This window comes from Homo sapiens, chromosome 2 (assembly GCF_000001405.40).
Source record: "Homo sapiens chromosome 2, GRCh38.p14 Primary Assembly".
In the NCBI taxonomy this organism is placed as follows: domain Eukaryota; kingdom Metazoa; phylum Chordata; class Mammalia; order Primates; family Hominidae; genus Homo; species Homo sapiens.
Window position 1 is genome coordinate 14,597,512 of NC_000002.12, and position 72,089 is coordinate 14,669,600.

Here is a 72,089-nt window from a genome sequence, read left to right on the forward strand (position 1 = left end):
AGGAAGAAATTACAGCAATCCATAAGCAAGAATTACCACAGTGGCTGTACCAGGGATGGGTTTTATGTTCTTTTTAATTTTTACTTCTTTAGTTACAACTGTCTTGTTCTAAAATCAATCTGAAGTTGTTTACAAAATACATGCAAGAAAAACTTAAATTTGAGAAAATGTAAAGAGATGTGGAATGAACGTAAGAAAGATAAGGTATAGCCAGCAGGGTGGCTAGTTTATGAAATGTATTCCAAGAAGCCCTACATATTAGCTAGAGATTGGACACAAATCCGCCCCTAAGCTTTCTAGCCACCAACACAGACAGGGAGACACAGTAGACTATGTGATTCATGAGGACAAAATGAAGCATTAACAGGAAAACAACAGCAACAAGCAACATTATTCCATTCCAGAAAATAGGAAGGAAACTTCTCCCATGGTTCTCTGCTCAAGAGGACTCTGTGGACAATGACGAATGGTGGGGGTAACATTTGTTGCCCTCCATAACCCAGGGAGTCACCTAGAGTTGTTCCTGGTGGCCTCTCTGTAACCAAGCAGTGGAGTGCCAAAAAATAAGTAAAATAGCAACAGCCACATGTGTGGATGGTTACCAATTCCCAGACTCTATGTTAAGCGACTCACCCATGCTCGCTCATCTAATCCTCACACAACCCTCCAATATTTCATTATTATCACTGAGAGACCCAATACAGGTGTGGAGAATGGCTCAGATTCAATGAGCAAGCAAATGGCAGACCCAGAATTCCAACTCCGCACACCCAGCACAATTCACCACCATGCTCTAGCGCTTCTCAATCCAGAAAGCAAACAATTTACCCTATCAGCCAATGGCACCATGCGAAAGTGCAGATCAGTGACAACAGCTCTACAGGAGATCATTTTACCCTCTATATTTTAAGTATTTTCCAAGCTTTAACCAATGATTATATTTTCTTTAAAATTATCTACCCTTTTGGAGTCCCCACATCACTACAGCCCACCTGGCTCCTTGATTTCAAGTTGATTTTAAGAGTAGTTTTAATTTTGTTGTGCCTTTTATTTTTAAATTTGTATAACTTTAAGGGGTACAAGTGCAATTTTGTTACATGAAGGTATTGCATAGCAGTAAAGTCTGAGCATTTAGTGTATCCATCACCCAAATAATGTACATCATGCCCATTAAGTGATTTCTCATCCTCCACGCCTACCATCTCCTGAGTCTCCAGTGCCTATCCTGAGGCACCTCTTTCTCGCTACCTGATAAGGAACCTCCCTTAGGGTGCATAAAATCACGGTTGTTTGTATGTGACTTAATCCTTATCCTAAAGCTTCAATAGTTAAAATGTAATATCCATCAAAGAGCTATATCTGTGAGTTGGATTCTCAAAATGAACTTAAATCAATTCCAAATGCATTACTGAGCCCCTACCAAGTGGAAAGCTCCTCTGCCTCACTTATCTCATTTAATCCTAACCACTTTCCCTTGAGTATACGTTTTATTGTACCCAGTGTACAGAGGAGGATATCAACTCTAGGAATTTTAAGTGATATTAAACTGGCTGAAACAGTATTTACTGGAACTGGTAATATTTATTGGAAATAAGTGTTATCATGCATTCATTTTTGGAGCATAACAAGAATAGCCTTCCTTCTGGAGGACAGTTTTTCAAAGTATGTCAACAGCAGTGACAATGTGCATAGCCTTTGACCCAGAAATTCCACTTGTGGATTTATTCTAAGGAGGCAAGTATAAATGAGTGCAAATTTTAGCGAGTAGTAAATTTCCAGCCACACTGTTATATTGGTTCCAGATCAGAAGCCAAGTGTTCAAAAATGAATTGTTTGTTTAAATGAATTGGAACGTATCCTTATAATGAAATAGCATGCATCCATATAAAAGCTATGTTGTAGAACTATATTTACTGAATTTAAGAGTATTTTTGTTTTGATATATTTAAAATTCAAAAATTGGGTTACAAAATAATCTGTGTAACATCATTTAAGCATTGTAAAGTGTATAAGACAAGATGAATATATGGATATACTCTAAATGTTAATAGTAATTATTTCTAGGAGTCAAGCATCACCAGTAGCTTCAATTTCTTCCCTTTGCATATCTGTGTTTTTAAAATGTATGAGTAGTGAATGAACATGTATTCCTTTGTGAAAAAAGAGTAATTTACAAATAAAACAGATAAAACATAACAGAGCCTTGGTTTGGCATTTCTGTCTCCATGGGAAAAAAGAGCCAAGATATAAATAACAAGGTTGATAAAGCCAGGTCAGAATATCCTTCTCTGTTTGTCTCTAGCAGGGCACTGCCATGGGCAGAGCTAAAGGTTTAAATATCTTTCTCACCAGGTGAGGGTTGATAGAAGACACCCATGTGAGGATAAAGCTGTCCCTTTAGGGACACCAACCTAGGTATGCCAAGAAAAATAACCCAAAGCCTTTCCTAATGCATTCATGTTAAATTCAGAGCCATGGCTAAACAGGGAGGTGGAAGTCAACTGAATTTTTCTAATGTTTGCAATAAATTTCCTTTCACTCAAACTTTCCCCATCTTGATTTTACAGAAACACACCTACCCCAACATACCCAGCAGTGGTTTATTATAGCTTTCATCCAAGCAGAAAGTACTTGGTAATCAAAGATAATTCTTCTCCCACGTGAATAAGTGTAGTTCGGACTTGTCTATCACTGAAAGACCTCAAAGGAATAGAAGACATAAATGGGTATAATTTTAGCTCTAAACTGTTTTTAAATATGTTCCAGCACGTTTAATAGCAGAAGGAGCTAATGTACATCAGCACTTCCTTTTCTTGAAAGCTGCTTACATGTGTTACTGGATTAACAGATGGATCCTGGTTTTTCATCTGAAATAGAATCCAATAAAGTGTCTTCATTTGCCCCTTTTCTTTTCTCTAGTTTTGGTAAACTTTCATCCTTTCATGCCACTATTAAAAATTTATTGAGTGCTACCAGAAAACAAATATGCCCATGTTCTACAGCCATGGATTTCCAACAGTACCTAGTGGAAGTTCTCTTCCCTTGTTTCAGCTACAGAAGGTGCAAAGTAAAATTTGAGCTTTCAGGTAAAAAGCCAAGGAGTTTTCAAAGCTTAAAAATGATAGAAAGCCACTGCCCAAAGGGCGGTGTGAGCTTCTCTCCACATTTCCACTACTCATTTTGATGATTTGCACATTTGCATGTCATCTAACTTGTTTCTCTCGCTCTCTCTCTCTCTCTCTCTTTCTCTCTCTGTCTTTGCCTCTGTGGCTTCTCACAATCTACTATCCCTACTAGAACCACCATGCTGTCCTTGACTGCCCAGGAAACGCCAACTCACTTGTTCTGGCATATCCTACTCTGTGAAGCGTTCAGTGAACCCTTCCTGTGATGGTTAATATTAGGTGTCAACTTGATTGGATTGAAGGATGCCTAGACGGCTGGTAAAGTATTGTTTCTGGGTGTGTCTGTGAAGGTGTTGCCAGAGGAGATTAATATTTGAGTCCCTAAACTTGGAGAGGAAGACCCACCCTCAGTGTGGGTGGGCACCATCCAATTGGCTGCCAGCACGGCTGGAACAGAGCAGGTGGAAGGTGGGATAAGCTGGTTTGATGAGTCTTCTGGCCTTCATCTTTCTCCTGTTCTGGATGCTTCCTGCCCTTGAATATCAGATTCCAGGTTCTTCTGCCTTTGGACTCTTGGACTTACACCAGTGGTTTGCCAGGGGCTCTCTGGCCTTCGGCCACAGATCAAAGCCTGCACTGTCGGCTTCCCTACTTTTGAAGCTTTTGGACTCAGACTCAGCCACTACTGGCTTCCTTCTTCCTCAGTTTGCAGACGGCCTATCATGGGACTTTGCCTTGTGATCATGTGAGTCAATTATCCTTAATAAACTCCCTTTCATATATACTGGTGTGAGTCAATTATCCTTAATAAACTGCCTTTCATACATACATGTATCCTATTAGTTCTCTCCTTCTGAAGAACCCTAACTAACAAGCTTCCCTTCCCACATTCCCCAGCAAGATTAACCACTCCTTCCTCTGGGTTACTTCCTGTACCTTACAGAGAATCTCATTATTTCATGAGTCACTCTTAGCTACACTAATTTGTTCCATATACATCATCTCTACCAGAAAGTAAGACTTTTGAGAGCCAAGTCTAGGTGCTACCTGTTTTGGATCCCAGTATTGGCATAGTACTTTTCTCAAACATAAAGTCCCAGTAAAACTTGGTTGGCTTGGACCAAAAGACTATGTCAGGCCGTCAGAGATGGTGAAGAAAAGGGGGAAAGTAAAGTAAGGGAAGGAAGAGGAGATGGAGAGAGTGGGAGAGGCAGGAGAGGAGCCAGAGTAAGAGGGGAGTATGGGGTCAAATGCTCAAGAGGTGATGGTTTTACTATCTTAAACTCGGATTTTTTGTGGCCAAAATGTTCTAATGTTCTTATGTTATACCCATTGTTTAACTGGTGTCAAAAGTAGATGAACAAATAGAATGATGGTATGAAAATGTATATGCTTCTAGGAGAAAGTCAAGTGTTAGGGAAGCTTTAGTTTGATATTGGCCAGCAAGGTGCTCTTAAAAGTATGGTAATTAGAGTTTTTTAACAACCTATGCTTGAGAATTATCATCAAATATCAAAATGTTTTCACATCTTTGTTCACCATGCCTTCAAATTACTCTATGACATTTCTCTAAGCATGTTCCACAAACTCGGTAGTGGGGAAATAAAAGATAAAATGATTCCTTGTTCAGAAATAATTTAGAACACAAGTGAAATGGCAAACTGTCTTTCTTTAATGCTACCCAGGTCTGTAAACGTCTCACTCTGTCACCCAAGCTGGTGTGCAATGGTGCTATCATAACTCACTGCAGCCTCAAACTCCTAGGCTCAAGTGATCCTCCAACCTCAGCCTTCCAAAGTGCTGGGATTATAGGCATGAGTCACTGTATCTTGCTTGTTATGCATTTTAAGTCTCTAAGAATATGCAGAATTTTTTAAACTCAAATTACCATAAAATTCCTTTTTGATACTTCATCCCCTGGGACTAGAATTCCTTGAAATACATCTTAGAAAATGAAGTTCTACATAGCAGAGTACCATTCTCCACCACTTATAAATAAAGACACAGACACTAAAGAAATAAAGTAATTCTTGAAAGCCACATGCTCCTCAAAGTCTCAAGAGCATGTGGCAAATAACAGTGAGGATTCAAAACAAGTATCAGAGGAATATGTTCACTATAACTCCTAATCACTTTGAATGTAATGCAAGTTACATCTTAGAAATGCTTATTTTGGCCTAAATCAAATTTCATACTTTAGGATTAGGTGAATGACCTTACGTATAGAGACCCACATGCACCCTTGGACCTGAAACTGGCTAATATAATGAGCAAAACCCCCAGTCTGGGCTGCAAGGTTAAAGTATTACACATAGATGGTGGAGCTACCTGCCCCCACAGTGACATGAGCCATGTAGAATAATCTCCCCCAGCATAAGAACAATTGTTGAAATGGAGACTTTTATAAATTTTAATAGAAATACACACTTACCGATGTCTAGATACTAAAATACATGATTAGATTAACAAAGAGGTTGGAAAAAGGAAGATATTCACATTGCAATGTAAGTTAACTTCTTTTGTCCTACAAAAGCACTGGAAATGAAAATATCTGGTCACAGTTTTCCTCACATAATAATAATTTCATGAAACAGATGTTCTTGAAGGCATAACCTCCTTTTCAGCTGATCATTATTTTTTCTCCAATGTATCACTGTAGATTCATATAATCTGTAGGAAAAGCAGTAGAGCAGAGATCAAGAGACTTGGCTCTGTTGTCAACTTGTTGTATGACCCTAGGTAAGTCCTTTGTTTCTCTAAAATTTTGTTGTTCTAAACCTAAGCTGTCTCCTACAGTAGCTACTAGACACATGTGGCTATGAATCACTTGAAATTAGGATAGTCCAAATTGAGATATATTGTACATGTACAACACACATCAACTTTTAAATTTTATATGAAGAAATTACTTATTAATAATTTTTATATTAAACACATATTGAAATGATAATATTCCTTATGTATTGAATTGATTAAAATATGTAATTAAAATTGATGTTATCTGTTTCTCTTTTAAAAGTAGCTACTAGAAAAATTAAAATTACATCCCATGGCTTGGTTTATATTTCTATTGACAGCCCCAGCCTGATCGATCAATGAGGTGGCTGTTCAAGACTACCTCAGAGTTGCCTTGCAGCTCTAAACTTTTAAGATGGAATGTGTGAAAAGGAGTGGAGCTGGGATGATCTGAGGCATAAATGTTAATAGAAAGAAGCAAACAAGATAATGTTCCCAAGGAGACTCAGAGCATTTAGAAGCACGTGGGAACCACAGGCTGGGGCAGGAGAAGGGAGGGGAGGGAAGGAAGCACTAAGTGGGAAGAAGAACAGAAACTCTCATGATGTTGTTAAGGGTTAGTATTGACAGATTCAACCAATTTTATGTCCTTTGTTTTGCTCCTTACTCCTTTACACAAGTACATACTGGTTGGAAGTTTCTGGAAAGAATTTTTTAATGTTAGTGGATTAATAAAAGGTTAAGTGGCTAAGGAAGAAGAAATAGAGAAAGAATTTCTGGCTCTATAACTTGCAACCCAGTCCTTCAATCTCCCACGCATCTTCCTCGAACCTCATTCTAAGCCCCTTGGGCAGACAGACCACAGAAGATTTCGTGGTGGAAAAGAGCATTGAAAAGGACTGTGAGAATAAATGGCATTTAGCTTGGTTAAGACAGCTCTGATGCAGGAGGAAAGTGCTTCTCATGACCTTTCTCTTTAGCAAAAAAAGACAAAGAAAATTCAAATGTGGTAAACTGACTCTGAAAACAAAAATGGCCAGAGAATGAAGCTATTTTACATATATGGTCACCACATAATTACAGACAAAATTTTCTGGAGCCCTGGCTTATAATTTCAGAGATGTCTGAGCAAGGAAAGATGAGAAATTCATACACTAGCATCTTGAATCTAACTTCTAGAGAAGTCTATCCAGAATGAGAAGAAGGAAAAGTTGTGAACTTGCTAGGGAAAGGCGAGACAAGGTTCAGGTGAGTCTTTTGAAGAATCGTAGTGACAGAGAAAACAACATTAGAGGTCATTTGCTAGTGTTTCTCAGAGGGGAAGGACTCATTAGCATTTTGATTGATACAGTTCTTTAGTTTGTGGGAAGTTTGACATATCTGGTCTCAGGCTTTCAACTGCCTTTAACACCTACCACCCACCACCCATTGTGACAGCTGAAAATGCCCTCACGATTTCCTAGAGGTCCTGTCTTCCTTTCTTCTTCCTGTCTCCTCTTGAGAACTACTGAAGCTACAACATCTCACCCCCTTCTGAAAAACCCACCCCAGTTTTACAAACAAGATTAAGTCAGAACCAAGTGGGGGGAAAAAGACTCTGAATAGTCTTTGGATTGGTTGGTGGTAGGCCTTCACTACAATCCAAGCCGTACAACTCTTAATCCACTGCATATTGTCTCAGGTTTGTTGAGAAAAACAGCATAGGATCGTAATACATTCTGGAAAACCTGTATTATCCAGGTGGCACTGCATTATGTCCAGACCATGACAAGGAAACTTCCAACAATCTTTTAACAGATAAACATCTGTTGATCACAGGGGATGAAGATCCAAAATTCATTTCTGATGTTTAAAAACCATTTCAAAATTTCTAGAAAGAAAAGATAATGCACAACAAGATGTTCCAAATAAATTACAATTTTTAAACACCAAAATACATATTATTCAATGTTTATTCCACAGAACCGATTAATCACGGCAACAACTTAACCTTGAAGTCTAAATCAACTTTGGCTTAGCTTTGGATGAACGAAGGTTTGTTCAGTTGTGACTGTTAGAATAGCCCCAGAAAGTTTCTGAAGTGGATCCTGTCATACAGAGAAGAATAAATGATAATGATGATTTTCTATATGAGGAACATAGTTTTACTAAGTTAGATGAGTTCTAGACAAGGAAAAACATCTGCTGGGGATAGAGGAAGCACTGTACTCACTAACATGCAATTTTTAATGGTAATTTTGGTTATACATATCAGTTTATTGAAATGTATTGGGGGGAAAAGTGTAAATCTCAAAAGCCAATCTCACAAGGGAGTCAGAGAAATTACACTTTAGCTATCATTTAATCCAATCTCATCATTTTAGGTACAGAGACACTGAGGCCAAGACTGGGAAATGAAATTACCTTTCTTCAAGAAATGACTCTAACCATCTATCACAAAGTTGGGACAGTATTATAATTAAGAAATGGGTCTTAAAGGAATCAGGAAATAAGAAAGATTGTTTTCCTCCAAGAAATATTTGGTAGCTTAATTTCGTGTGTGTGTTCCTTTTGCATGTTTTAAAATGACTGGTGAAACTGGTGACATTTGGTATTCAATCTTTTCCTCTTAAAAAAATGAAGCAAATACATTAAATCTCTTTCAAATGCAGAGATTAATAAAAACAGTTCTTCAACTGGGTTTAAAAACCTTTTTTCATGCTGTATAAAGAAAGTTATTTTATTTTTTGACTTAGAAATATCCGATTAGCTGCACTGTAACTGCTTGTAAGATCTTTACTACCCTCTTGTGATGGTTAATACTGAGTGTCAACCTGACTGGATTGAAGGATGCAAAGTATTGATCCTGGGTGTGTCCTTGATGGTGTTGCCAAGGAGATTAACATTTGAGTCAGTGGACTGGGAAAGGCAGACCCACTAATGTGGGTGGGCACCATCTAATCAGCTGCCAGCACGGCCAGGATATAAAGCAGGCAGAAAAACGTTAAAAGAGTAGACTGGTCTCGTCTCCCAGCCTCCATCTTTCTCCTGTGCTGGATGCTTCCTGCTGTCAAACATCGGACTCCACGTTTTTCAGTTTTGGGACTCGGACTTGTTCTCTTTGCTTCTCAGCTTGCAGATGGCCTATTGTGGGACTTTGTGATTGTGTGAGTTAATACTTAATAAACTTCCATATATATATATATATATATATGGATACCCTATTATAATATATATATATATATATATATATATATATATATATATATATCTCCTCTTAGTTCTGTCCCTCTAGAGAACCCTGACTAATACGCCTCCTGAAGTTATTTATTTGTTGGTTGGTTAGTTGTCTCTTCCCACATGGCCCACCTAGTGTTTTCAATTAATAATGTTGAATCTCCATTTCCATTAAACTTACAAATACATTTTGAGGATTTTTGCTTCTAAGAAAGAGGGAGATCTTCAAGACACAGCAACTATTCCACAAAAAAGCAATCAGAACAGCAAGATACATGAAAACAAACAAACAAATAAACATGTATTTCAAAGAATCAGAGAAGCAATGAAGAATGAAGACTGTAATTACCCCAAGAAGGAAGCCCCTTGAAGAGGCACCCTGAGCACTTTCAGCAATAGCTGGATGTGGTCATGGGTCTTGGGTGTGAGCTGAAAGTGGACTATCTGGTTAGAGGCAGGTGAGGGGCCTCTGCTGTGAGACAGAAACCAGTGGAGCTAATCTCAGTGCAAAGGATTGCGGGGACCAAATTAGACATTTGCATGCCCTCAAAGAGTCAGTTTTCATCAACCAAACATGTGCAAAATCCCAAACATAATACCATTCAAACATATACTAAAAGTGCATAGATCAGGAGACTAAAAGGTTAAGTCAAATTTTCAAAACAGCAGAATGGAACTTCCCTGCAGTCTCCCACGCTAAGGAAATAAAACCTACAGGAGAACCACAGATGAGAGTGGGAATGTCTTGAGACCTGGTGACTTTCACTGAGGCCTCCAACAACTTTTTTCCAGGGGACATTTGCCCATGTGGGGAGAGCTGGCAAAAGGCTGCTGTTGGGATATAAAGAAACTAGCAGAACTGAGGCCTTACCCCATTAACAGCAAGTCCTCATTTCTCCTCCCCCCAGCACCTGCCAATCCCTATTCTATTCTTTGTTTCTGTAAGTTTTACTATTTTAGATATTTCACAGAAGTGGAATCATGCAGTATTTGTTTTTCTGTGATTGGCTAGTTCATTTAGCGTAATATCCTCCAGGCTCATTCATGTTGTTGCATATGGCAGGGTTCCCTTCCATTTTATGGCTGAATAATATTCCATTATATGTATATACCACATTTTCCTTATCTATTTATCCATCTATGAACATTTTCTTGATATTTGCTATAAAACATTGTGTCTATAAAGTACTATATTGTGCATTTAAAAATTTAAGAGGGTAGATCTCATGTTAAGTGTTCTTGCTACAATGAAAAAAGATAAAAGAAAATAAAGGACATATAAAGCTCCTAAAATAATGCATAGCACATGGTAAGCAATAATAAATGTTAACTATTTTAACACCCACAAAAAAATAAAAATCAGAGGCTGGACATGGTGGCTCACACCTGTAAGCCCAGCACTTTGGGAGGCTGGGGCAGGTGGATCACCTGAGGTCAGGAGTTTGAGACCAGCTTGGCCAACATGGTGAAACCCCATCTCTACTAAATTACAAAAATTAACCGGGAGTGGTGGCAGGCACCGTTAATCCCAGTCACTCAGGAGGCTGAGGCAGGAGAATTGCTTGAACCCAGGAAGTGGAGGTTGCAGTGAGCTGAGATCATGCCACTGGACTCCAGCCTGGGCAACAGAAGTGAAACTACATCTCAAAAAAAAAAAAAAAAAATCAGAACTTTTGTGGTTACTTTGGGAGAAAGGAACAAAGGAAGGGATGTGAATGACCTAAAGATCCCAAGCTGGACTCTGCCTGAAGAAATTGGCTCCCTAAAGAGGTGAGACAAGCACCTCTCAAAAAGGCAGAGGGGAAATTCCCAGTCTCTCAGTTGTGAGCATACAAACAACTACCAGGCTCTCAAGTGACAATCTTGGTGGGTGACACGTCAGCAACAGGGGCAAACCAGAGGCAGACTACGTCTCACAAGCACTACCCACCTTGCCTTGTCCCAGCTTGGTCATGCAAAGTGGTCAGCAATTCATAAAATAAAACATCATTTGGGGATCCTACCAATTTGCATATAACATGTCTAGCCATCAATCAAAATTAATGGGGATGTGAATATACAGTACAGTATGACCAAAAACTAAAAGAAGATACCAGAAGCAGAGTTAAGAGCATTAGAGATTGCAGATATATACATTAAAATAACTATGATGAATATATTGGAGAAAATAATAAAAAAAAAGATGGAAGCTAGGTGCCGTAGCTCACTCCTGTCGTCCCACCTACTTGGGCTGAGGCAGGAGGATCACTTGAGCCCAGGAGATCCAGGTTGCTGTGAGCTTTGATCACGGCACTGCCCTCCAGCTTGGGTGAGAGAGTAAGATGCCGTCTCCTAAACAACAACAACAAAAATGGACAAAATAGACTAAAAAAACTGGAGAACTTACATAAGTAATTAAAAATTTTTAATAATTTCAATGGACAATGGGCAATATATTAATAAAAATATAATAAAATTTTAAACTCAATAAGTGGGTTTAACAAGATTGGACCCTGAAAAAGACAGGATTCATGAACTGGAGGACGGATTAATCGAAAATATTCAAACTACAATTTAGAGAGAAAAAACTGAAAAAACAAAACAAAACAAAAAAACCTACAGAATATAATGGCCTTGTGGGATACAGTCTATTTGTAGGTAAAAGGATTGTGCATGTAGAAAACACACACACAAAAAAACACTACAATCTGTTAGAATTAGTTAATTTAGCAAGGTTACTGGATATAAGGTTTTTATTTTTAAAATCAATTGTATTTCTATATATTAGCAGCAAAATACAAAATTTTAAAACTTTTAAAATGTTCCTAACACTCCTTCATTGGTTTTCAGGTATACCTTGAACAAAAGCTGTTCAAGTCACCTAAGGTCAGGCTAAAACTGAATCCAAGGGTTTCATTAGGTGAAGTCGTTACCTGCGGTGATGGAAGCAGGAAAACAGAGAGGTCTGGGCACTAAGCTGATCCCTCTAAACTGAGGTTGTGTCACTTCTCACCACCCTTCAATGCCCAGCTTCTGCTCTGGTCCACCTTAAAGCATGCCTTTCCTGAGCCTCTTCAACGACTGGTGCTTTCATTTTGCATGACACTAGCCACACCTCAGTGTAATGATCTGTCCATGTGTCTTTTTCTGTCCATGGCCTGTGACCTCCTTGAAAGTAGGCATGATATCTCCTTCATATCTGTGATGCCAGGGCTTAGCATAAGTGCTAATACATGTTTGCGAGATCATACATGAAAAAAAAATGTTGAAAAGTGGAAATATCTGTCCAAAAAGAACACTATGAGTCAAAATACAAAAATCAAACTTAGATTGGGAATAGAAACAAGATAGGAAAACAAAAGGCTAGCAACGAAACAGGTGAAATAACAGAGAGGGAAGTGGAGAATGAGAATCAGGTCCATTCACTAATTTTCTCATTTCCTTGACACACTACAGCACACATAAATTTGGCCATAGGTTCATAAAGCAGGATTAAGGTAATGGTCTTTTGAGTATGGGGTTAAATCTTAAGTGTACAGTTAATGTAGAATATCTCCATAGGCAGATTGCTAAAAATTTATTGACCTCAGTTTATTTAAAAAGGATAAAATAATATCTAGCTAGTAATAGCTACCCAAGAGGGTTGAGATGAGGATTCAAGGAGAGAACACTCATAAAACACATGGTGCATTGCCTGGCAAAGAGTGCTCTCATAAACAGTAGCCTAAACCAAATGAATCCTAGAGCCCCACAAGGCTCCATCTCAGAGCAAGATCACATTATAAACCAAAGAAAACAGGCCGAGTGCAGTGGCTCACGCCTGTAATCCCAGCACTTTGGGAGGCCGAGGCAGGCGGATCACGAGGTCAGGAGATCGAGACCATCCTGGCTAACACAGTGAAATCCTGTCTCTACTAAAAATACAAATACATATATATATATATGCCGGGCGTGGTGGCTGGCACCTGTAGTCCCAGCTACTCTGGAGGCTGAGGCAGGAGAATGGTGTGAACCCAGGAGGAGGAGCTTACAGTGAGCCAGGATTGCGCCGCTGCACTCCAGCCTGGGCGTGACAGAGCAAGACTCCATCTCAAAAAAAAAAAAAAAAAAAAATTAGCTCCATGCATGGTGGTTCACACTTGTAGTCCCAGCTACTTGGGAGGCTGAGGCACAAGAATGCTTGAACCGTGGAGGCGGAGGTTGCAGTGAGCCTAGATCATGCCACTGCACTCCAGCCTGGGCAACAGAGCAAGACTCCGCCTCAGAAAAAATAAATAAAAATAAATAAATAAACCAAAGAAAACAAAGAAAAAAATTAAAAACACGGTTTACTACCACCAACTAAATATTATGAAGTACAGCACTTAAAATCTCTACAGTCTCTTGAGAAAATACCCTTTTAAGACAGAATAAATATATTTTCTTACCCTTTCTCTTTCACTATTGATGCCCTTCTTAATATCCTTTACAATAATAGTGATTCATTTTCGAAATTCCCCTAATTCTCTACCTCAAAAGCCGTCTCTGACACCCACCTCGGTGGCCCTTTGTCTCTTTTCTCCTACTCCACTCTCACTATTCATTTACTATTTGACAAATAACTGAGTAACTTGTGCCAAGCGTTAGGTATGAGTTGGTGAATTATGCACCATCGATCTTTGCTTTTCTAACTGTTGTAATCTCTCTATTTTGTAGGTTCTCTTAGCCTTTCTGTTCACTCTTCCAAAGAAGATGTCCCATTTTTTGACACTTATAAAACAACAAAAAAGGAACACTCACCCATTTTTTTTTATCATACTGAATCTGCTTGAAAAGTATCTTTCCAGGTTGATAACTCCTTTCCTTAAGTTAGTTATTCCATAGACAAAATACTTTTAAAAACGATCTGTACCTTCATTATCACCAAAGATCAAAGCTAAACTGTGGCAGGCATAGAACATGGGTCTGGAGAAGAAAATACAAGTGTGTGTTGAGGAAGATTAGAAGAAGCAAGAAGGACAAAACACAACTCAGAAACCAATGACCTAAAGGCCTATTTAAACCTCATCATATGCCCCAGTAATTTAATACAAACTTGTATTGCCTTATAGTTAGTTAACTCATCATAGGTCTGTGCCTTATTTCTCAAGCTCCAAATAAATTGTGAACTTCTCAAAGGCAAAATATTAAGCATCTCATAGCACCTAGTCTTGCTGTGAAAGGTCACAGAATAAGGAAGGAATAAAGAAAGGAAACAATTGAAGGAAGGGAGAAGGAGCAAGAATAAAAAGCAGTGACTCAATATTCCTTTATCCAAGAGAACTGGCCAAGGTCTCTTTTCGGATGTAGTATGTCTGCTTATGAATGGCCTTCCAGGGCCCAGTCTTAAGCTCTTCTCTGATGCCTGCTTAGAAATCAACTAAGAGACATTTATTTAATGAAGTGCCAATAGGTTCCAATTCTGTGCTAGCTGCAGGGCTTTTGAGCAGAGGGAAAAACTAGGTTCCCATCCCTGTGGAAGGGCAGGAAGGCTCCTGGGATGATCGCTATTCACCAAGAAAAGGAATAGAAGTACTGATTTGATATAAAATAAATAACAGTTAGTCATACACATTTGTTGTTTTTCTTTCTCCTTATGTAGGTGCTACATTGCTCCCTGAACTAATTGCCTAATTACAGATGGTGAAAGCATTTAAAGGATTAAAGTGAGATCCCTCACATGTAATGTGGAGGTAGAGATGTTTATTCATTGCTCCACTGAAAAATACTACATCTTTTACAGCCACTGAAACATTCATTAATCTGCCCCCTCTACCCATGTGTTTAACCAGTATTAATCTCTCTAAGGTATCACTAAATACCACTGGCCATTTATACTAAGCCCTTTAATTAATCACATTAGCCATCCTGTGTTGACCCTCTTCTCTCCTGCATGCCATTCATGCAATTTCCTAGGGAAAGAAGTAAAACACACATTTTTATCAATGGCCACAAGGCACGTGTAACCAATTATTCCTTTAAAATTGGAGTCACCAACCTTTCTGACAAGAAAGGTTAAAATGTTGCTATTTTTATTTTGACATATAAATGTGGCTGACATTTTTATTCTGCTCTATATTTTGTAGAGGAGGACAATAAGAGACATACACAAGGAAGAACCTACTGCTCAAAAACAAAATCAGAGTTCCGTGTAAATCAACATGCCTCTCTTCTTCAATGCCAGGACACTTGGGGGATGCATTAGTCATGATAAATCAGGTTATACTGCAGTAATAAACAACCCCCAAATTCCTAGTGGCATAACATAAAAGTTTATATCTCATTCATGCAAATTTCACTGCAAGTCTCAGTGATGCTCCTATGGTTTCTGAGCAATGCACTCTGCTTCAATTGTGTGGCCTCTTCCCTAACAGGAAGCCTCTTCCCTAACAGGGAGGATAATTTTCAGGCTGCAATACTCCAAGTGGGCTTTTTACCATCTCAGCCTGGGGTGACAGATGTCACTTCCAAGACTAATCATATAGTCCTGTTCAACTATGAAGAGACTAAGACATTCAGTCTTTTTTGTGTCCTGAAAGAAGAGAAGGGGAAGCAGATAATGATAAATACTGGTAATGTTTATCTGAGAAAACTAAGTTCACTTGTCTGTACTGAAACTACCTGTTGGTTATAATAATGAAACGTTATCTAATACAATGAATGCTAGATTACAAAGAACGTTCCATTTCCTTATCTCATTGGTTTTAATTGTATTATGTTTATATCATTATATTTTATTATGTAACTCAAAGACTAAACCTTGAGTGAATAGGAATTTAGTTGAGCGAGAAGTGCCCAAACTGTCTACCACTATGTATTTCTATCAGGTGAGGTTTTTTTGTTTGGTTGGTTGGTTTTTTTGAGATGAGGTCTCACTCTGTCACTCAGGCTGGGGTGCAGTGGCATGATCTTGGCTCACTGCAACCCCTGCCTCCTGGGCTCAAGGGATCCTCCCACCTCAACCTCCTGAGTAGCAGGGATCATGGGTGCACCCTAACTAATTTGTTGGTAAAGATGGGGTTTCACCATATTGCCCAGGCTGGTTTCAAGCTCCCGAGCTCAAGCGATCCACCTGCTTCAGCCCTGCAATGTTCTGGGATTACAGGAATGAACCACAACACCTGGCCTGTATTACTGAGTTCTTAAAAGCCTTCTTATGCTGGGCACCATGATTCAAGATGACAAGGACTTTCTAAGGTGGGGTGTATAATTTTTCATGTGGGGGGGGGGTCCATACTTTTCAGCAGATTCTCAAAAAGTTTTCATTTTGCTGGTCTATTGACTCCTCTGCAAAATGTCTCTTACTGATCTGATCCTCCAGAACATCTGTTAAGTGCATAGCATAGGCAAGTGGACAAAATAGGTCACTGAGAAAGGAATTTAAGAAAAGAAGTTGAGAGAGAAGAGATGTTCAGCAATTGGAGCGATGGAGTCTGGGACAACAGGTCCAGCAAGAGGAGGTGAATGTCTTGGAGAGTGGCAGGAAGGGAACCAGGAAACAGAGTACAGAAACAAAGGAGAGCAGCAATATTTAGAAGACAACCATTTGTGCATTTGCATTTTGCAGAGTCTCAGGAGAGTCCCTTATCCATTCCTAGGTGCTGATGCTCTGCCTCCAGAGTTTGCTTTCCACCAAGCCTCTGGTGAGAGGTTTGGTATGCATCCAGACACTTAGACCACATTTTCTAGAACTAGGGATTAGCATATACAAAGAAATGTTTTAAAAATGAGTGCTATGATTCATTTAGCATTCACATATTAAGTTTGAATAAATTATCCCTTATAGTATCCTTGTGTCTAAAAGCTAGATCTGCTCTTTACTGGTGGGATGGTAAAAGGGTGAGACTCTTGTGTAGAAAAATCCAGCAATGTCCATGGAAAACTAAATGAAACATTTAAAGAAAAAATTGTATAGAAATGAAATGTTATCTCACAAAAGATAGAAACCCGCAACCAATTACTACTGCTACCGCATAGTTCAATCTCTGAGGGAGGCTAAAGTCATTTTATTTTTTAAATTTAAAATCAAGGAAATTGGTTTATTCTGAAATCCCAAGAGGTTTTTCATAAAGTGACAATGTTCAAACACAGTTTAAAGGACATCTGGTGTACCTGAGCAAGTAAGCACACCTTTCCCACATAAGATAAACCTGCCCTCCCAGCTCAGCCTAAGTCACTAGCCCTTCCTTCTGCATTCCTGGGGGGAAAGAAACACTTTAGCTGAACTGCAAAATCTGTGGATTTAAAATAGTCTTCTGACTCTCTGCTTTGTCAATTAACATCACACCTGTTTGTCAGAAGCCACCTTAGAACCTCAGGGCCCCACAGACTTGACAGGACCCTCTGATGGCAACTAAAATTTCTGAGGATGTGCCATATGCCTGTAAAACAGCACCTTCGAAAATTACAGCTTGGCTTTTCTGACACATTCGAGTACCAATCTGCTTACATGTTTGTTACCCAGACAGACTTCTCAAAAAGGGGGAAAGGAACTTTGTCTTTTCATCTTTGACTTTATACCTAATGATATTAATCATATAGCAGGGACTTAATAACCTATTAAAAAGAAAGATGGAAGGAAGTAAGGAAGGAGGGAGGGAGGGAGGGAAGGAAGGAAGGAAGGAAGGAAAAAAGAAAGAGTCTCAGGAATAAATTTTCTACACTGACAGTAACAGTCAGGGACAGATGTTGGAACCCTGCCTGACCACATAGCTGCCTCTGAAGGCATCTCCTTCTGCATCTGAATTCCTTTGTCCCCCAGGGCCTGATTCTGAATTTGGAGGTATCCTTCTTGACTTGCTTTGTTACCTGGCTGCAACTGTCTCAATAAAAACATCTACTAAATGCTTGTGTTTTGCCAGGTGCATTACATGCTTCACATGCACTATCTCATATTTTAATATTTGAAAATCTGCAGTAAACATGGACACAGAAAGATTCATAAAATAGTAGATGTATATTTTAATGAATAATTATAAAATGATTTTCAATGTACATGCCACCCAAATTAAGTTAAAAGGATCTTATCAGAACCAGAAGCCCCCCATATGTCCCTTCTCTCTCTCCCACCCGTTAGAAACCCTATCCAGATGTTATGATAACAATGTTCTTGCTTTTCTTTTGGTTTTATATCCTATGTTCATGAATTTTCTTATCTAATTATCAAAGTTCCATAACTGGTAAGTATGCAATGACCATCATGTGTTAGGGATGAGACATCTGATGATGTCTCGGAGTTCAATGCCATGGCCTGGAACATATGGGTAGCTGAGGCCCAGTAGCCTTACTGGGGCAGGCTGTTCAGAGCTCCCGCTTGTCTTGGAAGCAACTCCAATTTTTGCCCAGAGCTTTCTGATTCGCAGCTGCTAAGCAGCTCACGTTCAGAATTCCTGAACCAGCTTCATCTCTCAGAGAGCACAGCGGGACTCATGTTCACATCAGCCCATTTGACTCAGCTGGAAAAAAATGAAAACGGAAAAGAAAAAAAGTCAGTGTTAGGTCACCCGGCACAGCCCCTCGCCCGCCAGCATGGTGAAATGCTAGCTTTGAGTACAGTAGTACTGGAGAGGCTCTGATGCTGTTTTCCACGTGAACATACCCTTCATTTAAAAATCTTGTTAAACCAAGAGGTTGGATAGCATCTCAGAAATTATCCTGTCAAACCTCTTAAACTTTGAAAGAGCAAGAAACTCAGGCCTACAGGGGGGACATGACTTCTTCAAGGTCACACAAATGTGATAATGCACAGTGGTGGATAATCAGGTCAGGTGAATAAAATTCCTTTAAACATGACAGGCACCCAGCGAAGGTGAGGATTTAATGGTGTTTCCTTTCCATTCCAGGATGGACAACCCAGCTGGCTCATGCTCCGTTTTGATGAGGTTCTGGGAAGCAAGCCAGGTAACTCGAGGGATTTAGATAAAACTAAATAAGAATTGCTTCACTTTCTTTTTCCTAAGCCCAACATTGAGGCCAGAGTCAAGTAATTCAGGCAATGGTAGGTCACCACTGTCCCCACATGAATATACTCAAGGCCATTGGCTTGTGTGAGTCAGTAATAATCCCTCACATCCGCAGGAGACTTTGAACAGCTCTCTACAGTTTACAAAATACTTCCAGACAGATTATCCCATATGATCAACATAAGGATCCTCTGGAAAGGGGCAAGGCTGCTCATTTTATTCCTATTTTTATTATTTATTTATTTATTTTATTTTTTATTTTTTTTGAGACAGGGTTTCACTCTGTCACCTAGTCTGAAGTGCACTGGCATGATCTTGGTTTACCGCAACCTCTGCCTCCCGGGTTCAAGCGATTCTCATTCTTCAGCTTCCCAAGTAGCTGGGACTACAGGCGTGCACTGCCATGCCCAGCTAATTTTTGTATTTTTAGTACAGACGTGGTTTCACCATGTTGGCCAGGATGCTCTGGAACTCCTGACCTCAAGTGATCTGCCTGCCTCAGCCTCCCAAAGTGCTGGATTACAGGCGTGAGCCACCACGCCCGGCCTATTCCTATTTTTAAATGAAGAAACTGAATACTCATCTGAGCCCATAAAACACACAGAGCTGGGGTTACTGGTTTCTATTTCATCATAGTATTTAATGACAGGTAAGAAGAGAGCCCAGAAGACAGTGTCACGTGCTTCATCCCTCACCCTGTGATTAGGTGACACCAAAAACTATTACAAAATGTTCCACTTATTAACTCTGTGTCCCAATCATCTCTCCTCGATATGCCCCCAATATGCAAGGATTTCAGGGGAGATAATTTGATTTAATCAGAATTTTTTAAATGAAGAATTTTTAGAGTTATAAATACCAGTAACTATGATATTATCCTAAAATGATTCAGCCCATCATGATTTCCCAATGTGGTATCTGTATATGCAGGTTGAGCATCCCTAATCCAAAATCCAAAATTCTCCAAAATCTGAAACTTTTTGAGTGCTGACATGACAGCTTTGCTTTCTAATGGTTCAATGTACATGAACTTTGCTTCATGAACAAAATTATTTAAAATATTGTTTGAAATTATCTTCAGACTATGTGTAGAAGGTGTATATGAAACAAATCTCAAGTCTAGATTTGGGTACCATTCCCAATATATTTCATTATATATATGCACGTTTCAAAAAATATGAGAAGTTCCAAAATCCAGAGCACGTCTGGTCTCAAGCATTTTGAATAAGGAATACTCAACATATATTTAAGTCAGCATGTTGGAGCTACAGGCAACTTCACAAATTATCTTGGCCCATCTCTCTCATTGTGGTTAAAGAAACTAAAACCAAGAAAAAGGAAGTCATTTTTTCCCAGCTGACATAACAAATCCATGGGCGAGGTAAGACAAACATCAGTATCTCCTGAGCCCCAACTCCATGTCCTTTCTACCCCACTGACACATCCTAACCCCCTTGTCTTTCATAGAGCATCCCCCAAACTGATTTGTGCTTAAGCAATTCACACAGAGCATTTTGTCAGGGACCTACCAGTACTTGTCAATGTTTCCCGTTTATTGTCCCCTCTCTGAGCCTGAGGTCCTCATCTATAAAATGCAAATAATCTCTTTGCTTCCCACCTCACGTGTGGGGCTGACATGCAAGTGAGAGTGGTTATTATCAGGATTTATCCTTGGATTTGCATTCTGCACAATCTTTGCAAGCCACTGCACCTCTCTTTGCCTCAGTTTTTCTACCTCTAAAGAGGATATTCTACTGCTTTGTATTTAGCCCAGAGTAATGCTAGAATGAAAAAATATGTGTAGACATTAACATACCCTGATCTCTTCTAAATAAAATACATTTTAGTTATTAACATCCTCATCAATTTCTCATTACTATTCCATTGATCTACATTGATCATGCTTTTACTTATTCAACTAGCACTTACTGTGTGCCCAGCACAATGAAGAGAGGAAGGGGCAGAGAATATCCAGTCCCTGCCTTCAGAAAACAGACAATTCCAACACAAAATGACATAGACACAAATAAAATAGAAAAGAAATGACTCTCAAAGAGTACATGTAAGTGTCTCAGGGATGGCAGGAAAGTAATGTCTCATTCCTAGATTAATCCATTAGAAGGAAGGATTTTCCACTGCTTTGGAATAAAACAAAATAAAGGAGACAATAATAATTATAATGAGACTCCTCCTCCATGACCCCCACCCCTGCCAAAATCAGTATAAGAGAATTCTAGACTAGCAGGCAGTGTGTTTTCTAGAAAGCCTCCCACTGTCTGCAGAGCACGGTGGCTCTAGAAACCCAGTCACAATTAGTGGCTTCTACGAATTTCATTGCTCTGTCTGCACTGCCTTTGGTATTAGTACCTCCCCTCCCTTTTCGTACAGTTGTTTGTAAATCTATCTTTGCTCCCTTGCTAGTCCAGGTTTTATTCACTGTTTCCTCCCTCTTTTACCTTCCATCCACACCTATGCTTTAACTGCACATGGCAGCACTCAGAGATATTGCTCGATGAAGACTGAACTGAATGAAATTGACCACCTGACAAAAGACAGGCTTGCCAATTTTCACAGTGTGGTTACACCCTCATTATGTCCCTATAATTCTTCTATTAGGGATCTATTTAAGCTAAGTTGTGTAACTGAGTGAAGCCAGGCCAGGATTTTCCCCCACCCAGAGAGCTACTGGGAAGCTGCAGAGCATCCCCCAGAAATGTATTCTTTTAAAAAATCATGATCACTGAAAACACAGACACACATATGCACACTGTAAAACAGACAAAAGCAAGCAAATGCAGAGCCTAATCAAGATGGCAAAGGAGGTGTGGCTTAGCTTTCATGACCGCTCATCAGCTTGCATGCACTGCGTTGGTCTATTTCTACAGCCATCCAGCTGCTTGCGACTGTCACGGACTGCTCCTGGTCCCTACTGCAAGGCTTCACTCCATGGTCAACCTTCCTGTCCTGAACGACTATTCCAGACTCCTACTTCTCTCATTATCCAGCAAAACTTTATGTGTCCACAGGAAGCTGATTTACAGATCATGCCAACTTTGAAAACTAAAAATACCTCAAGCCCCCTCCTAGACATTCTGATTCAGTAGGTCTGGAATGGAGCCCAGCAATGCAAGTTTTAAGGATGATCTCTGGTTGATTCCAATGTGTACTCCTGGTTGAGACCCATAATGGAGTCAGACTGTTATCTAATTCACATGATAAATGGAGGTCCAATAAGAAAATATATGCTGTTTAAAAGTCACCCAGAGACTTCATGATTAAAAAAGGATTCAAGTCTCCTGATTCTTATTCTGTATTCCTCTTTTTAGAACAATAGAGTTGACAAAAGAAAGGAAAATTAACTCCTGTTACTAATCATACTCCATTCTATAAAGAGACTGCAGCAGAAAATATATATAACTATATTTTATATATAATATGTATTTGTAAATATATATTTCAAAGCCTTAAGAGTCATACTTATCATAATCAGAAAAGAGGATTTTGTCTGAATATGCAGCTTGCATTTAAAAACAAGAAAATATAAAGAAATGGAAAGTACTATGGTTCAAATTTTCTATTGAAACCAGTTCTATGAATTAGTTGAGAGATTCTGCCAATATTCAATGTGGAAGAAGTATGAATAGCTGCAGTCATCTGGATAGAATTTCCCCTTTGCTTTTCAATCATGTATCATTATTTATAAATTTTAAACTATCACTTTTGAGATAATAAACTTGAAAAATCAAAGTCTTATAGAGGCACAGCATTTTTATTATAAATGAAACAGCAGGGCAGGGGGAAATTGTTAGTGTTTCATTTTAGTTAAAACATTCCATTTCAATGAAGGTCCTTGAGGGCAGGAGGCAATACATACACATTTCAAATCGGTGGCATTACACCCAAACAGAGATATTAAGAAAAAATGCAATAAAAGATTGTGTTATATATAAGAGGGAAAAATGGGGCCCATTCTCATTGGTAACATAGCAACACTTAACAACACTTTGGCTGGGATCAGAATTTCTGTATCCCTAAAATAAAAAAAAAACAAAGAAAGAAAGGAAAACTATGCATGCACATACCTAATTCTATCAAAGGACTACAGTAATAATCAGAAGTAGACAAGTTTCATTTCTTTTATCTCTCTTCTATTTATGGTATAATTCAATACAAAGTATAATTCAGTGGAACATGACTAAGAGATATTCTTAAATTCTGATCAATGAACACTGTCCATTTTCTGAACTCAGGAAATGGAGTCAAGTACACAAGATTATGAATTAATTGAAAGAAGGTAATTTTTTTTAAGTGTGAGAAAAACAGGGGTAGATGGGGCTATCAACACTTGGTTATAACTTTATCTCCAATCTAAGATGTCTGTTTTCATTTAGTTATCAAAAAAATGTGCAATTCATTCAAAAGATATTAAGAACCAAGAATATCAATGTGAAATTTAAAAAAAAAAGAAAACAAAACATGATTTTGTATCTACCCCATAAGAGGATATCTGGTCATGCTAGTCAGAATAGACTGTGCTTTGCTGTGTTCACAAATTAATCCTCAAATCTCAGTAGTTTACCAAAATAAAGCTTCTTTTTTGGTTTGGTTTGTTTTTGGTCTGATTTGAAGTCAATTATGTCTACAAGATTACTTCATCTCTGATGGCTTCCATCTTTCTACTTAGGGTGTTAGAGCTCCTCCTTTCAAATGAACAGAGAGGCAAAGCAAGAAGAGCTCCCAACACTCAGAACTGCCTCAGGCTTAACATGACACATCACATCTGCTCACATTCCCAACAGTGAGAACTCAGGAATATGGGGTTAGAACTGTAACTATGCAGAAGCTGGAGATATGTAACCTCCTTGTATATCTAGAAAGAGAAATGGTGACCATAACATAGCATCGTATCTGCCACAGAGAGTCAATCAGATGTATGGGAAAATCAGAAGTAGAAGAGAGTGGTGTCATTCCGAGTGGTCAAGGAAAGTTTTCCCAGGAAGGTAAGATTAGAGCAGCCTTCAAGAATAGACTAGGTAGAAAAAACAGAGCACATGACACAGGGAAAGAATTTCAAAACCAAAGCTCTGAAGGCAGAGAGCAGTGTTATTTCCCTACCAAAAAACTGTTAGTGAATAATGAAAGACAAGTATTCACAAGCAGGTGGGGAGGAGCTTATTTTGAATTTTAGAGAGGAATATAAATACCTTTTTTGTAGAGTAGCATTATGGTCTCTGAAGCATGACTGTCCAGGTATTCTAGGTATGCCCTGGATGTCCAATCAAGAAAACTAGAAGTCATCACTTTCCCTAATTCATCCTTTTATCAAAATTATCCAAAGGATCACAAATCACTATTGATTCTATTTTCTACATAGATCTAAAACCCATACACTCCTCTATTCCCCCACTATCTGTGCCCTATTCCAGCACCTTAAGCTGGCTTACTTGGTGCTAGGCACTAATGTTTGTTTTCCTGCGAAATTCTTATGTTGAAACTCTAATTCCCAGTGTGTTGGAATTTGGTATTTGGAGATAGGACCTTTGAAAGGTAATTAGGTCTTGAAGGCAGAGCTCATATGAAGGGATCAGTGGCCTTATAAGGAAAGTGTAAAACTCATGACTTCTTACCCCAACCATGTGAGCACACGGCAAGAAGATAGATTTACTGTATTAGTCCGTTTTCATGCTGCTGATAAAGACATAACCAAGACTGGGAAGAAAAATAGGTTTAATGAACACATAGTTCCACATAGTTGAGGAGGCCTCACAATTATGGCAGAAGGCAAAAGGCACTTCTTACATGTCAGCGGCAAGACAGAATGAAAGAAGCAAAAGTAGCAACCCCTCATAAAACCTTCAGATCTTGTCTCATTCACAGCCACGAGAACAGTATGAAGGAAACCGCCCCCATGATTCAATTATCTTCCACCAGGTCCCTTCCACAACATGTGGGAATCATGGGAATACAATTCAAGATGAGATTTGGGTGGGGACACAGAGCCAAACCATATCATTCTGTCCCTGCCCCCTCCCAAATTTCATGTCCTCGAATTTCAAAACCAATCATGCCCTCCCATCAGTCCCCCAAAGTCTTAACTCATTTCAGCCTTAACTCAAAAGTCCATAGTCCAAAGTCTTATCTGAGACAAGGCAAGTCCCTTCCGCCTATGAGCCTGTAAAGTCAAAAGCAAGTTACTTCCTTGATACAATGGGGGTGCAGGCATTGGGTAAATACAGCCATTCCAAATGGGAGAAATTGGCCAAAACAAAGGAGCTACTGGCTCCAACCAAGTCTGAAATCCAGCAGTATGCAAACTAAGAAACAGGCCCTTACCGGAAACCAACTAGGCCCACACTTGATCTTGGACCTCTAGCCTTAAGAACTGTGAGAAATAAGTTTCTATTGTTTAAGGCACCCAGTCTATGGTATTTTTATAGCAGCACAAATGGGCTAAGATACCTGATCTCTTACCACATCCCTTTCGGTGGTCTCCCTGCCCCTGGCTTCTTTCTTCTTTAGTATAAACCTGACACTATGGGCCCAAGGTATATCATGAGGACCCCTTTCTGACTTGATTCATGCTTACTTCACATTCTACTAATATCAAACCACTTCATGTTTTTGTGAAAATATCACATTTTTTATGACTCTTGAAATTTATGTATGCTGCTCCTTGTAGCTGAAAGGACTTTCCACTCTTTCCTGGTCAGAAAAATTATATTTATTCTATTAAACTTCTTTATAAAACAGCCTCCTCCTTATCTCTTCCAGAGTTAATAATTCCCTCTTCTGTGCTTTTAAAAAGTTTTATTGCTTCCATTAGTTTGCATTTGTTCATATCTTAGCCACCCCTCCACATATAATGTGAGCTCCACTGAGAACAGGGAATGTGTCTTCTGCACCTTTGCAACCCAGGTCTAAGTCCTATCTCTGATTCACAGAAGCTCAATAAATGCTTTGAAATAAAATGTGAAAGTTAACACTATGGATAGTATCTAAGGTATATTCTAAATCAAACATTTAAGCTTATTACTATGTGCTCTAGAGTAATAATAATGAAATACTACGGAATGTTAAAAAGAAGGAATATAGAAAAAGAAAATGTTATTGACTCAGTAGGGTAGGATTCCTTAATAAGACCTGATAGTGCCCGGGCATGGTGGCTCACGCCTGTAATCCCAGCACTTTGGGAGGGTGAGAAGGGCGGATCACCTGAAGTCAGGAGTTCGAGACCAGCCCAGTCAAGAGGTCAGGAGTTCGAGACCAGCCTGGCCAACGTGGTGAAACCCTGTCTCTACTAAAAATACAATAATTAGCCGGGCGTGGGGGTGCATGCCCGTAATCCCAGCCACTTGGGAGGCTGAGATGGGAGAATTGCTTGAAGCCAGGAGGCGGAGGTTGCAGTGAGCTGAGATTACACCATTGCACTCTAGCCTGGGCAACAAGAGCAAGACTCCGTCTCAAAAAAAAACAGGTCTGATACTTACTAACACCTTATTCTGGGTTAGATGCTGTGCTAAGCGTTTTAGTATATTATTTTATTTAATACTCATCAAAACCTTTTAAGGAAAAATACTATTATTCATATTTGAAAGATAAATAAACTGAGACACATGGGAACTAGGCATCTTCCCTAAAACCATACCGTGAATAAGTAGGTGAGCCAGAATTTGAATCCAGGCACTCAGAATAGAACCCTGAGACTAAAGCTGACCTACGGTAGGAGAACAAGCTCAGACACTAGGATCAAAGGCAAAGACACAGAGAGCAACTAAGACAATATTAGAGCAAGAGGGATGAGGGAATGGAAACATGAGGACATGAGTAAATTGAGCTCCTTGCTCTTAGTAATTTAGAAATGGGCTGAGAATTTGCTGGTAGGAGTGGCATGTTAAGTACATGTTTTAAAATAAAAACCATACTTTATTAACTATGTGCTATGTCTGTAGTTAGATTCATTTTGACAAATTGAAAACAAATAAATACCTCATTATGATAAATTTACCTCATTATGATAAAGATAATTACTAAGGAAGGAAAACAAAATAAATCATCATTGGTAGCTATAAAAAAGTGCCATGACACCAGAAATAAACACCTAGAAGAACAAGTGAAACACATATCTAAGCAGGCACTTTACTGTTTTAAATAAGCACATATCTACTTTTTTAAAAAAATTTGAAGGTATCTCTATCAATCAGCAATGCATTTATTGCAAGTTTTCCATAGATTCCCTACCCTGTGCTATCGGTTGTAGGAAAATTTAAGTAAGGAGGAGGAGGTAGGTAGAGGAAATAGAAAAAGAGAGAGAGAAAGCACCTTTGACTCCCAAAGCTATCACTCTCAATTCAAATTCATTTGTATTCAATCAATGTGTATTAAACTTCCACCTTGCAGCATGGATCGTGCTCAATGATGGAAATACTGGTGGGAACATCATAGATACAGTCCCTCCCCTAAAAGCTCATAGTCTCATAGTGGATACAGACACAGAGCTAGGTAGTGACAATATTACAGGGAAAGGACAGAGAACAGTAGGAACACCTAGTGGGGCACCCAAGGCAGATTTTGTAAGTCAGAGAAGGCTGCCAGGAGGAAGTGAAATCTAAACCGAGATGAAGAAAGAAATTTTTGTCAAAAGAAGATTGGAAGAAAGAATCTCAGCAGAGGAAACATAAGCAGTAACATAAGAAACAGCACAGGCTCTCAATGAGGCAGAGTATAGTTAAAAACAAACAAATAGGCCAGGCAGGATGGCTCACGCCTATAATCCCAGCACTTTGGGAGGCTGAGGCAGGCAGATCACTTGAGGTCAGGAGTTCATGTCTTGCCTGGCCAACATGGTGAAACCCTGTCTCTACTAAAAATACAAAAATTAACCAGGAGTGGTGATGGGCGCCTGTAATCCCAGCTACTCCAGAGGCTGAGGCAAGAGAATTGCTGGAACCTGGGAGGTGGAGGTTGCAGTGAGCCGAGGTCACACCACTGCTCTCCAGCCTGGGCGACAGAGCAAGACTCTGCCTCAAAAACAAACAAACAAACAAACAAACATACAAACAAGCTTAATCAGAAAGGCTGAAGCAAGAAGCAAGAGGGCAGGTAGCAAAAGATAAGGTGGAGCAGTAAACAAGGGCAAGATCATGAATCTGCCATATGGTTGTTCAATATTTTCCTGAGGGCAACAGAGAGTTACTGAGAGTTTCAAGCAGGGAAGTGACCTAAAAAATGTACATTTTAGAAATCACTCTGTATACAGTACAGGGAGATGACCACGGGGAACAACAATGTTGGGGTTGGGGGAATAATTCGTAGCCAACTGCAGCAACGTAGATGGGAGTGCCTGGTGCCTGGGACTAAGGTGAGCTGTAGGAAGGGACTAAAGGGGACAGATGAGAAAGAATATGCATGAGGGAGACGTAACAGGAGTTGGACATGGCCATATGTAGCCCGGGGTAAGGGAAAAGTGATAGATAATGCCCAGGCACTGGCTTGCAAAACTGGGACGGTAACAGTGCCTATCAGCAAAATGAAAGACAAAAAGAAAAGCAAAAGAAGTGCTCAGAGCTTGGTACATCCTGGCCTTTCCATGTCTGTGGAACTGCCACAAGGATGTGTCTTCTAGGCAGTTAGATGTTTGGGTCTATAGTTCCATTAGGGAGTTATCAGATAGACATGGGATGAAAGCCAAAGAAGCAGACAAGATCACCTTCAATATGACTTTTCCAAAAGCCAGTCAATGAGGATGCATTGAGAAGAGAACGTGGAAACAGAAGAAGTCCTGAAGAAAACCACTATTGAAAGAAGTTAAAGGAAATCAGTCCACAAAATGTTGTAAGATGAATAGCCAGAGAGGTTGAAGGAAACCAGGAGAGTGAATGTAGTACAATGGAAGGAAAGGAAGAGCCTAGCTCAACAAGGAAGAAGTTGTCATCTGTGCACATGCTTCTCAGAAGTAAGGTAAGAACCCAAAAACATCCATCACATTCAATGCTGATGAGATCACTGTTCCCCTTGGTGAGAGCTGCTCAGTGATGGAGCGATGGTTGCACAAGACAGCCTGTGGTGGATTGGGATAAACTGCAAGATGGGAGAGTATCTCAAGGGAGAGGTACAGTTAGGAGATGTTTTTACGATGTGAGAGACAAATATGACTCCATGCAACTGGGAAGCAGTTAGGAGAATAGGTGGGGTTATATACGAAGGTGGAGAGAGGGGTTTTATTAAAATTGTGAGGTCCTTGAGAGGGCACAAACAGGTGGCATTCAGAGCCCAGGTTGATGTACTTGTCTTTGCCAGGATGGGGCCAGCAAAGGCACTAACAGAAGGGCAATCCAGATGCAACACAAAGAGCATAAAAGTTACTCTTTGCAGAGACAGAACCAAGATTTTCATAATCAGTCAATCAGTAGCCTAAAAGGGAATTTGATACCTAGGAACAGAAAGTTTTCCTGTTTATGCAGGTTTCTGCTCTAACCACAGCCTATGAGCACAGTGGGCGGGGGCACGGAGTTTGAGCAAGGAGAAAAAAAGATAAAGCCTCAGCTCTACCATGCACCTGCAATATGACTTTTAAACAAGCCACTTGACTTCACAATGCAAACTGATACCTTTATTTACCAGCTTCGTATGAGCAAGTCTAAAATGAGTCTCACTGCTGTTGAAATGAACCAGAGGATGTCTAGAGAATGAAATTCCAAGTATTTATTAAGTGCCTACTCCTCAAGGGCTGTCCCTGTACTTAAGAAGAATATTTTTTTTGTTACATTTGAGTAGCATTTGACTTGTAATTACTACACAGCATCCAAAATGCCTGGAAAGACTGTTCAAAATGCAAATTTCCTAGAGCCAATCCTAAGATTAAGTTTCAGTAGCTTGGGAATAGAGCCTGGGAATCTGCATTTTTATCAGGTTCCCTGATGATGCTAGAGGACCATTTGGAAACCCAACACTATACATCACATAGCACACCTTCCCACACATTGTCTAATTTAATACATGTGTAGGGTATTGAAGCGTTCAAATTAGAGAAAGCTGAAACAAACACAAATACCGACACCTCACTAACTAAAACAGAGACCATTATTCACGTGCGCCTTGAGTCAGGCAAGGTGTATTTATTGAGTGCACATTGCACCAAACCCTATACTTGGCAAAGAGAATATGGACTTGAATTCGATTTTGGACTTTTCTTCAAATATTCTTTAGTCTATTAATAAGGAAAAAGAGGAACGTCAACCCATGATGCCAGCTCAATTTGATAAGTGTTTTGACAAATTTCTGACATATCTTGTGTCCAATATACAGATGGTGCTATGGAAGCATAAAGGAGGGTCTCAATTAGAGTGGGCTGAGGGGACAGATATATTGGAGGGGCTGACGCTTGATAACCTGGGTTATTAATTTTGAGTGGAGGTTAGATCAGACAGGCAGGGAAAGACATTCCAGAGAAAAAGAAGAGTAAGCAGTGTGTCTGTAATAGTGACCCATGCCTACCCAGGAAAGTTCAACCATCACTCATATGGGGAAGTGGGCCCAAACAAAAGGCATGAACTATCCTAAAATTGGGAGAGAACACAGAGAAAAATGAATGCTAGGTGAAGATATCTTTGTATAATCCACAAAAAAATAAAATATTAAACCAATTAGTGCTAAAGGTTTTACCCAGGGAGCATTCATGAGTCTTTAATGGTTCGCTGATAAGAAGCCACAAAAGACACTTTAATATGAACACTCAGTTATGGGAAGGAAATTAGAGAACATGGAAATGTGGAAGCCAAACTTGGAAATGGGCACTGAAGAGGAAATTGATAGCCAGAGTGTCAATGCATGCATGCGGGTTAAGGGAAGCAGGATACCAGCTGCAAGAAGTTTACTGGGAGGGGTTTCCCACGCCATTGTTGTGGTCTACAAAAGTAGAAAGCAGGTAAGATGTTCAGAGAGCTGGGTAAGTTAGTCACATGGAAGCTGTGAAAATTTCTAGAACAAATAGTAGGGAGATATGGGGTAGTACCTAGAGGGGAGAGAAGTGTTCATTAGTGATTTCTTTACATTCTAGGTGATGTGAACCTGCTGAAATGCTGCAGGGATTTCAGGCAAGTTAGCCTTGGCAGTGAGAACAGATACAAAGAGAGAAGGAGGTAGGAGGTGTGTGTGGGGACGGGGGAAGTGGGGGAGATTTTTATTGTTCTGAGATAGGTCTAAAATGAAGGACAGTATATCAGTCAGTACAGGCTAACTGCTATAATAAATAACCACACAATTTTGGAGTGGCTTAACCCAAGAAGATTTATTTCTTCACAGTCCAATGCAGTTTTCTTGGGAGGGGAAATTATCAGCTCTACACAGTCATTCAGGAGCTCCGGCCTTCTTCCATCTAGTGGCTCCTCCATCTCTTAGATCCTAGGAGTCCTACCATGAATCCTCTACAAATGGCCAAATTGGCAAAAGAAAGCTCTGGAAGATTGTGTTAATAATAGTTTCAGTTTCAGGAGCTTTCAGGAGCGGCACCTGGGAGTGGCTTATTCTACTTCCACCCACATTCCATTTGCCAGAACTCAGTCACAGGGCATGGGGCAAATGACTGCAGGCATGCTGGGACTTGTCATTTAGCTGGGTGCCCAGAAGGAAGGGAAATGGGATTGGTGAAGCCATATAACCATCTCTAATCCAGATGGACACAGAGTATTCTTTAGCTCAGACCAGGGTGAGTATGTTAACTGCCTAAGGCAGTGAAGGACAGGAGATGGAACAGTTCATTTCATTAAAGGATAAAGTGGGGCATATAATTTTCCTGAACCCTTACTCCAAGCTCCAAGGCCAATTTTAAAGGATGACAGTTTGAGCCAAGGACCTGTTCAGTAAAATTTGGAGTAAAGCTTTTCAAATAGTGCCAAAGAAGCAACCAAAAACAAAAAAAAAAAAAGAGAGAGAGAGGATACATCAGATGGCACCAGCAGAAAAGATCACATACATTTGATTGACTCCTAATCACTCCCCTGTAACTTTTTTCCCCACACAAATTCCTCACACCGGAAATGTTCATTTAAAACAATTAAAAATCCTTCAGGGAACCCCCACCCCACTCCCTGCTACCACATGATCAGCCCAGGGGCTCACATGCTGAAATCTATAGAGAGCTTTAGGTCTCAGAGTATTTGAAGGATAGGCAGGGATCTCACCACCTTAACACAGAAGCAGTCCTACACCCCAATCAGGGAAAGCCTTGGACACTATCTATTGCTACCTTTAGCCTGGGGCAAAGGAGAAAGAGAACTGCACAGCTGTCCTAAACAAGTAGGGTATGAGACCTCTCTCTTCCACCAAGAATAATAATAAGATAGCCTTGATTGAAAACTCACTGTGCGTCAGACACTATGCTTACATGTATGAACTCACAACAATTCAGTGAGGTAACCACTATTATTATCTCTTTTTTACAGATAAGGAAGTTTCCTGATGCCCACAAAGTTTAAATAACGGACTCGAGGTTACCCAGCAATAAATGTTGAAAAAGAGTTTAAATTAGTTGGCTTTCAGAGTTTGTGTTTTGGACAACTATATTCTACTTTGGACAGCACTGTATTTTCTCATTGTAAAAGCAGGCAGGATGGAGTAAAAAATAAAAGTCAAAACAATTTGAAAACAATATTTTGTGATGAACATAAAACATTTTCTACAATCAGCATCCTTCATTTGATTGTCTTACTTTATTATCTGGTAAGTGCCAAAAGAAGACAAAGTGTAGATGTATTTTCCTTAGTTTACTTTTAGCTCCCTTTATTTCAAGCCTCACAGTCAATGTGTTCCCTGCCTTATGTTTCAAGGGGGCTCCAGGGTATTTTTTCTCCCATGTGATTACAAAAGCAGTTAGCCGTTTAGCCTAGCAGGGGGAATGAGAGGAAACGGAGAGGCCAAAAATTTTAAACTTTAGGCACTATATCTCCAATAACTGACAACATTTTATCTTAATTATGCTTTATAGTATTGGAATACTAAACAAAGAGGAACGACCTGCTTACTCTGTAGTCTGGAGCAGAATGAAATAGAACACGTAGGGCAGAACACAACAAATGAGTTGTAAATGTCTGTGCACAAGGCTTGATCTTGGGGATGGAGGGAGGATATTTTTTAAGTTATTCAAACGCTGAGTTGCTTTCAAAGAGTTCTTCTCAGACATCAACAATGAACTCTTCAGATACCCTCATCCCAGACAGCCCTGAAGTCCAGTTTATAACAAGACCAATAACTCACTCCTTATCTCTAAAGCTACTTGTTCAATTCTCTTGACTTCAGGGCCAAAATGAGTTGTTTATTACTTATGGCAAGTATAAAAAAGGCCATCTCAACCTGTGGTCAGTTCCACGAATGGCAACTTGTTTTCTGATAACTTGCATGCACATGGACAATAGCCAAATTTCCAAAAAGATTTAGGTACATCAATTGTATACCGATGGTCATTTAAAACCATTTTTTCCAGCAATATTTTAGCATCTAATTTGATAAATCACTGCATTTGGAGGCTGTGGGGGTGTACAGAGACCTTCAGAAAGCAAACATAAACTGGAGGCTTGGCGGTTTGAAGATATTCAAGCAGAAAAGTCTAGCAAAGAAAAAGGGGGTTGTAATATGGATCAGTCTCCATGTAACCTTGAGCCAATCATCTAACTTCTCTGAAACACCAGTTTTCTCATTTTATGAAACAAGATTTTATTCAATAAACACTATAACTTAGTGAAAGACTGGATCTGGTATCCCGTAGGCTTGGATGGATTGCTGGTACTAGTATTGGAGCTTTTGTTTCCCTGTTTGTTACAATTCGGATATTAGTGAGTACCCTACAGAGGAATAATGATTAAATTGTCTACTTAATTTACTCTTAAGTGTCTGACCACGTATAAGTGGTCAATACAGGCTGTTTTCATTTTTACTATTACTGATGGAACACACTGCATGACTAGCATTGGGAAAGAGGCCCAGAATACAAGGTTGTGCAGAATGCAAAGTCTATTCTCAAGGAATTCGCTTTGTAGGGAAGAGGTGGGGGGTTCAAATAGGAAGTATCAAATTCCTCATTGGGAAAGAAAAGAGGCTTCATAGAAAAGCTGCTGGAGCCCAGGCTTAAAGATGAGTAGCATTGGGGCCAGAACCAGATGTCTAAGAACTCTTTGAGGCTTAATGTTAGGAACTTTTGAAACTATTGGTCTGGAATGTTGTATATATGAAGTTCATTTTTTCAGCATCCAATATTCAGAACACATTCATTCATTAACTTTCCATCCAGAAATGTAATCATTAACTACTGCTGGAGCCTCCTTTCCCACAAAACCAAACAAAACTTGCTTAGCAATCCCAATTCTGAGGCTTGGAAAACACTTTTACATCCTACTCTCTGCTTGCATGTATGAACTCACATACATGAGTTGTGAGGTACTCCTCCTATATTCAGAAAATTGGAGGCCAATATCATAGGCACAGCCAGGGAATGCACCGGCCAAAGCTCAGGCTTTTGGGTGGCATTTGACACCAAGCTCCTTTTAAATCGGGCATCAGCTCTGGGTCAGCAGCCTCACTCCAGTCAAAGAAGAGGAGCCAAACGTCGCAGGAGCAATTTCAAAGACGTCTGGGGAACGAAAAGGGTCTTCGATCCAAGGACCAGCCTAGGGGCCATCGGGAACCAAGGCTCTGGGGGATCCCAGCAGGGCCCAGACGCCCGCCTCGGGCAATGTCGCTGCCTGCCCCGGGCCGCTCGCAGTGCCTGGGCCATACTGGGGTGCCCTGGGGTTTCTTCTCCATACCCAGACTCAGCTTCCCCGCTGGAGTCTGTCTTCCTGGAACACGGAACGCGGGCGGGCTGTGTTCTCAGTCACAATCAGCTCGGATGAGCTGGGGGGCGCGGGCGCAAGCGGGCATCGGCACCTGGCAGAAAGCGCCGCGCCCCCCGCGGGTGCGCACACCTCCGCTCCCCGGGGCGGCGCGCGGTCGGGTGTGCGGGGTACGGGGCGGGGCGGAGCGGAGCAGAGCAAAGCGCACAGGAGGCCCGCCTCTGCTCCCCTCCCCCGCCGGCGAAGATTGACACAGCTCGAGCACCCGCCCCAACCAATGAGCGCGTCCTGGGGCGGGCCCTGGGACCGGCTGCTCCGGCTACTTAGAGTCGTCGGCGCGGCGGTGGGAAAGCAGAGCCGAGCCGGGACTGTCCAGTGGGAGCAGGCGCCCCGGCCAGCGCAGACCTGGAGGCGCACGGGCGCCGCACCGCACGATTCGGCTCGGGGTAGAGCGGAGCCGCAGCCCCACGCGCAGCCCAGGACCCACTCGCCACCGCCGCTTCCTCAGCACCCATGGGGACCAGGAGACTTTAAAGGAGTTTGGGGTTTCGGGAGCAGGGAAATCACGGGTAGGGAGAAGCGGCTTTCTTTGCCTTGGAAACGGTTTTTCTTCATCCGATTGTTTGGATCCTGTGCTGGGTAGGAGGGAGAGGGGTCTTTGGGCTAAAAGTGAACCTCTCTACACACACACGCTCCCACCCACACCCACACACATACACTGCACTGGCTTTCTCCATCCTTCCCCTGCCTCTTTGTTAGGTTATTTTAGACAGAGCAGCCTCGCCCTGGCGCAGTCCCATTGGCCCTGATGGGGACAAGGCAAGAGAAGTAAGGGGCAGAGTGCACCTGCCTGTGAGGGCAGGTGTGCCCGGGTGCTTGGGCGTACGTGCAACGGCGAGCGTGCAAGCGTGGAGCTGAAATTGTGTACGAATGTGTGGGGTCTAAGTGTGCCAGTGTGTCGTCGCGAAGGTTTGTCATTGTGGGTGTATGTGACATACACCAGTATACCAGGCTGCCAGTGTCTGGACTCCCAAGTGTCCAAAATGTTGCTGGTGTCAAGTGAATGCCTGAGAATGTGTCTGATTGTCATTGTGCGAGCCGCTGTAAGGGGAGGAAGGCAACCTAGTGCAAAACTGGGAGGTGGGCTGGAGAGGGTGGGGACAGAAATGGGAGCTTGCTCCCAGCTCACTGGCCTTAGGCTCCCTTCTCCCTTTCAGCCCACCCCTCGGTCCTTCCTGGGTGTCCGTCTCCCACACTGCCACAGCCAGCACTCTCCTCCCCACCGGGACCCCGCAAGCTCTCCAGCCAGCCTGGGTGTTTTCTTCTGGGAGTTGGACCGAGTTCCCGGAAGGGGTCGGAGGCTGTGTGGTGGCGTCTGCTCTCGCCTGACCTGTGGCGGCTTCTCCGCCCCTCGTACCCCTGGGGAGGCACGGAGGACTCGGCTGGAAAGGGTGACTCCGGTGAGGGCACGTAAGCTAGCCGGCAGGTCCCAGGGGCACTGCACGTCTTGGGGAGGGACACCGAAAGGGGCAGCCCGGACTCTGACGGTGTCTCTGCCTCTCTGTGCCTCCGCAGATCCCCGCTCCTGGCCCTCGCCTCGCCACCTCATTGATGGGCAACCAACTGGACCGCATCACCCACCTCAACTACAGCGAGTTGCCCACAGGGGACCCGTCGGGGATTGAAAAGGACGAACTGCGGGTCGGGGTTGCCTACTTCTTCTCGGATGATGAGGAAGACCTGGACGAACGCGGGCAGCCCGACAAGTTTGGCGTGAAGGCCCCCCCGGGTTGCACCCCCTGCCCGGAGAGCCCCAGCCGCCACCACCACCACCTGCTGCACCAGCTGGTCCTCAACGAGACTCAGTTTTCCGCCTTTCGGGGCCAGGAATGCATCTTTTCCAAAGTGAGCGGTGGCCCTCAGGGCGCCGACCTAAGCGTCTACGCGGTCACCGCGCTGCCAGCGCTCTGCGAACCCGGCGACCTGCTGGAGCTGCTGTGGCTGCAGCCCGCGCCGGAGCCGCCCGCGCCCGCCCCGCACTGGGCCGTCTACGTGGGCGGCGGGCAGATCATCCACCTGCACCAAGGCGAGATCCGCCAGGACAGCCTGTATGAGGCGGGCGCGGCCAACGTGGGCCGGGTGGTGAATAGCTGGTACCGCTACCGCCCGCTGGTGGCCGAGCTGGTGGTGCAGAACGCCTGCGGCCACCTGGGCCTCAAGAGCGAGGAGATCTGCTGGACGAACTCGGAGAGCTTCGCCGCCTGGTGCCGCTTTGGCAAGCGGGAGTTCAAGGCGGGAGGGGAGGTGCCGGCAGGCACGCAGCCCCCGCAGCAGCAGTACTATCTCAAGGTGCACCTGGGAGAGAACAAGGTCCACACCGCCAGGTTTCACAGCCTGGAAGACCTCATCCGCGAGAAGCGCCGTATCGACGCCAGCGGCCGCCTGCGAGTGCTCCAGGAGCTCGCCGACCTCGTGGACGACAAGGAGTAGCCGCCTAGGGGCTGCCGGCCCCTCTGCCTCCCCCGCACCTCGCTCCCTTCCCTTCCCCGCACCCGGACTTCGCAGTCAGCGGTTCTCAACCTCTGCCCCGCCCCGCCACGCGCGTCCGCCGCCGGTGGCCCGGGCCCGGGCTGCACCCCCGCATCCCCAAGCCAGCGGCAGGAAGTCTCAGGAACTGCCCCAGGGCCGAAAGGGCGCCGCTGCGAGCGCCTGGCTGACAGCCACAGCGGTGGTGACGGTGCTGGGAGACCCCGCGTGCGCTTTCCCCTTGAGATGTAAACCGGGAACGGGGAAGGGGCTGAGGGGAGAAAGGACATGGCCTTCCCCGCGAGTCCATGGCCAGTGACTGTGGCCCGACTCGAAAACAACCCTCTTCTCAAAAGGGACCATCACCGCCCCGAGCGTGCGCACACAGACCGGTCGGAGGCGAGAACTGGTCTCTACAGGGCACAGTTCAGCTCCTCTGTGGATGCGTCCCCAGATCGCAGGATTTCCAAGAAATCGAGCCTGTCCCTTGTGCACTTGGGAATAATTCCCCAAGACAGCACTTCGGGATTCCGGGTTATCCTGAGGCTGCCCGGGACTTTTCCAGCTCTCCAGCCCCAGGTCTCCTGACATTGTGTTCCAGGCTGCGGGCTAAGCCAGACAGTGTTTGCCTCCGGTTCTTTCCACCGTGGGAAGCGAACGCCACCCCCACCCGCCTTTGCCTGCGAGTCTCCCTCGCTGGCAGAAGGGAAGCCGGCCCGGTCCCGGGAGGAAGATGGCGCTGCGAATTCGGTGAGGACAGCCGGCCCCGCCCCCGACAAGGAGCTCGCTCGTTCACCTGGTGTCTGGGAACTTGAATGTGTGAAGGGCGCTTATTGTTCTGAACCCTTGATTGCTCCCTCCTCGGGCTGCATTTCAAAAATAGTCATATTTTTAAAGGAGTTGGAGGAGAGGGAGGGGGAGGACATGGCACCATTCCAGAAACCAGCATTGTTACAACACCATAGCCAGTATATTTAGTTTGGCTTTTCCTAACATAGAAATCTTCAAAGCTGGGGAAGTGGAAATAAAGTTTTAAAAATGAGAGAGCAGTTTTCCAACTATGTCAACAAAGCCTATCGTGTTGATGTTTTTATTGACCATTTTAGCAACAGGCTAATAAAATTTCAAATTGAAATTTTTATTTTCATGGCTTTAATCCATGATAGTTTAAATACTGGGGGCCATTAAGAGTGGATGTAGCTAAGAGCTTAGCTAACATTGCCTTTTCACTCTATTTTTCTCAGATATTGTAAGCATTCTGTTTTTCAATATTGTAGTTAATTTTTTGGCTTTCAACAGCAGCCCTAGTAATGGTGGAGTTGTTAATTAATGTGTATATTGTACTGAATTTCTGTCAGTTAAGGGGTTCACTGCTTTGGTGGAAATTGGTGGAAATTGCTAGCAGGTTCCACGATGTTTATTTTTTTCTCCATGTTGTATATCATTACCATTTCACATACGCGTTTCTATTTTTCTTCCTCTCCTCCTGATCTCCTTAAAAATGAATCTAGAGTTGGTGGCTTTTTCCCCCTCCTCTTTGGCCAGTTCCACAGTTCAGTTCTTCCTGAAAACAGGGATGATGAACTTGTAGGATCAGGACAAATGTGTGTTTTTCAAAAACTTAAGGCTGGGTGTGAAACACCTTCTGTGGACAAGGATTTGTAAACTTCTCTCCTCCCTCCAGCTGCGGCCCCAGCCTAACTGATAGTTACTTGATTCAGTGTGCTAGACACTTAAATAGCATCTATGTCTCTTTCAAGGGAATTTGTCAAATAATGCTGTTTAGCTAATTGTTGCAAGCAATTGCATATTAACAGCTGTGATTTTGTTGGACAGCAAGTATTATGGCCAAAGCCAGTTTCTTGGCATTTCAAAAATAATGCAATAAAAACTAGTTGAGGTTAGCTGAGGCTGGAAATGCCTTTTTCATGGTAAATGATTCACTTCTATATTTTTCTTTCTTTTTCTTTTTTTTTCTTTGGTTTTCATCCTGGATTCATCCCCTGATCTTAAATCAAAACGTCAGATCAATGAACTATGAACTAAAGTATTTTTCTTAAGCCTATTGAGTGATTTATTTTTTAAAAAATGTTTAAATGCATATGCTTTTCTTTCAGCACAAACAACAGCAAAAACTTTTGTAATAACTAACTTACCTTTGCATGTATGAAGAACTGAGTCATTTATTTCCCTAACTTACTCCTCTTTCAAGTAACAGGTGGCAGATCATAAAATGAATTCTTTATTGTATCTACACACTCCACATTCTTTACTGTGTCCTACTACTGTATCTTGGCTCCCTGCTGTATTAAACACCATCTTAAGCACTTGTTCCTGCAGGACTCCTTCTTGACATTTTGTCTCCCCCTTCAAAGTCACTCAAAGAGTGGGACTTCATCAAAAGAAATGAATTAGTCTCTATCACACCGAATACTAAGATTTATTTCCTCTGATGGTACATAGATTTCTCTCTCACTAAGAGGGTCACTCTCATAGAGGAATGTCTTGTCAGTTTTATACTTGCTGAGGCTAGACTGACAATAAAAATGAGCTGGGCAGTTAAATTAGCATTTGTTACTATATTGGCCTATAAAGGATCAGGTTGATGATAATACCTCTAAAAATATGCAATAATAAAACAATAGTTATGAAAGAAACTTGAAAGGTTTGCAAGGTTTCTCCTATCCCTGTTAAAATTATCATTTATTATCTCTTTGTCAGTGTTAGTAAGGTAACCCATGACAGAATAATTTGAGTGATAGTTCATCATGCAGAGGATATGATCAAGATATTACCTAATGGTTTTATCCTGAAAAAGGTGTATACTTTTAGGGCACTGTTAACAATGCGAGTGAAACCAAGATGGTGCAAGTTCCCTTTGCAGATGGCGTGGGCACACTTGATTTTTATTATGAGTGAATGTAATCTTTCTGTATTTTACCAGAGTTACAGCAATTACCTGAAAAGTTTCCTAACATTTTAATAATGTTAGGGATTTCGTTTTGGTTTTAGTTGTCCTCAAGAGACAACAGGTTCACAGTAATTTCCATGATGTTGGGTGTGGCTAAGCTGGGGATTGGTTCTGTTCCCCCTGCTCCCGTGTAGAGAAAAGCTATATTTATACTGCATTCTTTCTCAACTTTCAGGTAAAACAAACTATGATTTAAAAAAAGAAAAAAGAAAAGACAGGTACTTTTACTTCAAAGAGTGCTTTGCTACATTTTTATTTAAACCAAAAATCAAATAAAATAAGGAGGGGGGCTGGGTATACTTTAAACAAAACCAGTCCTGAAATGCTGTTATTCTCAAAGTACATTCCAAAAAAAAAAAAAAAAAAAAACTATAGAATTTACGTATGTTACATTTTTAAGTATGAGTTAAATTGATATAAAGTGTTCCTCAATATTTAATAATGTAAGCTGTTGTCATGACAGTATTTTTTAAAAATAATAACGTATATTATAGTTACGAAACACTTGTGCCAGATTAGAACATCAAGCACAGAAGCAGCTGTATGATTTACCTGTTTTTTTGAAACTTTAATGTTTACCTTCCCCTATGTTTAATTTTTCTGTGGTGAACACTTTTGTTAGAACATGGCTTTTTTATTTTTCTTGGAAAAATATGCTATTAGTATTTACAAAATAATTAATTACCTGAATAAGCAGTATATACTAAAAGTCTTCAAACATTACTTTATTGATTACTTATGTTTTGTGGTGCGCTTTCAACATCCCTAAGAGTTAAATGTCTTAGTCATCTAATACATGGAACAGGGTCAAACTTCAATGAAATTAATACTTATTGCACAATCATAATATAGCAACCTAATTTTCTTTTATTTATAGGCATATCTTTAAAGCTTTCTTCTCTTTTTTGAACAAATGAAGAGAATCCAGTTAGTTTTTGCCTTTCAGAGGTGATTTGCCACGTGCACAAAGGGTCTGTAGGTGAAAAGACAGGCTTTTGGGTTTCTTGAAACATCAAAAACTGAATTTAGAGAATGGTTATCTAACACTCAAGTCAATGTTTTTTTTGAAATTACTAGCTATTGGTATAATATACATATATGTACATGTATACATATACATACACACATATGTACATTTACACATATGTAAGTATACACTCATATACATATATACACATGTATATATACTTGTGTACACATACATTTTTGCCTATAGCTAGCAATTATTTCATTCAGATACACACACACACACACACACACACAGGCTACTTAAAATAGAGAGTGACTTGAGATATACAAAAACAGGAAGAAAAGCCCTGGAGGTCATATAGCTAATGTATAACTGCACAGCAAGCAGCTATGTCTAAAGCTAACAATAAAAAGAAAATGTGGGAGTTGTGCAATTAGTTTTATTCTCATTTTTTGGAAGAATATGTTCCTGGTTTCTCTAACTAAAAGGAAAAAATTCAAAGGAAAGTTGTAAATATTAGGAAGTAACTGAAAAATAAGAAGCAAGATAAAGTGGGGAGGCTATGAGATCATATAATGAGCTAATAAACTTTTCAACAGGGGACACCTGTTCTCCCTTCTAACTGAAGACACTAAAGAGAAGCTAAGATCCTATCTTTCAATCATTTAGTAATTCATAAAATCCCATTATTTCATAACTCAAAGTTTACCTTTGAGGTTGTATGTTTACCTCATTTGAACTCGAAATAGAAGAGGTTTAAGTATTTGAATAAGTTGGGAAAAAAAGGAAAAATAGTCTTCCCTGCCCTTGTCACTGATGGTGACACTACTTGTAATTACTGTATTTTTTGGCAGAACACTCAGATGAACAGATTCCTATGCTGTGGACTTTTATCATTCTTTTTGATGGCTGATAGTAGAAAGCACACAGTAGGTACTCCATAAATGTAAGACTATGGCAGCTGTCTAGTACAAGTGCTTCTCACTGATTCTTGGTTACCAGGAAAACCAGAAAGCCCGTCACTTGCCTTGCCTGCAAAGGCGAGCCTAAAGAAATTTCTCTAACCAAAATTGGCAGGTTCTTTCCACCACAAAAGGCTCTTGGAAATATAACTTATGGGGCTTAAGGCTAATTTGAGTTGAAGGGTATTTGTAATATTTGATTTGCTTTTAGCAGAGAAAACAATAAAAGAATCCAGGAAAAGTAGAAAATGTTCTCTTGTCATTTGGTCAGAAAGGGAAAAGCGAAGGGAAAAGCAAAATAGTTCCAACTGTAACTTTCACAACTTCATCTCTCATTCACCTCAAGGAGAGATTTTTCTCGCATGAAATCACAAGATTATTCCTTCAGAAGGAAGCTTATTGTAGCTCTTGCTAAAAATTTTCTTTGGTATATGGGAATAGATTTACTAGATGTACACTTAACTCTGGGAAAATTAGATTTGATGGAGTTTGGTCATGGGTGTTTTTCTAAATACACATTACTCATTTATATATTAAAATAATTGCTATGCCTCTTGGCTTTTATAATCCAGTTCTTAATATGAACATGAGTTCTGAACTTTATTTTGTCCAAAGGATAGATACTTATGAAATACTAGGTATGAATAGAGTCAGTGTCCTAAATTTCAAGCACAAAATGAATGCTTCAAAAGTTACTTTGAGCATCATTTAATGTTTCAAAAAATTGAAAAAGATCATATAAGGCTATTGCTTATATGTATCCTAAGGAAATTCTTGCCATCAATGGGTGATACAGACATTAATGTTCTATTTGAGAGCTTCTTTATTATAAGTACACTGACATTTACTTTAGCAAATAAGTTATTATTCTAAATTCAGTTATTTTCCCTGTGACAGCCCTGTGACATACCAGCTCTTTGCTCACTTCCAAGTCCACTGTAGATTTCAGATTCTGCAAGGGGGTGAGCAGATCTAGGGAGATCATACCCATGATGACTTTGTAAAACATCTCTCAACTCCCAACAGCACACGCACTTTATTTCTTCCCACCTTTCACTTCTCAGTGCAAGTGTCTGCCCAGGGGGTCTGAGCTAGAGGGAGGCAAGGCTCAGAGGTAGGATTACCAGATTTAGCAAATAAAAATACAGGATGCTCAGTTACATTTGAATTTCAGATAAATTATTGTTGATTTTAGGATTATAGTTTTAGGATAAATATGTTCCCTGCAATATTTAGGTTGTTTGTACTAAAACTTATCTGTTTATCTGAAATTCAAATGTAAGTGCATGTCCAGTATATTATCTGTCAACCCTTCTCAAGGATAATTTTATCAACTCTAAGAAGCAATAGAGCCCCCTGACTTTTTGGAGCTGGCGAACTAAGGACACACCCCCTACCCACAACATTGAGGTCCTGTGAGATTTTCCATGTGTCTTTTAAGGCCAGAGTCAAATTCAGTCCCAGGAATGAGCACATAGTGCAGGAGAAGCCTCAGAAGAGTTCACAGCCCCCATGGTCGTTGAGAGAGAGTTGGTTGTGTGTATGTGTAGGTGCGGGTGGGTAGGTGTTTCTTGTACTCTCTTGATTCTATTTTATAACAGACACCATCCTTTACCTGGGGATATGACGAATACTTTCCTAGGTATAGTCAGGAATACTGTATACTACTGTTTTTTATCCCACCTATTTATCCCAATCTGGATTGTCACTTTACACCTGGCTATTTCTATAGCTTCCTCACCTGTCTCTACCCCTCTAGCTCCTCTATCCAAACACCTGTGCCTATAGTGATGTATCTAACCACAGAATCATCACTCCCAAGTAAAGCCTGAGCTCCTTAGTGGGGCAGTCAGCATATTCCATGGTCTGGCCCCTATCTTCACCGACTTGCATTTCCTTCAACTCTCAGCTTATACTTGGGTCGCACAGGACTTTTTGTAGAACACGTAGTTTTCATTCATACTTCCATGGCTTTCTATGTTGTCCCCTTAACCTGATTACCATTCTAAATTCCAGAACAGCAAACTCTTATTCATCTATGCTTTATGCCGAGCTCCATGCTAGCCCCTCAGGTGGCTTTAGTCATTTTCTTTTGTAGCTCCCATTGTAGTTTGTTAGCACCCCCAGACTCTCTCTTCAACTACAAATACCAATTTATGTCTGTCTCTTCCTAGGTCTACTGGGGAAGGCTCTGTGACTTGCTCTTTTTTGCTGCTGGAAAGTCTAACACTTGCAGTAGGTGCTAAATTAGAGTCTATTCACTCAATGGAGGAACTGGGGAAGGTATGTGAGGAATACCGCCCAGCATCTATCTAGGAGGTAAACCACGGTAGGAATGGGCTAACGGTGTGTATCAACTTATACGAGATTCTCCTTAAGAATCATACAGTAGAAATTTAGTTTCTGTTTAGAAAATAAGCTGGAATGATGTGAACCTTCACTGTGGTATATTATACTGCAAGTGATGGGAGATTAGCTATACAGAGTTTAAAAGGTTTCTCTGTCCTGGGTATAATGGTACAAACATTTCTTCTTGAATGAACTTTATGAGTTTCATTACTATGGAAATATAGATTTTTCTCCTCTTGGTCATTTAATTTCTGCCCAGGTGAGGTAGTTGTGGGTGTTGCAAATTTCAAAGGCACCTGAGGTTTGATTTGCAAGAATTAAAGATGAGACTAGACATTTCTTGAATAGACCACTGTAGTGAATGGGCTGTAGACTGCCCGAGATGTTCAGTCAGCGGAGAAAGAGTCTACTGAAAACCTAAGTATTGTTTACCTTTTGGAAAGTAAAATCTCTCCCAATCTTACTAAGCAAATTCATCTACATTCACCTACAGCATGTATGGGGTCGGGGGGTGGGGGCAGAAAATCACCTTGCCTGACCTTCCAGTAGGGGGAGCAGAAGAAAAACAGCCTCCTTTGATTGACGGTTGGACCTCCAGGCTGGTTGAACAGCTAGAATAATTTGAAATGCAATTGAGCACTGAGAATGTAACTAGATTAATGTCTTATGAAATATATATGCTTTTATATTGATGTGTTCCTTGGAACTCCTAGGAGGAGCACCCCTTACTTTTATAGGGACTTATTATTCTCTTAGCACCTCTGGACATTTAATTTAGTTTAATCTGGTTCTGGACATGGTTAAGGTTGCCTGTATCTAAGACAAGCTACTTTAATTTGGGATTTTAAACCACAATATCCTGTTGAGAAAAAAAGTGTCAAAATTCTAGAGAGCTTCTTTAGAGTGAAATATTATTACTAATTTGGGATTCGAAATCCAGGTAAATAGAGGTTCTGGTAAAATATTGCTTATGCCCTGAGAGCAATTTCCAGAGTAGACAGTGGAGGAGATTTTTCATTATGCAGCCTCACTATTCTGATTTCAGAAATCAGTGCCCCTTGCATGTGTCTGCTTTATTTGTGTATAATTTTATAAGACAGGATCTATGAAAGAAAATGAGAGGAGAGGTAGTTACTCCATCCTTTATAGGCCAACAAAACAAAGGCTCTAAATCCAGATTAATTCTGCGTATGTTACTTCCTTACAGCCTTTAAGGACTTTCCATAACTCATAAGATAAAACCCAGACTCCCTGGCAGCACGCAAGCTCTGCTCCAGTCTGTCCGGTACTCCCCTCCTCCAACCTCAACACCCAGCCTCTGAAGCTTCATCCCCTGATCTTCACAGTGCATTCTCACTGGGAGCCATCTGTACTGGACCACCTACCTTTCCCCAAAAGCCTAGTAGTTGTATGCCTTTGCTCAAGCTGTTTCACTTGTGTGGAGCATTCTTCTCCTCTACTTGGCACATGTAAAAGTCCTCCTCATCCAGAGTCCTGGTGAGAATGCTGTTCACTTACCAGCTGTTCTGTGAAGCTTCTCCTTTTCCTACAACACCCCCTACAAAAACAGCTAAAACTGGCCAAATTCATCCTCTCCCATTTGAACTTCTGGTGTAGCACTTTCTCCAAACATTTAATGATCATGCCGTCCATTTAATATTACAGTTTTCAGCCCCTAAACTATGTCAAACATAGTCTGTTTAAGTTAATGAGAACCTGATTGCCTTCTGAAATAAGTTTGAGGAAGGTGTCTTGGCACTTTGATCTTTGATTGGTTAGTAACTAGTATCTGGTCTATAGTAGGTCCTCGATCAATACTGACTTAATTCTCTGAATCTAATTTAATTCAAAAACAACTATTCTACAGCAAGAACAGTAAGTTGTATTTTGAAATTAATGTCCTAGTGGGAGATAAACTCCTTAAACATGTGTTGGGTCCCTAATAAAGGCAAGCATTTTTTTTTTAATTTCACGTGGATACAAAGCATAGTCTAGATTTCAAGAACGAGACAGGACAAAGGAGACAGGCCCACTATTAGCTATAATCCATTATAGCCTGGAATATAGGTAATTACCCAGGTATAATTTTTTAAAAAATACCATAGGAGTTCAAAGGAAGAATCACTTGAAGGTATACATCAGCTTCAAAAAACAGTCATTGACTGGCATGGCATATTTGGATGATGTTTCTGAGATAATTACACATTTTTGTTAATTTTTTATTATTAGGTAGAAATATAGATAAATATACTTTCTTGTTATTTAAATATAATAGACTATCTTCTGTCATTGTATATTAAATACTATTTTAGAGTGAGTTTGGTCTTATGAAGTCTGTAGAAGTACAGTTTAAATGTGTTTAAGCGAAGTCCTTTTGATGTTGAACTACCAAGATCAGCAGATTATTAGCATTAGATTTAACAATTAATTCACCTCCCAGTGTATACTTGTAGACATGGTCTTTGATTGATAGATTGATTGGATGCCTAAGATTCAGTTCACAGGGTTGGGACAGGTTCTTTAATCGGTAACTGTGAAAATGCAAGAGCTTCTTGGAGTGGGGCTGGACCCAAAGCCGTGATGACCTGAGAGGATAGTCTCACCCAAGGAGAGAGGCCGAGCTGATAGACAGGAAGACAGGTTCATAGGCCAGTGCTGAGGAGCTAGGGGAGCTATAAAGAGAAAGAACAAGCAGGATGTTGGAGCTATGAGGACAACTATCAGATGCAGTGTGCAGAATGTTGCAGGACCAAGACCCTTTTCCAAAGTAGAAATAATAATTGAGGTGCAACAGTTGCTAAAAGGGAATTAACAACTCTAAAAAAATGGTATTGGCTCACAATCTATATAAATATTTCAATTTTAAAGCATATTGTGTTTAATTTAAAATGGCCTTCTGAAGGAAAAAGCAAAACAGAAAACCTGTTAACTTTGACAGTATTCTTTCAATATAAATAATTGAATTTCTTTGAAGAAAAACAAATCTGAGCCTCTTGTCCAAAGAAATCTTGAATTTGCTCATGTGTTTCCAATGGCCTTTGGCACATAGCATTGGCTTTCTAAATGCCTCTAATAACTACAGTAAATGTCTCTATGAAATTCAGCACATCATACAAATGAAATGTTCCTTCTTGTGTGCAATTCCCATTTACTTTAAGAAGGAGAAATTCCAGATTATATACAAAGATTGATAAGTTTGCCAAAATATCCAGGTATATAACCATCAGCTTCTGGACTGCAATTCCTTAATGTTAATGAATTCCAAAGAAAAACAGCTGACTTTATGCATTTATTTTAATAAGGCTGTGAAAACAGTCCATTTACAGTGTAAAAACCCCTTGTCTTTTAAAAATGCTAGACGGAATCTTTTAATAAATTAAATTTATCTGCCTGTCAAATTGACAAGAACCTTCAAGGAGTATTGCTGATGTTGTAGTTCTACTTTTCCAATAGGATTACATCTGGAATTTAATAAGGGCTGCTTAGAGGAAGAATCTATCCATCAGGGTAATTTTAAGTAACAAATATTTATATAATATCTTAAGTCTCCAACCTTATAGGGCCACAATGATTTTGTTTCCTTTGAAAAAACCTTTTATTACTTACAATAGTGTCCTGAATATCATATTTGCTTATAAAGATGAAATAACGCAAGGAGGCAACTAAGTCTACAACATCAGAAGAATAATTATTGACATTTGCTCAGAAATGTATAGCTTACATAGTCAATTGTCCTCATGACCAACCTTGTGTCTGTCAGGTCTTACTGTTCCCTGCATACAAATAGGGACACTGAGGCTTGGAAGGGGAAAACACCCAACTCAGTATCACTTATCTTGCATTTAGTACACCCAGCACTTTAACTCAGGGGTTCTGATCCAAAACGTTAACATCTGTCTGTCCTTTGTAAGATTTTCCTGGAATAATCAAATGTCTCCCTCCACCTTTTTCTTATAGAACAAAACCCATTTAATGTTTTCAGTGAATGCCTGGGGTATTTATATCAAAGTTCTAGTAGTGGCCAGTTAATGAAGATGAGCTCTTAATTTTTCACAATGATCTACCTTAGAGAGGTAGGTATCAGGGTATTCAAAAAGGCAAATCCATTCAAACTCTGGACCAATTGTATAACACACACTAACCACCTATACTTGATGTCCAACCTCCTGGAATGAAAGTCTCAAGTACATGTCCAAATGTCAAAATGGAATCAAGCCTCAATTTTCAGATTCTTTTGTTTTTCATCCTCAACTTTAGAAACAGAGGTGCATCTGTTGGATAATAGTCAAGGCGTCTGTGTCGGTAACCAGGGGTCCAAGGTAATTCTCAAAGGACTTTTCATTTATTCATCAATAAATACTATGCTATTGATCATGTGTTGGGAAAAATGTCTTTCAAAAATAAGTTGAACAAGAACAAACGTCAATGCATAGCATGCTTTTAATAAGAAGTTAAATATTCTGGATAAAAAGTGTATTTGCAATTTTAATCAAAATTTTTCCAGCAACAACCTGCAATAGTTGTACAAAATAATAACTGTTTAGTGACTGGCCAGGCCTAACAGCAGGGTAATGACATGAGACAGGCCAGGCACTAATCTGGATGAAGGACCTATTTACACATGTAAAGATCCCTATTTAACTTAGCTGGAAGAGCATTACCATGAGATGCTGCAGTAAAACAAGTTACCCATGACCATTCTCATTAAAACATATCTGGTATCCATTTCTAAATTAGATTAGTTATTCCTCATGAACCATGAACTCACTGGAGATCAAAATAGACCCAAATAAATGAAACCCACTCAGTAAATAGTCTCAGAGAAAGATGGTATATGGGAAAGGACATTGGACTTGAAAAACACGTGGCTACACATCCAACTCTTTGCTTCTTGGACAAGTCACTGCCCTGAGCCTCTATCCCTCAGCCTTTTAACAGGAGACTATGAACCCTAACTCACAATGTTAGGATGAAGCTGACTAAATGTCTATAAATCTGTCCACCCACAATCCTTTGTACATAAAAGGCAATCAGCAGACATTAGCTGAATTAAGTTAAAATACTAAGTGAATTTTCTTTTATCACTGAGATTGCAGGTTTCCCAATTTTTGAATGTGTTTTATTTGTCTTTATAGGTGATAAATCTTTGGAGAGAATGGGTCTTCTCTTACTTATTTTTTAACCCCCTTAGCTGAATTTCAGACATGAAGTAGTTCAAACACTTCTTGATAAAAGTCAAAGGGCAACTAAAATTTTATCCAAATAGAGGTGCTCTGAGGACAATGAAAATGGGTGTTTCTTAGAATGAATATATGAACTACTTGCTGTGGACTCAATAATTTTACCCTCCCCAAATCCATATGTTGAAATCCTAACCCCCAAAGTGATGATATTAGGAGATGGGGCCCTTGGGAGGTGTTAGGTCATGAGGGTGGACCCCTCATGAATTGGAATAGTACCCCTATAAAAAGACACTTAAGACCTTGCTTTTTCTCTCTATTAGCCATGTGAGGATACAATGAGAATATAGCAATCTGTAACTATTAAAAGGGCCCTCACCAGAACTTGATCATGCTGACACTGTGATCTCAGATTTTCAGCCTCCAGAACTGTGAGGATAAGTCACTCAGTTCATGGTATTTTAACCCAAATGGACTATGACACTATTCTATTAAAGGAAGTACAAATACTTCCTCCTAATATTTTATTCAATGACTGCATCTAAGCTGCACTGAAAGTCTAAAAATAGTACCCACAGCTGTGTTCCCATGGCCAGAGGATTCTCCAGGCATTATCCTCCTACCCTTCACTGAGAACTATTGCACTCTCGTCTATGTTCACTGCTTTTAAGGACTTCCCAATGCTTACAGTTAACTTCTCTGCCCTTTCAACTGAAAACTCTATTGCAAGGTTTATCTCTGTTGTATATTGGAGGAAGGTCTTACACGCATGATTCTTTATTATAAAAGTTATGTTTTTATTTGTGTCTTTACTCAGACTTTTAAAAGTGAGAGGAAAATTGTATAAATATTGTATCCCTCAGTCTGTAGAGGCATCAGTTCCTCATAGACTCTGTCTCCCCTTTGGAGCCTCTGCCTATTTTATTAGCACAGCAGTTCTCAACCTTCTTGGTCTTAGGGCCTTTAAATTACTGGGGAGGCCATAGAGTTTTTTTCTATGGAAATTATATTTGTCAACATTTGCCACGATAGAAATAATACTAGATTTTAAAATATTAACACTTTTTAAAATTCCAAATCACAAAACTATTACCTGTCACATAGTGATGCTTTTTGTAAAAGGAACTATATATTCCAAAGAGAAGAGTGAGAAGAGTGGCATTGTTTCACACTTTTGCAAATTTTTTAAATGACTGTTTTAATAGAAGACAACTGGATTCTTATGTCTGCCTTTGCATTCAAACTGTTCTCATATAACACATCCTGTAACCTTTGTCAAACCCCTGTAAACACTTGTATAAGAATTAGAGGAGAAAAGCCAAAATGGTAGAATTGTGAAAATGGTTTTGAGCTTGTGCATCCTGTAAAAGAGTCTCCGGGATCCCACAGGATTCAGGACCACACTTTGAGAACCACTGCAATGAGATCTTGCCTAGCTTTCCAAGTAGCTTCCAACTAGCTTCTCCTGGTGTTCATACTCAGGACGTCCATCTGCCAAATCACCACATCAGTGAAATACACATGTAACTGGCATGAAGTAATACAATCAAAACTATCCTGTTTTTTTGAATCCCACATTTATTCATGAAGGTAGTTTCTCCCCTGTCACTGGGTAAAGTCAGGCCAGTTCATTAATGTTTCTCTTCTCTCTTAGGTAACAGAAAGTTCTATGGTGCTCCAAGTTGCAGAAACAAAATCTCAAGTGGAGCTTGAAAAGCCTATACCCTTCAAAGAGTCAATTTACAACTTCATTAAAAGTCCTGGGACTTGCCTCTCTCCCAGTGGGAACAGCTTTGCCTGTCTTTTACTTTTTGACCTATGTTGATAACTCTAGACCCCACTCCTCTAGAGCATGAGCATGTGTAGGGGTTGGGGGAGGGGGGATGTGGAGAGGATGGTGGAGGAAGGCTAGTAAAGCAGTCAGGAAATATATGACTTCATTGGCACTTTTATTAAATAAAAACATTGTGTTTTTCTTGTGCCTAGCAGAATTTTAGAGTTGGATCTTTGTCTCATGGATGCTCTTAGGAGACCCACCAACCACCAACTCCTTGTATTGCAACTGGACCCCCTCGACCTGGGTGAATGTACTCTTTTCAGCAACCATATCCTCCCTCCTGTTGCCAGGTAAGGTGAGAAGCAATTCCTCTGCCTAGAAGCTCTGCCGGGTGAAATATCAGGAGATCCCACCCAAGCTTTCTCTTGCGTGTAGCCTATATCCAGCACGGGAGCATAGGCTAATCCTGCAGTTGGCCAGCCTCTTGTCCTCTGGATATCCTGGGATGGAATCCTAATGAAGGAAACTCCAGTGGTTTACTGAAGCCCTTTGTGCTAGGCCTGAGGTGAGATAGAATTGCTCCATCCTATGCCCAGGAGGCCTGCGTGGACTCACAGTGCACCACCATCCTCAGAAATCCTCTCTCCCTGTAGGCTGTGGTCTGAATCTTTGTGTCTTCCCAAAATTCATATGTTGAAATCCTAACGCCCCAGGTGATGATATTAGAAGATGGGGCCTTTCAGGAGTTGACTAAAACTTCAGGGAAAAGCCCTCACAAATGGGATTAGTTCCCTTATAAAATAGGTCCAAGGAAACTTGCTCACTTCTAACACCATGTGAGGACACAGTGAGAAGGCACCATCTATAAGCCAGAAAGCAGTCCCTCACCAGACATAGATCTGCTGGCACCTTGATCTTGGACTTCTCACCCTCCAGAACTGGGAGAAATAAGTGTATATTGTTTATAAGCTACACAGTTTATGATATTATAGCAGCCCAAACAGACATTGTATTTCCTCAATGTTGGTTTAAGAGTTGTCTGAACCAGTTTCTTGTTATCATACTGTGGATGTTTCTAGCTCTCACTGTAGCATTCCACCTCTTTTCTGTCTCAGTGACTTAGTCAAAGCATCTAGTTGAACACTCTGTTATTTAAAGAAACCAGCATTCACTGGCTGTTCCCAGCTCCAGGAACTCAGGTGGATTCATAATTTGTTCTGTTTCCTTGCTCTTAGGAAAAGTACTGACAGCTCATAATTGGTTGTATTTCTTAGGATATTTGCATTTAAACTAGAAGCAATGCTTTCTTTTCTTGGTATAATTTGTCTTACATTTTTGAAAGTAATAGCTATTCATTAAATTACATTTGAAAATGCAGGAAGAAAGAAAAAATTGTCTATAATTCTACTACTCATATAAAACCACTATTCACATATGTGTACTTTCCTCTATTAACCTTTCAAAGCATGCCTCAATTTTAATTGTATTCACACAAATACAATTTTATGCCATACATTTTACTTATTAATATGCTATTAGCATCACCAATGTCAATATAAACTCCTTGTAAACATCAATTTAATGGTTGCAAAGTATTACATCAACTGGATATGCCATGGCTTATTTAATCACTGTATTTATTGTTAAATATTTGCATTGTTTACATTGTTTAGTATTGAAAACCACGCTGCAATAAATATCTTTGGATAGATTCTTTTTTCTTTGTTTTGGGTTATTTCCTTGGAATATATTTCTGGATATGGAGTGACTGAGTAAATGAACATGAAAGATTTTAGGATACACACATACACATTTATGTGCATATACACACACTGTTTTGCAAAAAGCTAACATATGCCTATGTTCATGGCCTGTCACAATCATTGATACGTGAAATCTCACATTCTTTATTGATTGATTTCTTTTTATTTACGATCTTAATTTCCATCCTGCTCATCCTCATCATAGGACCCCAGTCTAATATGCTTAATATATATCTCTTTATTTGTACATGGTCATATTAGCATGAATTTTTATTTTGTGTTTACGTACTATAAATGCACACAAATGATGTTGTGCTATGGATCTCATATTGTTTCTTTTTTTTTCACCTAGCACTAGGTTTTTAAGATCTATTTACATCATAGATCCGTCTAAGACTACTGGGTGCTGCCTGATTTGCTTCTATGCATCCATTATGCTATACTTCTCTTAACTAGCAGACTTCTGTGGATTGCATCTAGCTCTGCACTACAACAAATAGTGCTGCTATAATTTTCCCCAGTCCTTGCCACCTCCTGGGTAAGAGAGAATGCTAGGTCATCAGACATACATACACCTTTCTGAACTAAGTACTGCCTTATTGCTTTCCAGAGTGATTCCTCCAGTCTGTGTTCTCAGCAGCTGTGCATATGAGTCTCTGTAACCACAATTCCCATCCATACTTGGCATTATCCATCTTCCTAATTTTCCCACTCTGGCAGTTGCAAAGTGATATCTCATGGTTGTTTTCATTTGTATTTCCCTAAATACCAGGGAGTTTGAGCATCTTTTCATATGTTGGTTAGTCATTTGCGTTTCTCTAATCTGATTTGCCTGTTTATATCTTTGTCCATTTATCTGATAGGGTTTTCATTTTTTCTCATTATTATCATAAATATTAATAATGTATTTTATATTTTTGATAGAATTTTATATTCTTGAGAAAATCTTGTGGTTTTGTTTAATAGATTGATTCATAGATTTCTTTGTTATATCTAAGGTAAATGTACATATTGTAAGTTGGTGATAAATTTATTTTTTGATAAATGCTATTAATTTTTATGTATTGATTTTATTCCAGTAGTCTTGGACCTTTCTTTTTGTTTCTCAACTTTGTCAGTTCAATCATATTTTTTAAAAAAATAAAGTCTGCACGTTGGAGGCTGAGGTGGGTGGATCACAAGGTCAAGACATTGAGACCATCCTGGCTAACACGGTGAAACCCCATCTCTACTAAAACTACAAAAAATTAGCCGGGCATGGTGGCATGTGCCTGTACTCCCAGCTATTCGGGAGGCTGAGGCAGGAGAATCACTTGAATCCAGGAGACGGAGGTTGCAGTGAGCCAAGATCACACCACTGCACTCCAGCCTGGGTGACAGAGCAAGACTCCATCTCAAAATAAATTAAATAAATAAATAAATAAAATCTGTTTTTTCCCCTAGAAATTGAGGGAAGCTCTTTAGAAACTGGGAAAATTAGCTCTTTGCCTTAATAAGGCAAATGGCTTATTAGCCCTTTGTTTGTGAATGTGTTACAATTACTTTTGCCTATATTTTGGTGATTTTGCCATACCATTATGAAATAGAATGTATCAGTTTTTTATTTTGTATCTCGCTACAAAGGCCCTTTTTAAAGAAATTATATTGTGTTTTATTCTAGTAGGTTTATATTTTCATTAATTCAGATTTAAATATTTAATTTATTTGCAGTTTATTCTGTTATAAGAAGTGAGGTATAGATCCAAATTTATTATTGTAATGGCTACACAGTTGAATAAGCCCTCTTTCCCTATTGATTTGAAATGTCCTATTTATCATATTCTACATTTTTTCATCTATATGTGGGTCTATTTCTTAATTTTATATTATTTGTCATTGGTCTATGTTTTAATGCTTTAGGTTTATGCCATAAAAAATACTGTAGCTTTAGTTATTATTTTAATAGCCAATAGGACTGATCATCCCTCAGGACCTCCTTTTCAGAATTTTCCTGCATATTTTTACTTATTTATTTTATTTCATTTTATTTGTTTTGCTACACTGACTAGAACATCCAGTATAAGATTAAATAGAAACCATGTTAACAAGTACTTTCATATTTTTCCTGATATTAAAGAAAGAGCTTCTAAAGTTTCAACATTATGTATAATGTTTACTGTAGATTTTTGGTAGGAACTCTTTATTAAGCTAAGGAAGTTCTTTTTATTTCTACTCTGCACTACACACCAACCACAAAGTAAAATTGAAAAGACTGACAATACCAAGTGCTGCTGAGGATGTGAAGTCCCCGGATCTCACATACACGATTAATGGGCATTTAAACTGATAACAGTATCTTTGGGAAGTTTCTGCTAAGCTTGGAAATACTCATACATTATGACCCAGCAATTTCACTGAGGTATGGATCCTAGAAATGTGTACATAGGTGTAACAAAAGATGCATACAAGAATCTTAAAAGTAGTGTTATTAGTCATAGCAAAAGACTGGGGAAGACTCAAATCTCCAACAGTACAGTAGACAAATAATTTGTGCTGTATTCATATAGTGGCATACTCTACAGCAATAAAAGTCATTGAATTGCTCTTGCATGCAATAATATGATGAATCTCATTAACATAATGCTGGACAAAAGAGTACATATTCGTCTGTTTACATCAAGTTTTTAAAATAACAAAACTAAGCTATGGTGTTATATATAAAGATAGTGGTTACTTTTGGATAGAACACAGTGAATAGGAGAAATATTAAGGGGCCCTCTGAGGTGCTGATCACATTCTATTTCTTAATCTGGGTGGTAATTATATGGCTGTGTTTTTATTTATTTAAATAAGTTTTTAAAATATTTAAGTTTGTTGAATGAATAATTCAATAAATGAAACAATCAATGAAATCCAGTGTAAATTAAATTGAAAAACACTCTTGTATTAGAAACGAGGAAATATGTTTGTTTTGTTTTGTTTTTATTTTGCCTCATTCTCCCTGTAATGAGCTATGAGACCTTTCATCAAGTCACTTTTCCACTTTGGACCTCTGTTCCTTTTTTCTCAAAGTTGGAGACTGAATTAAATGATCTTTAAATATCCTCCAAGTTCTAAAAGTCTGTAAGGCCTGTTCCAGATGTCACTTACATTTATAATTTTTATGAACTTTTATTGAAATAACTGGCTTCTTTTGTTATTCTTTATACTCATTCAGACACTTCCCATTATCCCTTGGCTTTCCTAATAGCTTCCCATATGGTCCTGTTAACACAAACTGCCTGTGCCAATCAATAGCTATTTTTCTCATTCTAAGTTAGCTTCTTTTTCTGGTTTATACATCCATTTTTAAAGAATATCTTAGTCCATTCAGGCTGCTATTAAAATACCAAACTACCCTGAACTGGGTAGCTTATAAACAACAGAAATTTATTTTTCATACTTTGGAGGCTGGGAAATCCAACATTAAGGCTTTGACAGATTGGGTGTCTGGAAAGGACCCTCTTCCTCATAGACATCTGTCTTCTCACTCTAACCACAAATGGCAGAAGGATTGAGAGGTCTCTCCAGGGCCTGTTCCATGTAGAAATGAATTCCATTCATCTCTCCAAAGGCCTAATCACCTCCCCAAAGTCCTACTTCTTAACATCCTCACTTTGGGGTTAAGGACTTCAACACACGAATTTTAGGAGGATAGAAACATTCAGAACATAGCAGAGAGTAGGCTTGGCACAAATCTTTGCCCGTATATTTTTTGTACCTACAAAACTGAAAAACAGCTCTAGTGACTCTATCTAAATAACCAGCTTGTATTTTTAGAAAACCACATTCTGGGCCATAAGGGAAATCAATGAGAAGAATTCCAAGTCTTCCACTGATGGTTCTTGATCAGATAGGATTGAAGACACCAAAAATATCCTACTATTCCTGTGACAAAAAAACTATTAGCTATATGCCTTTAAACACTCTCCCTGTCTACAATAAGGGCAAGTCTAATATTGAGTTCTCTACACAGCTTCCAAGAATAAACATTATTTATCTTGCACCTTGGTGTGACTAAGTTCTGAAAAAGGAAGTGCAAACAGGAGTGATGTTCGGTTTCCTGACTGGGCCCTGGAGGGATGAGGTGTGCCCCTCCCAACTCTATTTTCTCTTTCCTGCTGGCGGGCATGGAGATGAAGTAGTGCACAATTTACGGCTTTATAGACAAAGAAAACTCTGAGAATGTTCGAGAAACTGGATCAAAAGGAGCCTGGGCTCCTGAGAGATTCATAGCCCACAGCTGCCATCTCCATGGCATCTTCAGGCTTTTTGAAAGAAGCAAAGTAATTTCTGCCTTGTGTATACCACAGTTACTTTCAATTTTTGTCACAAGGTGCTGAAACTATATACTAACCAATATACTCCTTAAATGTGTTATTGGAACAAAGCACCATGTGTTATTGGAACCATTACTAGTGACTTTCTATAATATGCAGATGGAACTAGACCACTGCACTACCCTCTTTCCTAAAGTTTTTAAATTTAATGTTAACATTCAAGACAAGACTATTCTTCCTCTCTTCTTAACTTGGCTCTGTATCTTGCAAGAGGCCAAACACTGAAAACAAGAAAATTCAGCACTGGGACTGATACTCAAACTGACCTTAAGATACTAACAAATGAGCCAATTTATCACGGTCTAGGCTTTTTGGAGGACTATTTTCAGAAAATACCTGGGAAAGAGAATAATTTAAAGTGTAGGGGTCAATAATCTGAACTCATTAATATCATTCATTAAGGAAACAAAAAGCATGGTTCTTTGGACTGGATAGTTAAAGGTGTTTTGAAATTCTCTCTTCTTAGAGAAACAGCGAATGTCTCTTATGGTAAAGACCAGAAAGAGAGAGATGGAGAGGTGTAAAATTTAGAGAAGAATGAGAAATGCATAAATGGTTAGAGATGCAGAATATGTAAGGCATCAACACAATATATTTTGCAAAATTGATCCATCTTATGGATAATAGATTAGGAACATAGATATCCTTTCTCATACTTATTGTTTGCTACTACTGCCACCAAGGGAAAAGGACACAGAAGATACTGCACTCAATTGTTATTGATTCAACATTTCCTATATGCTGGGCATTCTTCAGGTGGCTGGTGAACAGAATAAAGTATCTGCCCTCATGCAGCTTACATAGGGGAGACAAACAATAAGTGAATACACAAAAATATACCAGATAATATGAAGTGTCCATAAGTGCAACAAATAATTTTAAAAGTCCAATAAATACATAGTGAATTATGTGATGGGGAAACGTGCTGTTTTAGAATGAATGGTGAGGTCTGCCTCTCTGATCAATCGATATTTAAACAGAATTTTGAATAAAGTGAGAGAGTGGCAGAGAGCCATATCTAGGAGAAGACTTTTCCAAATACAGGGAACAGTAACAGAAAAGGCCCTGAGGGTGGAGAGAACAGGATTCTTTCAAGCACAGATAGCAAACCATCACAAGAATGCTGCCACTCCCCCATCCCCCACCCAGCCATGTCCAGGGAAGATGACACAGGTATGAATCCCTGCACTTCTCACTGAACTAAGACAGGTACAGAGTATTTCTGAACACTAAGAGTAAGTGCTAAGATGAAAACCATTTCTTGTCACTGCCTTACAGGTTAGGCTTCTCAGTTCCCGACCATAATCCTATCTTCAGATTGTTTGACTTTCCAGTGTCACTGACACTATAATGGATATGGTTGGAAGAGGGGATAGGAAAGTCACCTTGTTGGGGATACCTCATAGATTAATTTCTTATACTTCATACTATGCGGTATTGCTATGTATCAGGCACTCTGCTAAGTCTTAAGAATACATAAATAAATTATTTCGTTGTGTCATAAATAAGAAAGATATGGAAGAAAAATCATTACAATACAGTGAAAGAGATACTGTGAGAGCTCTAAAAATCATACGCCTAAATTGACAGGTAATGGAGCATTGCCAGGAAAGGACTCATGGGAAGTGGGAAGGGCAAAGGCTTTAGGACCTAATAGTCTTGTGTTTTATCCCAATTGTGTCACTTTTTAGCTAGCTGTGTGACTTTTGTGCTATTAAATTTACCTCCCTGAGACTAAGATAATATTTGCTAATCATGTGGTCATAAAACTTAGAAAGAGGTACTGTAAGCACATTGCATGGAGGCCAGCACATAGTAGACACTCAAATAGTAGTTTTTATTTTTAAAAAGTTGACATAGATGCAGCATTTGTGAACACTGTTGAGTGTTTAGATTGCCAGATGCACACAAAAGAGGAAGCAAGATTCTATGTGTTTAATCAAAGACTCATGAAAAAAAGCATAACATTATTTTTAACTTGCACTAATACAAAATAATATGCAAATTGTTTATATGATACTATTGATCATAAAATACATCCCAATATTAGAGACATTGAAATATGAAAAATGTGCATCATTGAATCAATAAAAATGTACTTACATGTTTTGGTTTTATAGCTGGAATGCAAGATACAGGTGAAAGTGAAAATAAGAGAAGTTGGATAAGCAAAAAATAGTCATGAAGTATATTTTATATCAAATTAAGAAACCAGGACATTACCCTGTGGGCAAATGAGAGCGCCCTTAAAGATTTTAAGTTCTGAAGCGGTAGAAAAAGCTTGGAGGTATGACGGTATGGATTAGAGAAATGGCAAGACACAAGTGAATTAGGAAATATGTGGCATCCTTTAGACCAGAGATTATCACTTTGTGTACTACAGTCACCTGTGAAGAGTTTCAAGGAATGTGATAATTTTTGTTTTCAGTCTTTTTTTTTTACCATGATGAATCTAGTTAGAAATGTATAGGCTTTATAAATCTTTTTCTTTGACCTAAGCATTATCTAAAAATATGTCCCTTAATTTTCAAATGTTCTATAGATATTGTTTATGATTTCTAGTTTAATTCTAGTGTAAAAAGAGAGTATATACTGCATGAATTCAATGCTTTGAAATGTGTTAAGACTCTATTTATGGTCCATGTAGTTTATCTTGGTACATGAGTCATATACACTTCAAAATAATGTTTTTTTTCTGCAGTTGTTTAACATGATGTTTTATATATGCCTATAGGGTCAAGTTATTTGAGTGTTGCTCAAATCTTCCATGTCCTTAAAGATTTTTTATTTATTTCTGCTATTCCTGAGAGATATCCCTTTATCATTTTTGAAATATCCCTCTATCTCTGCTTACAGTCCTTGTCTGGAAGTCTACTTTGCCCGACATGATACAGCTACACTATCTTTCTTTTGCTTAGTATTTGCATCCTACTACTTCCAACCTATGTCTTTATAATTAAAGTTTGCCTCATAAACACTGCATAACTATGTCTTTTTAAAATCTATTCTGAAAATATTGTGTCCTAATTGGAGGGGTTAGTCCAATTATATTTAGTGTAATTATTGGTATGCTTGTGTTTTAAGTCTAACATCTTGCTATTTTTCTATTTATTCCTTCTGTTATTTGTTTCTTTCGTGTCTTTTTTGAGTTAATGAAATATCTTCAGAATTCTACCTATTTTATTTTTTGAATTTTTAGCTTTGTATAATTTTCTATAGTTTGATCTAGGAATTTTGGCATTGAATTAATATTATATTACCTGGTGTATAATTAAGAAACATACACCACCTTCCATTCTTTGTATTAGTGTTGTCATCGTTTACTTCTAAATTTGCTATAAAACCCATAGTACATTGTTGTTTTTGTATTTAAATAATTAAATAATTCCTTTTTTTAAGAGAATTTAAAAAAAAAAGAACTTTCATATTAATCACCTTTACCACAGTACTCCTCTCTATTGCTTCTTGTGGATCCCTATTTTTATTTGCTATCATTTTCCTTTAGTATGAAGAACTTAGCAGTTGCTGTAGTGCAAGACTGCTAATAACACATTTTACTGACTTTCACTTATGTGAGATGTCACTATTTCCCCTTCCTTTTTAAAACATATGTTTGCTGGATATAGACTATATTTTTAATTTTTAGGAATGTGATATCACTCCATTCTCTTCTTGTCACCATTATTTTGAATTCATAGTCGGTTGTCATTCTGATTATTTTTAGCCTATGTGTAATGTATCATTTACCACACAGTTCTAATTTTTTAATTAGTTGCTTTTCAGACATTTTTTTAAATTAGTGATTTACTACAGTTTGACTATGATATACTTAGGTGTAGTATTCTTTGCATTTATCCTTTGTGGGATTTGCAGACCTTATCTGCGGTTTGCCAATTTTGATAATTAGACACTTTCCAGTCAATCTTCCTCAAATATTAATTCCCCATTCTCTCTCTCTCTTTCTTTTTAGTAAATTACATACATATTAGCCCACTTGATTTTGTTTCACAGATCATTATAGCTCTGTTCATATTTTGCAACCTGTTTTTCTGTGTTTCAGCTAGTATTATTTTTACTACTCTATCTTCAATATCAGTTCTGTTATTAAAATTTGCTCTTAATCGTAATTTTTGAATTTTCATTGTCATATATTTTAATTCTTGAATTACAGTTAGCTGTTATTTGCAATTTTCATACCTCTCCTTACAGTCTTCATCTTTTCTCCTACTATAGCCACATTTCCCTATATATTATTTAGCATATTTATCATAGTTGTTATAAATCCTGGCTTGATAGTACCTAATTTCAAACTCTGTCCACCCTGTACTTGGAAGCTGCTAAAGTCTGTGCTCAGCTCTTTCAATATTTTATTGGTTGTTTTCCTCCGGGCCTTTTGAAGTCTTGACCGCATTATGCATTTTAGGATTCAGCCAAGAATTTAAGGGAAATTTGTATACAGATTTTGAGTCTCCCCCATGTTTCCTTCCTTTTTAAGATTTCCTCTTCAATTCTCAGACAATGTGATATCCTCTAATTCTAACATTTGACTTCCCAGCCTAGTAATATGGTTACTTTATGCTTGAACTCTATACCCATGCTGTGCAGACTGGGTCAATCATCAGCGAAAATGTTTTAAAAATACAGATTTTGCTCACTGTGATTTCCTTCTTTCACAGATTGAATTATCTCCCAGTGTCTGCCCGTTTTGGGATCATTATCTGTATTTACAAGCAGCTGGGTTCTTCCTTGCCCCACAATTTATAATTATTATCAGCTGAAAGGTTAGTCAAGTTCAAGACATTTCATTACAGGGTGCAGGAAGTCACCTTTAGTGAAGGTTCTAAAATGTACAGTTGCCAGAGTCGTCTCCCAAACCAGCTGAATCTCTGAGGGTGAGGCTCAGTTTTGTATGCTTTCAAAAGAGCTGCCAAAGTGATTTTGATGTCGTTCACCCGATGGTCCCAGAATTCCAGTTCAAACTCCGGAGATTTCAACACGGGATATCAGGCAACTCCTGAGCCAGTCTTAACTAAGTCCAGTTTAATGAAATAGACAAGGTCAAGATTACTCTGATCAAGTTCTCAGACGAGAATAGGGAGCCTCAAAGAGAGGCCAGTTAGTGCTGCAGCATGAACTATAGTCAAATTACAGCCAACAGCTCTTTTTCTTATCTGAGTAACCAGGGTGAGGGACTTAAACCAGTAGCTTACGGCAAGTCTGCAAATTTATCTTGAAAGACCCTGGGCCAGGCTAGCAGGACATAGCACTCTGTATCAGCCAGAAGTAATTATGACTCTTAGGATATATTTTGATTGAAAGTGCAAATTTTAATTTCTCAAATCCACCTTTTCTACAAGGTCATCTTGTACTTCATCACGGACTAAAAGGACTATTATGTTACATTGGAAATTTAGACTCAAGGTACAAGTCCAAGTGCAGAAGTTTGGAATTCACTAGGTTGGAGTTTTCTTTTTGTGGACATTAACAATTATTTTAAAAATATATTATTAAATCATCTTGAAACCTTATAAATGAAAAAAGTACTTATTTTGACTACCTGCTGTGGCAATTTTTATGATCCTTTTCTATTTTAAATCCCTCTGCTCTTAAGTTTTATACAACTGTAACCATAACTAACACATCATTTTAGAATAATTTGGGGCAATTTTTCTTTCTAATTTTCTAATGAAACTGCAGGGTTTTTAAATTTTATAATAATTGAATTAATTTAAAGTGTTCTGGATAGTTGGGCTTTGAGATTGTTTCTCATATTTTAATATTAAAAACACCTGCTATAAATAGTTTGTACTTTTTCTCTTCCCATATTTAGCATTATTTCTTTGAAATAGGCTTCCAGAAATGATATGAATGAATAAAACTCTTTGGGCACATTTGGCTGTGCATCTATTTTGCCCTTCAAGAGGTTGCACTTATTACTATCTATTATTCCAATACATCTCATTCTTCTTTGCCTTTCAGCCATATCTCCTGCCAGTTCTACTCTCCAGCTTCTCACCCTCTTTAGTAAACTCCTTCTTCTGCTATTTAGATGGATTTCTCCTGTTATTCATTCAACCCCAAACATCAGCTCTAGAGCCCTGCAGAATTCCCAGGAATGTTTGGCATCACTGCCCCCATTCTGATAAGGCTCTGTAACATTCTATGCATATCGCCATGGCAACACTTACTGCATTTAAAATTTCACCTGCTCTCCCCAACCCCTGTGTTCATCAATAGTGTTATTAAGACCCTCAGTGCCCCCAGTGAGTGTCACATGGAAGATATTTGACAAATACGTTTTGATGAAACTTTACGCCTCTAGAAATAATGAACCAACCCTGTTTCTGCACTCTGACTGCAAATTATTTCTAACATTTATTTATCTTGCTTGTGGATTATATTTAAGCATAATAAAAATTAAGACAAGCACAAATCTGGGCTAGCTATAGTGAAAGATGAGAAATGTAATAAATAAAATAATCTTAACAAGGGAGGGTGTGTGTGTGTGTGTGTGTGTGTCTGTGTGTGTGTGTGTTAAGCATTTAAGAAGGTAAGGTAAGTCACGCCTAAGGGACTCTTATCCTATTTGAACTACTAAAGTGGGCAATCTTAAGATAAATATACAACGGCTGCCTCTCCCCCAGGACAGTCAATACAATACTTCTGAAAGGCTATTAAGGTGCTGAAATGAGAAAGTAAAGATCCCTGTCCGTTTTTTTCTTGTAAATTTGTTTGAGTTCATTATGGATTCTGGATATTAGCTCTTTGTCAGATGAGTAGGTTGCGAAAATTTTCTCCCATTTTGTAGGTTGCCTGTTCACTCTGATGGTAGTTTCTTTTGCTGTGCAGAAGCTCTTTAGTTTAATTAGATCCCATTTGTCAATTTTGGCTTTTGTTGCCATTGCTTTTGGTGTTTTGGACATGAAGTCCTTGCCCATGCCTATGTCCTGAATGGTAATGCCTAGGTTTTCTTCTAGGGTTTTTATGGTTTTAGATCTAATGTTTAAATCTTTAATCCATCTTGAATTGATTTTTGTATAAGGTTTAAGGAAGGGAAAAAAACAAACAACCCCATCAAAAAGTGGGCGAAGGACATGAACAGACACTTCTCAAAAGAAGACATTTATGCAGCCAAAAAACACATGAAAAAATGCTCATCATCACTAGCCATCAGAGAAATGCAAATCAAAACCACTATGAGATACCATCTCACACCAGTTAGAATGGCAATCATTAAAAAGTCAGGAAACAACAGGTGCTGGAGAGGATGTGGAGAAATAGGAACACTTTTACACTGTTGGTGGGACTGTAAACTAGTTCAACCATTGTGGAAGTCAGTGTGGCGATTCCTCAGGGATCTAGAACTAGAAATACCATTTGACCCAGCCATCCCATTACTGGGTATATACCCAAAGGACTAGAAATCATGCTGCTATAAAGACACATGCACACGTATGTTTATTGCGGCATTATTCACAATAGCAAAGACTTGGAACCAACCCAAATGTCCAACAATGATAGACTGGATTAAGAAAATGTGGCACATATATACCATGGAATACTATGCAGCCATAAAAAATGATGAGTTCATGTCCTTTGTAGGGACATGGATGAAATTGGAAATCATCATTCTCAGTAAACTATCGCAAGAACAAAAAACCAAACACCGCATATTCTCACTCATAGGTGGGAATTGAACAATGAGATCACATGGACACAGGAAGGGGAATATCACACTCTGGGGACTGTGTTGGGGTGGGGAGGTGGGAGGGATAGCATTGGGAGATATACCTAATGCTAGATGACGAGTTAGTGGGTGCAGCGCACCAGCATGGCACATGTATACATATGTAACTAACTTGCACAATGTGCACATGTACCCTAAAACTTAAAGTATAATAAAAAAAAAAAAAGATCCCTGTCTGGCTGACTCTACTTGCCATTTAATCTAACCCATTCACTATCTCTTCAAAATTCATTTTGATTTCTACAGAGAATTAACTGTTACAAAATGGCACATATTAAGTGAAGATACAGTGAGAAATAGAGAAGGAATATAAAAGCGGCTTTTCCATTTTTTTTCTCCATTGAAAGACAATTCATATTTTGCTCAAAATTTGGAGAAAAAGAAGATGGGAAGTTTCAAAATTGCTAAAGCCGTGACTCACACAATCTATTGATTCTTAAATGAGAAGAGAAGAATTTTACTTCCCCGGAGCAGGAAGAATCCAAAAATATTTGAGAAGAATAGTAATCGCTAAAAGCTTAGAGCAAAGCTACAGAAAATATAGTCGAAGAAATTATATTGTTGAAAGTTGCCAACAAGAGATAGCATATGATTGTTTCAGTCACATACAATAATATCAAATAAAGAAAAAACACTATGTAGCGTGTAAGGAGCCTTTTCAATTATACTTATTCTAAAAGGTATATATTAACTTTGGCATTTGACAAAAATTTATCAACTGTGGATCTAGTTGGGGACTGTTTAAATATTCACTGAAGAAGGATGAGGAGAAATGTGGGTAAAGGAGCCGCTTGGGCAGGGCCAGCCAGTGGGGGCTGTGGCTGGGCTTGGTAGGGAGAACTGGAATGATCTCATTGTGAGACTGAAGGAGACACTGGGAAACTAGAGTGGGATCTCAGATTGGGTGAGCTGTAAAATCCAATCCGGAGACCCGAGAAGTCTGAACGGTTTGGCATTAAAGGAGGGTTCAAAAGCTCTCAAATCCGAAGTGGTCTTTGAAGCTGGAACTGGGTGGCAAGAGAGAGTTGCAGAGAGCAACAGTCAGGAATAGGCAGGAGTGGCTTTGAGCAATTGCCTGAAATAGATTTTGTTTTCAAGCTGTTTTCTATGTACCAGCCACAGCCTGAAGCATGGCTTTTAGAGCCAGGAGTAGGATGCATAAAGCCTCAGTAAATGTTACCAAATTGTCCTCCAGAATGATTTCACCAATCTATGTTCCCACCAACAGAGAATGCGTGTACTTCCTCACTACTTTCTTTGCCAGGATAAAAATTAAATCCTTTAATTCTTTTTCTTATTTTGCCAAATTGGTAAAGGAAAAAAAAAAAAGATATTTTGCATTTAATTTGCATTTTTAAATTACCAATAAACACATGTTTTATATATCTTTATTGGAATATATTTATTATATTTAAATATAAGTTGATTGTAAATTATAATTAAATATAAATATATATATATACACATATACATATATATGTATACTTTTTTTTTAAGATGGAGTCTCACTCTGTCACCCAGGCTGGAGCACAATGTCATGATCTTGGCTCACTGCAGCCTCCACCTCACGGGTTGAAGCCATTCTCCTGCCTCAGCCTCCCAAAGTACTGGGATTACAGGTGTGAGCCACCTCAACTGGCCTAAATATAAATGTGTTTAATATAAATTATTTGATGTCTTCTGGATTTATTTATATTGCTGCTTTAATATTTTTATAATGATCTATATAAACACTAATATGTTAAGAGTATGACTACTCTCATGTTGAAATTTTCTTCATGATCCTCTATATGTATTTTCATTCTGATCTTTAATATATAAACATATGTACATATATATAAAGATTTATATATATAAATATATATGTAAGTATGACCTTTAATATATAAACAGTGTGATCAAATCTCTCAAGATTTTTTCCAGTAACTTTATATTTACAATATTTTTTGTCCGAGCTGAAGTCATTTAAGAGCTCACATTTATTCTCTGATTGTTAAATGTTTTAATTTTACAATCAAGTATTTGAATTTCTGGGTTTTATTTTGGCATAAGGCAAGAATCTTTACTGGTCAAATAATGGATCTATTTTAGCTGGTTTAAGGTGAGAGGGATTTATTACATAGTTTAAGCTAATTCACTGAATTACCAGGAGGGTAAGGGCACAAAACTTGGATGCCACACAGCCAAGAGCAAGAAATCTTCGATCACCCCATGTGAGTATTTTAGGGGAAACCCACTACTGCTGTATGCTAGGGACTGGAGAGAAGAACTCCCACTTTAGCAGCCCCAGAACAGTTAAATAACTCTACCAAGAGGCCCAGTTTCCTGGGGCACTCTTATCACATCGTGGTGCCCATTTCTGCCTTCCAATGGGCAGAGAACGTGTAGTGAACTGGGATCTCTTAGATATGCATCTAGACATGTATCTCCTAAGCAAAACCCATGCCTTAAAAGTATAACAAAGCTAACACTATGCAATGCTTATTGCATGCCAAGCATTGCTCTAAGGGCTTTTACAGATATTAACTAATTTAAGTTTTACAGTCTCCTCTGAAAGGGTATTGTTATTATCCCCATTTTGCATACAAGGAAGCCGAGACACAGAGTTAAGTGATTACCCAATATCACAAAGCTATTGGATGGCAGACCTAGAATTTTTACCCAGGCTGTCCAGCTCCTGAATCTGTGCTTTCAACCATTGTGTTGTACAGCTTGTGGTTTTAAGCTTCCCAGCTTCTATGGTACAAGAAGCCAAGTTGGAAAGAGGTGGGAGTGGGTGCTGAAATCAGTCTATTTGCAGTCCTGCACAGGCACTAATCTAATTTTTCCAAAGAGCTGCTCAGTTTCCTAGTGCCATTTATTGAATAATCCTACTTTCTTTATTGATTTATAATATACTAATGTTCTTATGCACTGAATATTTGTTGAATGAATGAATATTTTAGAGTGTACATTTGGACTATCTAATCTAGTCCATTGTCAATTCTGGCATTTTGTGGGCTATTTTCTGTTGTTATTTGAGATGCCCTCTCTGGATCTAATCACTATGTCCACTCTTATCTGTCCCCTGTCTGCTAATGCCTAGGGACTGCATCCACGGACTCCTTTGCTCTCTGGCTTCTGGTTGGATTTGACCAGTGAAATATATCACAGGAGACAGAGGAAGGAGGTAAGGTATGTTGGAGCATTTGTTGCCTTAGCTTCCTTCTGGCCATGGGTCAGTTTGTCCCTCTAGAAGGGCTCAGCACCTGCCAGGTGTCTGTCTTCCACTGTTCTTCCATTAGTGGATTTATAACTGCCCCTGTCTCCTCACCACCTTTCATGTCTAAGGTTGGCCTGGAGTATTGCATATAATTCCTTAGTCGTTTCTCTAAAATCTGCCTACACTTTTATAAACAGTTCCTTTATTCAACTCTCCTCAAGTCACCCGGTTTGTGTGTGCCATCTGTTCAAGTAAGTCAATAACAGTACATTGTTTTAATCATTGTCATTTTAAACATGTTTTAACATCTGGTAGGAAACATACTCAAGATTTCCACAACCTCCAAACATGCTTTGCTATTTATTTATTCTTAGGTTAGAACTACATTGAAATCTAAAATATAATGCATTAAATTTTAAAAATTATAATATAATTAAACCTGAAATTAGTTAAAATGTTTTATTTTCCCAACTGAGGACATGAAATGCTTCCCATTTACTCATGTTTCCTTCACATTCTGCTGTGAAAGTTGACAATCTTCTTATACAGATCTGCATGTTTCCTGTTATTCCTGGGTCTTGTAGAGGTTCAACAGTGTTTCGTCTATTGTTATTTTATTTTTCTCTGCTATAATTTCTATCTAGCCATATCTGGTACCTACATAAACAGTTCATTTTCATATTTTAAAAGTCCAGCCATGTTACTAACTTGTGTGTTCATTCAAACAGGTTACTGATTCTCTTGGATATCCTGGATAATCAACTCTCTTTGATGTCTTAGATAGGCAAACATGTCATCTTTTACCAATGATAATTTTACTTCTCCTCTGTAATCGCTGAAACTTTTATGTCTCTTTCATGTATTACTGAATGGTCTAATTTCTTGAAAGGTTGTGATAATGGGCCTTTAGGACCTTGACTTGCACCTGATTTTAATTGGAATGTCTCTAATTATTCAACATTAGTATGCAGTTGGTTCTTGATTTTAGATATTCTTTATAATGTTTAAGAAGTGTCTTTATAATTTCCAGTTCACTACACGTTGCTGTTATATGTGTTTTCATTTCCCATTAATCTGGAATGGGTAATAATTTCATTAAATGACTTCTCATACTTTTTGAGATTATTAGAAATGTTCCTTCTCTAATACATGAAGATTTATTAAAATAATACAACTAATTTTATAACAGCCCTTTATTTCAGGAATAAAACCGACATAGTCGTAGTATACCAATCTTTAAATACAGTTCTGGATCTTAATTTCTTGGCATTTCATAAAGTTTTTCCCATTTATTTTCAAAACTACAGATGAGATCTTTGTTCCTTCTGTGCTATCGTTGTCACATTTTGGTGAAATAAATTTGTGAAATTTCTGTCTTTTCTCTGCTTTGAAACAACTTCAATAACATGAGAATTATTCCATAACACCATAAAATATTTAACATTGCCTGTTCCTGGAGTCATTCCATATTATAGGTTTTCTACTATGTTTTAAATTACGTGTTTTATTCAGGTTTTTCATTCTTCTTGAAACATGTTTGATTGTTTATGTTTTCATTAAAAAATTAATTTTGAGATAGTGAAATGTATTAATATAGAGCTTCCATGACTTATTCTCAATTCAAAAAAACTAAAAACTGTATTTTGAATTTGTCAGTGCTACTCTTTTTTGCGTAAATGCATTAGCTTATAATCCCTGTTTGCCCTTTCTTCCTACAATTTGATTTTATTGTTATTCCTACACATTAAAATTTCATAACGTTCATCCTTAATTAACTTAATTCATTTTGATGCTTTCAATAATGAAATTATTCATTATTATTCATTTCCCTGTGTGTATAGCTTTGGTCCCATTCTCTACCTTCTCTTACAGTTTCTTTATTTTTACTAGGTTTCTAATAAACATATTGCGGCTTTAATTTCCACTTAAACATAGAAATTGTTTAGATAGTGCTTTTAAATAATTTCTAATTAGTATATCTTTGCTTTCATTATTAAAAGTGTTTTTCAACTATTGTTATTAATATCTAGTGTTACACTATCGGTATAAGAGATAATAACCTATATGATTTCTTCTTTGTAAAGTTTAATAAGGATTTATTTATGACTTGCTAACACACCCTAAATTATTTTAACTGTTATTACCTACAAATATTAAAGGCAGGCCTTAACATCTTGTCATCTTGTGGGGGAGAGGGGTGCGGATTAAGACACATATCATTTTCAAGCCTATTTGTTCTCTATATGTGGAAGGGAGGCAAATACTCAATCCAAGAGTGATTCTTTTATAATGCTAATCCCATCCTTCTCCATCCCTCATACCCACTCTATAAGCACCCATGTGCTGTGGCTGACTAGAGATGAGTGGTGAAATTTTACCTTATCAGGCAATGACAGATGACTTTGTTTACAAACTTTGTCTCTTGTCCTCCCCATTCCTAGGAGATTTAGTAGGATAGGTTTTCTCCTGCCATTCTCTCCAGGTGGGTACACTAGGTGCTCTTTAGATGTCAATTAGATCAAATTGAATAATGGATGAGAAAATGTCAGTCATGTTAACAGTTCAGTACTGCACTAATATGGAAAGGCATTATTTAAAACTGAATTTGGTAACAATAGTATCTAACTTTGTAAAAATTCTAATATATTTTTCCAAATGCTTGGTAAGCCTTTTAATAAGAACAATTATTGCTTCTTACAATTGCATATATTTGGGGGGGGTTCCAAAGTACTTGTTAATCTATTATTTCATGCAGCCATTTTAAATTATGGTGGTCTGTAAGGATTTGCGTCACTTGACAAATGAATATTAAGCATCAGATAGATAAAATATTAAGAAGCAAGTAAATTCTGTGCTTAATATCACAAAGATAACAGAAACAGTAAAAGAAGATGAGCTCAATAATAATTTCAATAATTCAAATAATTTCAATAATGAAATTATTCACTATTATTCATTTCCCTGTTCGTATAGCTTTGGTCCCGTTCTCTACCTTCTCTTACAGTTTTCAGCTTTTGTAATCATCCATTTGAAAGAGCCCAGGTCCCACCCACATCCCCAGGACAGTCTGAGCTGGTTGGATTACGCATTCCATGCCCAGTGTAGCCCTAGTTGTTCCACATTTTACTTTCTACAGGTCTCCCATATTTCACTGTATGTAATGTTGCTTCCTATCTCCTCAGCTGGAATATGAGCTTCATTGATGATGTCTGTTCTCCCTAGGTATCTCGACTAGGGTTTCCTGAGAGAAGGAGCCCTGGGGATGGGTAGAATGATTCACAGAGACAGACATGGCAAGGAATGAGTGTGTTGATGGGCAGCCCGGTCACCTAGGTATAGACCCTTTGAAACCTTGCACAACCATTCCTTAGACAATGTAGGCCAAGGGTATATGGAGGGCATTTCAATCTTTTCTGTCCAAAAAGCA

General features: G+C 39.1%; 1 protein-coding gene across 3 annotated transcripts; it reads left to right on the forward strand.

Moving 5' to 3' along the window:
- The first annotated feature begins 35,205 nt into the window (after positions 1 to 35,205).
- On the forward strand, positions 35,206 to 54,405 carry LRATD1 (LRAT domain containing 1). 3 transcript variants are annotated; one of them, NR_144632.2, is made up of 5 exons: positions 35,206 to 35,426; positions 36,433 to 38,133; positions 44,461 to 44,605; positions 51,805 to 51,942; positions 52,028 to 54,405. NR_144632.2 is itself a non-coding variant. In NM_001369364.1 (3 exons), the coding sequence occupies exon 3, from the start codon at positions 36,469 to 36,471 to the stop codon at positions 37,345 to 37,347; it is 879 nt and encodes a 292-aa protein (NP_001356293.1). In that variant the 5' UTR covers positions 35,206 to 35,426; positions 36,075 to 36,317; positions 36,433 to 36,468; the 3' UTR covers positions 37,348 to 42,530. The 3 variants fall into 3 exon arrangements, 2 of the variants coding, with proteins under 2 accessions (NP_001356293.1, NP_660158.2); NM_001369364.1 differs by lacking the exons at positions 44,461 to 44,605; positions 51,805 to 51,942; positions 52,028 to 54,405 and adding an exon at positions 36,075 to 36,317 and having other exon boundaries at positions 36,433 to 42,530; NM_145175.4 differs by lacking the exons at positions 44,461 to 44,605; positions 51,805 to 51,942; positions 52,028 to 54,405 and having other exon boundaries at positions 36,433 to 42,530.
- The last annotated feature ends 17,684 nt before the right edge of the window (positions 54,406 to 72,089 follow it).

What these genes read in the sequence shown, in the direction of transcription:
- LRATD1 (NM_001369364.1), top strand. Translation starts at nt 36,469, where the DNA reads ATGGGCAACCAACTGGACCGCATCACCCACCTCAACTACAGCGAGTTG.